The 72,089-nt window shown below is 39.4% G+C and overlaps 1 protein-coding gene across 4 annotated transcripts; it reads right to left on the bottom strand.

Annotated features, from left to right (window-relative positions):
• Positions 1-14,626: 14,626 nt before the first annotated feature.
• On the bottom strand, positions 14,627-50,591 carry hdac11 (histone deacetylase 11). Of its 4 annotated transcripts, XM_072382939.1 has the most exons (11): positions 50,398-50,488; positions 49,962-50,018; positions 49,720-49,868; positions 47,730-47,830; positions 45,435-45,551; positions 40,984-41,026; positions 35,068-35,144; positions 34,181-34,243; positions 30,453-30,549; positions 22,057-22,235; positions 14,627-17,454 (listed from the first exon to the last, which is right to left on the bottom strand). In XM_072382939.1, the coding sequence occupies exons 2-11, from the start codon at positions 49,994-49,996 to the stop codon at positions 17,212-17,214; spliced, it is 1,104 nt and encodes a 367-aa protein (XP_072239040.1). In that variant the 5' UTR covers positions 49,997-50,018; positions 50,398-50,488; the 3' UTR covers positions 14,627-17,211. The 4 variants fall into 4 exon arrangements, with proteins under 4 accessions (XP_072239040.1, XP_072239038.1, XP_072239039.1 ...); XM_072382937.1 differs by lacking the exon at positions 49,962-50,018 and having other exon boundaries at positions 50,398-50,591; XM_072382938.1 differs by lacking the exons at positions 34,181-34,243; positions 49,962-50,018 and having other exon boundaries at positions 50,398-50,591.
• Between the last annotated feature and the right edge of the window lie 21,498 nt (positions 50,592-72,089).

Genomic DNA, 72,089 nt, shown 5'->3' with positions numbered 1-72,089 from the left:
TTCTCAGAAACCGTGTAGTCAAGTAATGTAAATTCAAAAGTTATTAAAAAATGGTCAGACAAGACAGGGTTATGAGGGAACACTGTTAACTGTTCACTCTCAATGCCATAAGTCAGCACAAGGTCAAGGATATGATTAAGGCAGTGAGTAGGTCTGTGAACACTTTGAGAAAATCCAATAGAGTCTAATATAGAATTAAAGTTAATATTTAGGCTGTCATTTTCAACATCTACATGAATATTAAAGTCACCCACTACAATGACTTTATCTGTACTCAGCACTAACTGTGATAAAAACTCTGAGAATTCAGAGAGAAACTCAGAATAAGGGCCAGGTGGACGATACACAACAACAAACACAAGAGGTTTTTGTGATTTCCACTTTGGGTGGGAAAAACTGAGAATCAGAGATTCAAAAGAGCTAAAACTAATCTTGGGTCTAGGACTGATTAGTAACCCTGATCTGAAGATAGCTGCCACTCCTCCTCCTCTACCTGTGGTTCTAGGAACATGAACATTTAAATAGTCAGAGGGAGTTTTTCATTTCACTAAGACAATGCCAGCCCATATACTGCATGTATTACAACAGGATGGCTCATGTTATCTCAGTCTATGCCTGTTACCTCTTAAAAATCTGGAAATATGACAAAGAAACCCCAAACTGCTGAGCAGCTAATATTCAACATTAAGACAGGATAACATAACAATTTCCTCACAAAACTACGGCAGCTGGGATCGTCCAGTGTTATCGTGTTCGATGTTATCTTTGTATTAATTAAAACTAAATACAGGATTCAAACTATGCCTTATTGCCTTATGCGTTTACTGACATTCTATACAACATCACATCTTTTTGGGAAAAAAAGGTAGTCCACTTAATTCCTGAGTTCTGCTGTGTCTCATTTGGGAGCCCTGATTTCAACAACTGTAATTCATCAGAGGGTTTCTGCACTCATGTTTCTTCTGTTTTGTGAAAATCTTTTATGAATCAGCAACAGTAGGGAGAATGTGGATGAGACTCCAGGCGGCACCATCTGGATTTGGCTCATTCTTTCATGTCACTGAATGGAAAAACACTAAGCGAAAGACTAAAATCCCAAAGTTAAAACAGGGATTTCTTTTTCTTTGATGCCAATACATGAATCAATGCAGAGGAATTATATTTTGATAGACTCTCTGTTACCATACTCATGACAGGAAAGGTGGGCTCAAAAGTTGGCTCAAAAGAATAACATTTAAACACAACCAGGTTGAATTATTGAGGCATAAAATAAAATGTTTTAGTTATTCTCATTAATCATGGGGAAAATCTGCTCAGGGATATTAGACACAATGAACAACCTCAATTACACTCTAATTCTGGTATATTATGTTTATATATTATTTATTACAACTCAATATATTATTGATTTGGTTTTATTTTTAGTGGACATTTTGCAAAGCAAAAGTTATATTTTCTATGCTGCTGATTATTCATAAGCAATAAACATTGAAACACACTGATGGCACCTAATTGCTCCAGAAGCTTAATTACAGACAGTTCAACAAGCACACAAAAGATTATAGACTTGAAATGAAAGACCTTTCGTTTTTTGTTTTTATTTGACTATAGCAACTTGGATGTAGAAAGCAATTTCTCAATTTATGCTTTGGAGTCTGAGAGACTTCCCTGACAGCCTGGCTTCCATCCAAACCCCTCTCCTGCTGGACTCGCTCACATACACACCTTTTTCCCTTGCCAACATTCTCTTTCACTACATTTTTACCTGTACTGTTTCCTATATGGTCAGATATATACAGTTTATAAGACAAAATTTCTGCCCACAGCAGTATTTAGTATAAATTATAGATGTATTTTGAAGCATCCTCCGACATTGTGACACCACATAGATGAAATAATATTCATTGTCCTTTTGATAGTCACGGTTTTAGCCATGATAGATGGGGAGTAAACAGCATTTTCAGTTGGTGCTGATGAATATGGAAGATATGTGTGACTTTCTAAGGGCCACAGTAGTTATGAACAGACTTCTATATTAGAGCGTCTCACAAACTGTAAAGCTGATGCTCCTGATCAGCCAGCCAAGAAACAATGAAAAGTAATTGACTGTTGAGAAATTTGCTTGAAATAATCTGATTTGCCATTGTAACAACTCACATCGTAAAACTTGAAAAATGTAGCGCGTTTATGTTTTGGTTCCAGATACTAAAGGACTCAGAGATCTTTAAGATCAGATTTATTTGTCATGCATACATACAGACACATGAAATTTGTCCTCCACTTTTAACCCATCCAGGTTAGCACCTGTTGACACACACATGCACAGGGTCACACACTCATAGAGACAGATGCCATGCACTGGAGCGGTGGGCAGCCATTCACAGCGCCCGGGGAGCATGGGGGTGCAGTGCCTTGCTCAAGGGCACCTCAGCTGTGACAAGCTGTCAGTTCACCAATCTTTTGAGCAGTGAGAGTGGGAATCAAACTGCCAACCTTCAGGTTATTGGACGACCCACTCTCACCACTGAGCCACGTCCGACAGGGTCTTTGTCCATTTAAGCATCTGAGCGCAGATTTGGGGTATATGGAAAAGGTAAACAGTATATTAGGCATGTGGTCATCATATTTTGTGCATTTGTAAGTGTAAAAAATGTAGAGTAATACAACAAGTGTGAGATTTTGGAGCAAAGTGAAGCTCTTTATCTCTTGGCAAAGACAAAGTTTCTTTGGCTGGAAGAAAAAAAATGATTGAACCCAGGCAGTTGCACAGTGGTGTGATCTGCTGCCTTACAGTAAGAAAGTTCTAGGTTTGATTATCATATTTGGAAGTTTGTAATATAATAGAAAAGACTGACATGAGGAGAACATGTTAATAAGTTATTCTAAACTGACTCTCGGCATGAGCATGAGTGTACATGGTTGTTTGTTTCATTTGTCTTTGTGTTAGCCCTGCGTTGGACTGTCAATTTGTTCAGGATGTACCTCACCTCGCCTGATGGTAACTGCGATAGGCAAAAAAAGAAAAACAAAGCATGGAACACTTTGAAAAGGCATGACTATTTATTTCTTATAAGAATACATATATTATTTTTTTTAATACGGGTTGTGTGTAGTACTTATGAGTAGTGAGTTACTTACCTGTAGCAGATGGCAGTCACAACATTCTTAGTTTTGGGAAGCAGGAGGAGGATTTCCTAATGAGAGGGGCTAAAACTAAAAGCTACTTGGAAATGAGCTACCAAAAGAATAGGTCTTTATGCCATTTGAAATAACTCAAGCCTCAAATATTTCACAAGAGTTTTAGCAAAGGCATCACTGCAGATTTTACATCGTATTAATTCTGCATCAAACATTTGTTTCTCAACTGCCAAATGTCTGTGTAGTAACACAGTCTATAGTGCTGTACTGGAACATGGACTTTGTTGCATGTATGCACTTTGTGAACTGTGACACAGAAGTGACACTGTAAAAATGAAAACTGTTAAGGTTAGAGCTTTTTTTTCTTTTATCTTTTCCTTGTGTTCATGTATGGAAACTGACAACTTATATCCAAGCTTAAGCTTAAAGCTCTGTAATGTTTAGAGTCTGCTGTTTGTCTGCTAGTCTGCATCCATTCTGGAGAATGCTTTAGCCCAGTGAAGCACAGAGAAATTCAGGCTATTGTTCTCTAGCCTTCACTTAAATTTATCAGTCTTAATTTTTCACAGATAGCATGTATGCTTGTCATATTTCAGTATTGTGGTTTAAGTAGAAGTTTGTTAAAAATAAACAGTAGCTTAAGATATTTGCAGGATATTGTAAGTGATAAATGGACTGTCTTCATTCAGCCACTTAAAGCACTTCTACATGACAATCCATATTCAACCATTCACACCTACTTCTTAGTCTATAGAGCTTTTCAGGCTATGCAGTGCTTTTGTTTTCTATCACACACATTCACACATCGACGGACGCATGTCAGCCTTGAACTCTGAGTGAACCTGCAGTAGCCTTTGTTTCTACGAACAGTAACATAATAGATAGCATACATTTGGAATAGGCTTAAATTTCAGACAGTAAGGGAAAAATATGTTGCACACTGTCACTTCCTTAATTTGAGACCACTTACTAGGCATCAGTACCAAAAATCACAGGAAAAGATAAAAAAAAAAAAATGTTTGGACACAATTTCTGATATTCACTGTGATTTGATGAAAAATATGCTCCAGATGTGAACTAAGCTCATTCTACTCTACATTTTTATTTTCTAGATGTAAAAATCCTTGCTTAATACAATATATAAAGTCTTTTGAAAAAGAAAGGGCCTCCTGTTTCTAATCTAAGGTTTTACATATTAACATATGGACACAATGAAAAATAATCTGATCTTTACCAGGTCAGACAATAAGGTAAAATAAAAAAAAAACTAAACCCACCCCATGATTCAGTAGTTTATATAGAATCACCTTTGACAGCAATAACTTTGAGTAATAGTTTTCTGCATGATAGTATCTGTCTCATAACTGAGGAGAAATTTAAGGCCCCTCTTCTTTATAAAGTTGCTTCAGTTTAGTACAGCTCCCCTAAGGTCCCACCTCAGCTTTTAAATGTATATGACATCTGGACTTTGACTGAACTGTTGCTCTTTTCTTTTTCTTTTCTTTGAAGATTTGCAGCTTAGTTTGGGATCATTGTCCTGTTCCACGACTCAGTTTCAACCAAGCTTTAGCTGTCGGACAGATAGCCTCATCTGACTCAATAATATTCTGGTACACAGAGGTCATGGTTGGCTCAATAACTGCAAGGTGCCGAGGTACTGTTGCTGTGAAACAAGCCCAAATCATAACCCCTCCACCACTGTGCTTGGCAGTTAGTATGAGTTGGTATAAGGTGTTTGTGCATTCTCCAGGCAGCCTGTCGTTCTGGAATTAGTGCATTTATGCTTTTAAAAAGCATAATTTAACCTGATCATTCACTATGCTGAACAGTCAATTGGAGTTATTTCTCTCAAAGTAAAAACATGTTGATTTAACATGTTGAATAGGATAAATAAACTATCAACAGGGTCCAACAGAACCAACTGCATGTTACACACCAAAAAGACCAGAGAGATAGATATTCATCAAAACTCATATTCCTGAAAGCGAACGGTCGGCTCGGTGTGTCAGGACTTTTAACTAGCTTGACTGTTTGCACTTATGAAGGTGTGTATAGGTATGTATGTCTATGGCTCACCTTTATACCATAAGGATATTGTGACACTTAAATCAAAATCTGACAACAAGTGTGGCCAATTTATGTGCCAAAAAGTACCTGAACTCTAACTAAAATTGTGAAGTAAAAGGTACGTAGCATATAGTGAAATGTTTTAAAAATTTTTAAACAAGGCCCGCCAGGAGTTTTGACCATATTTATTCCAGAAAATCACACCTTTCTTGCCCCACCTGTAGTTTGCTTTTTAAGTATAATATTAATTCATGTAAACAGTCCAAATTCACTTATTTTAGTGTATTTAGTATTTTTTTTCATACTAAAACCACCAATATTGATTGGTTGCTTTAATAAATTCAGCATAATCCATGCTTCCACAGCCTTAGTAATAGTCAATTCAATCAAAATGAATTACATGGTACCTTTCAGTCAAGTCAAATGCAACTCAAAGTGCTTTGGAAATTAGCAGGGTGGTAAATATGAATTAGGAGGCAAAAACACATTAAATCACAATAATAAAAACAAAACAAAGTGCTTCATCAAAGTGCTTCATCCCACCTGCATTTTTTTCATTCTTGCTTTCATTTCAGAATTTATTGTCACTGCATAAACAGCTCTCTGCCTAAATTCAGAAGCCTTGACCTTACAATGCTCAATACTTGTTCACCTGCATTTAATGCATGTTAAAATAACTGATACCCGTGATTTTGTGACAGCTGCTGTAGGAATTCCCTGAAGATGAGTTTGCATCTGAGAATCGTACAATATTTCCATATAATTGAAAACCTAATTACAAATAACAACCTAATAACAAATTTATTAAACTAGCAATTGTGCTATAATACAAAGAAATTATCCACTTAACATCTTTCAGGGTTTCCGACCAAGCAATAACCAGCTGTGCAGGCTGCCTTCTTACATGGTCGTGACAAGGAGAGTGCAAAACGTAATATTGCTGCTGCAATGCAGGAGACAAATTGCATAATCTATCATGCATTAGGTTGTAAACAAATTCCACTTGGAGGTATTCAACTGCTGGGAAACACTGAGAGAAGAAGTCCCCGTTGGTCATCCCAGGTAGTCTGTCTGCCACAAATAACTCAGAATCACTCAGCTCTGACTCTGCTGTTGGGCGTGGGTATAATGGAAAACTAGATTCTTCTGGATTGTCCAGTGGATTTAGGTGTCAGACATGTTGTCAACTGTGAAAATTTGAAACTAGCCTTTCATAGGTGTAGCTCAAAGTGACATCGCACTGGGGACAGAAAGGATCAACTCAAAAAGCCAATTTGTCAATGAATATGAATAATATTAATGAATATTACCCGGACACTTGATTTACTAATACACAAACAAAAAGCACGACTGAGCCGAATTACAAAAACTGAACTTTTACTATGAGAAAGTAACAAAACAAAACTTGGCATGAACTATGAAACAATGACTATGAACGAGGACAAGTACAGACCAACCGGACAACATGAATGGTGCTAAGGTGGCAAGGATCTGACACAGAACTGAGGGAACCTGGAAACTAAAATACTGTAGGGAGGTGATTGGTGATGGGGTGTAGCTGTGAAACAAAGACAGGTGACATGGATGAACCTAATTATGTGCAAGGAAAAAAAACATGACAAGAAATAAACCTAAAACCTGAAAACCAGACAAGACAAAAACAAAACTCAAAATGTGACATGACAAACAATGGATCAGAAAACCCACAAATCATAAAACTCTGTTGTGTTTCTGCCAGTCAGCTGTTTTACCATGTCAACTTTAATTGATTATCATCATTTTCAAACTACTGAACAAGTGATTGTAAAAATGATTTGGTACAAAATCAGCACCCATAAAATGAGTCTTTGCAGGGGAAAAATGAGCAAAACAGATAAAATCACTGTAACGTTAAAAAACAATGTTCCTCAAAGAAAGAAGAGGGGATTTGCACATTTCTCCCCCCACAAAGCAAAATATCCTAAAACAGGTTTACGGAGCTTGAAATAATTTCAGTGTGTCAACAGGTGATGGCTCAGTGGGTTAGAGTGGGTTGTCCAATAATTGGAGGGTTGGCAGTTAGATTCCCACTCTCGCCACTCAAAGATTGGTGAACTGACAGGGGTGGCACCTCAGGGGTTCACCTCCTTGCCACGGCTGAGGCGCCCTTGAACAAAGTACCATACCCCCATGCTCCCCGGGCACTGTGAATGGCTGCCCACCACTCCAGTGTATAATAATAATAATAATAATACATTATATTTGGAGGCGCCTTTCAAGTCACCCAAGGTCACCTTACAATAAATAAATACAGGATAAAAGCATTAAAGATAGAAACAACAGAACATCAACATTAAAACAATTGAAGTGCACAAAGTCCAGTTATAGAGAGTATGCCAGTTTGAACAGGTGAGTTTTGAGTTGAGACTTGAATGATGTGATGGAGTCTGATCGTCTTATGTGTGGGGGGAGTGACTTCCAGAGCCTGGGTGCTGAGCAGCTGAAGGCTCAGGCTCCCATGGTACTGAGGCGTGATGTGGGGATGGTTAGCAGTCCAGAAGAGGATGAGCAGAGGGTGCGGGAGGGAGTGTATATGTATATGGTATCTATCTCCATGAGTGTGTGATATGGACGTGTGTGTTCAACAGGTGCCAACCTGGATGGGTCAAATGCGGAGGAGTAATTTTGTGTATTTTCCTGAATCTACATGACAATGAATTTGATCTTAAGAAAGGACACAAGCCTTTGCTGAACACCCATGATCTCTGATCTTAGATGGTACTGCATAAAGAAATGGCATTCATCACTAGCTGATATAATATAATATATAATATACTGCCACTGTATAAAAGAAAGTTCCATGGCTGAGGAACTCAACAGATCACATCGAAACATAAGGGATGTTTCAGGGTCACCTGAGCCATCCCTATCAATAAACCTTATCAAAAAGGAAAGTTTTCAAACTAATTTTAAAGATAGAGAGGGCTTCCTGAACCCAAACTGCCAGCTGGTGCCATTAGAGAGGGGCCTGATAACTGAAGGCTCTGCATCCCATTTTACTTTTAGATGCTCTGGAACCCACATGTAAGCCTGCCATCTTACATTGAAGTGCTGTGTTGGGAAAATGTCAAACTAAGATATAATGGAGCTTGGTCATTAATACATTTAAGAATTAAGAGAAGGATCTTAAATTACATTCTGAATTTCACAGGTGGCCAATAAAGAGAAGCTAATACTGAAGAAATATGATATCTTGTGTTAGTTCTCATCAGAACTCTCACTGCAGTATTTTGGATAAGCTGAAGGCTGTTCGGAGGATTTCTGGGACAGTCCAATAAAAAAGAATTACAGTAGTCCAATCTTGACATACATGTGTATTAGTTTTTCTGCATCACTCTGAGACAAGATGTTCCTAATTTTGACAATATTATCAAGATGAAAGAAGAAATCTGTTTTATATGTGAGTCAAAGGACAGAACCTGGTCAAAGTTTTAATTTGGTTTAGAAGCAGATTCAACAAATTCACCCAGGTTTGTATCTTTTGTCTTTAAGACATGACTGTAGTTTAACCAACTGATTATTTTCACCTTCCTACATTTAGGAATCTTTAAGAATTTATATCATACACAGTATACAGAGATATGCATATCATATAACTGGTAGCATTAACAAAGGAATGTTTCACAAGTGCAAATTTGCTGTAAGATTAAAATAAACAAAATTCTGTTACACAAGATAACATTACTTACAGACACACGTTTCCAAAGATCCATCTCACTGATAAGCAGATACTGTTGTTTTCATGCTGTTGTTTACATCTGTAGGTGTAATCAGTGCACATTCTTGACATACATATAAATCAGTAGGTATCTGTTACATCTATGGTTACATTCAGCAAGGTATTGTAATTGATTTATATTGTGTTGTAACCCACTTATATCAATGTTGTTAACATTCAATAACATCTAGCTGGGTTCCATAGAGCTCCCAAAAAAACTCTCTTTGAGTGATTTACGGCAATTTATTCCTGTGTTTTCTGAAAAAAATGTGTCTAATATGGCTCTAATATGACCACTAACAGAGGTGGAGAGTGAAAAGTTAGTAACACCCAAAGCAAGACCCACAGAAACACAATAGTGGGAAACACATCAGGCTGAAATAAAACCAAAATCATTCTACCAATGGTAACAATGTGTTTCTTTCAACTTGAGCATCACAAAATGTTGAACATCAAATTAGGGGAATTATCTTTCAGGCTTACATTTGAACAAGACACAGAAGGAAACTGAACTTTGACAACGCTGATGTTTTTTGTTGACAGTATTTCACCTCCTTTTGCAAAACTGTCAGACAGTGGAACTCAGCTTCACATATAGGTGCCATGTTATATTGTTACCCCAGTAAATCACCAAAAAACAAAACAACTCCTTGTGTTATATTTTACAGTTTAGTTATTCCCAGCACATTATTCTTGCCATTTTGTTACACTGAGGTTTTCTCTGTTGAGAATGGTTGGTTTGAACCCTGTTAAATGACAGAGAGAGCCTGAGATGCTCTCAGTCTGCTTCAGCATTACTTTGACTCTATATTGGATTCTATTGGATTTTCTCAAAGTGTTCACAGACCTACTCACTGTCTTAATCATACCCTTGACCTTGTGCTGATTTATGGCATTGAGAGTGAACAGTTAACCGTATTCCCTCATTACCCTGTTTAATCTGACCATTTTTTGATAACTTTCAAGTTTACATTACGTGACTATACAGCGTCTGAGATGAAATCTAGGAGTCTATCAGAGAATGCTGTTACCAGATTGAAAAAGTTAATTGCATCATCCTTTTCTTCACTGCCATGTGCAAATATGACACCCACTCTAACTTTAAGATTAGGCTTAACACTTTCCTTTTTGATAAAGCTTGTAGTGAGGCACAGGTGACCCTGAAACATCCCATAGTTAAGCTGCTATAGACCCCTGGGGGGCCTCTCATGTCCCCATGTCCCCTCATGCAAGCTCAGGCCGGGAGATTGGACTGAAGAGAAGTTTTGGTACAATCTGTTGGTTTCCTTAGCTAGGAAATTGTTTTTGAATTGGCTCTGTACGTATGAATTGGACTATTTTTTAATTGAATTCATTGGATTTGATTGGATTATGATTATGATGAATTGAACTCCAATTGGCTTTAATTGGATTGTATTATTGAAGTGCCTTGAGATGACATTTGTTGTAATTTGGCCCTATATAAATAAAACTGAATTGAATTGAATTGATACATACCACCCAACCAACATTTAATCAAAATCTGGCCAAGAAGCCAGAAATTTAACCAATTTTATGCAAAGTTTACTCTTTCATGCAACGTTGTTTTCTGGCCAAGCCAAAAAAAAAATCCCTCTGATAAACAGTCCTCAAAATTGCAGGAGTGAAATGATCTTTGCAAAAGAACACTTTGCTGTAAGAAGCCTAAGGTATAACAAACAGTTCACAATTCTGGCACTGAGTCAGCATCAGCAGGTGTGTGTTTTCTTAAAAGATCATGTTTCTGTGTGACTAGCATGGTCAGCACATGTTGTTCGTAAAAGAATAACAGGGACCAATAATGCTATCACAAATTTCCAAAAGACCTAAGCAACACCACTTCAAAGCAGTTGGCAAGCAAGTGCATGCATTTCCCAGAGTCCTAAATCCAGACCTCACATTATGCAAAGCATGCCAGCAATTGTGCACTTAAACACCTGAGAAAACTCTAATATGACTATCTGATCAAATTTCCATCTAAATTACATTGGCTCTGAGTTCTGCAGATCTGGCCCATTTACTCTGACAGCTCAGCCAGGAGCCCATGCTTTTACATGTTGTTCAATCATGAACCTTTTTAACAATGTTGATGGAGTGTTTTTTTGTGTTAGTGTTTTTTGGGACATTTGATTGATGGTTTTGGAGGTCATTTTCTGATGTTTTTCCCTCTTGCAAGATATGTTTTTACACCTCCAAAATGACGTCATGAACGATAAAATGTGTTACCCTGAAAAAATGTATAGTTTCATCAATGCTTTTGTACAGTCTAAACATAACCAGATACAAACCCAATTTCCGGAAAAGTTGAGAAATATTCTGTAATGAAGAAATTTGATGTCAACAACAAAAGCACTAAAAAGTTGTGACTAAGCCATGTTTACCAGTGTGTTATTTTAGCTTTCCTTTTAAGTCTTTTCACAGGATTATTTAATTTATTATTTTGCAATCATGTACTGAGAAATATGATATCAGTAAAGCATATAAGAATGCATACACAATAGAAGTTCTGTTGTGTCACATGTAACTACACAAAATAAAATTGTTGTTACTTTACGTTAGCCTAAATAACTTTGCATTGTCCTTGTTGGGTTGCCGTGCCTCAGCCACTGGCGCATGCGCCATGCAGATATAGTGTGGCTATATCTAAAAACAAAATAATAATAAAAAAATGTATATTTACATTTATAAATATATATATATATATTTATAAATATATATATTTCAAACAGAGAGTACGGGGAATGGCGGCGCAGGTTGGTGACGAGATTGGAGCGTCCATAGAAACCTGTCAGAACCGGGCAGGACACAGGACACAGATGCAGGATCTTTCAGTATAAGACAGTTTATTAAATAAACCTCTTATGGGTCTCCTTACAGAGAAAACAAGGGGCTATTAAATCCTAATACACTATCCTCAATAATTAGGCTTGAGGTTAGTGTAACTATAAAACTTAATGAAAATCAAACTCACTCCATGCCAGGAGGAAAACGAAAGACTATAAAAGATTATCTTTAAATTCTACTCACTCGTCTAACGAGGCGGAACAAACAAATGACTCCCGAAAACGGAGGCACTATGAAACTTTACAGAAAACAAAACACTCTCCATCTAATGGAGGCTCTATGAAATTACAAATCACTAAACGCAACAGCTCCTTTAACGGAGGTGCTATGAAACATTATAAAGAAAAATCACTCCCAAATGGAGGAAACCAAAACAGACTATGAACTTTAAACGAATCTAAACTATGACTATGGTACAAAACTAGGTAATCACGACTATGGAACACTGGAAATGGCTAGGATGACGAACTCTCATAAGATTGTAGCGACACACTGGCACAAGACAAGGGAAACGCAGACTATTTGAACACACGGGGAGCCAAGGGCAACAGGTGGAAACACTTGGGAATCAGGGAAGACAATCAGACATTTGACACAGGAGGAAGGGCACGATACCTGAAACGAGAGGGAAGTTAATATTTAAAAATAAAACCGGAAATGACGAGACACCACCTATTTCAAAACATAAAGTGTCAATGAATCCTGACAAAACCACCTTAACAATGGTAGAAAATGTTTTATTCTTTATTTTATTCTTTTATTTTAAGGAGATACTAAAATCTTCGGCGAAACTAATAAAACAAAAGATCCTCTACATTCCCTGAACAAAGATTATGAAAGTATTATGCATAGGTCTCGCTAGAAATGTCATCGAAATGTATACAGATGCTTTCTTAAAATGTTATGTTTTTCACAGAAAATAGGCCGACAGTCGGTTATTTTCTTTTTTTCACTGAGGGAAACTTGATAGTCACGTGACCTGGTTACAAGGCAAAGTAAATGAATAGGCCAAATAAAACGTAGTATTGTCACAATTTTGGGGGTCAAATTGTGACAATACTATGTTTTCCCTAGCTACCAATGTAGCTATTACACAATTTGCTGTGAGACTGTGCTGCCGTAGCGGTGGACCAGTTAACACAGCATTGCCATTTCTACATCAGTGCATCTGGAAAGACTCAAAGGGATTTTCAAAACTGAGGCGACAATGGCAGTCGTATCCTGACTTGTAGTTTATTGTGGTTCAAGCTCTAAAAACACTGCATCCTATATTTGGCAGAATGCAACTCAATGACACACTTGGTCTCAGAAATACTGACATAACTATGAACATGTCCTGGGTGATGTTTGTCAAATTTCATTGTCAGGCCAAGTACTGTTCCAAAAGCAGAGTTGTGCTACTTGTTAGAACTAAACTCGGTGTGTAAAAATGGAAGAGATGTAAAAAAAGTGTGTAAAAGAAAGACCTAATAAACAGTCTTTATTAGTTTGTCTCTGTGCAATTTTCAGCCTTACCTAACTCAGGGTGGCTGATAGGGTGCTGTTTATACCTGATTTTGGTTCGCTCATCCAGAAAGTTGAAAGCGTGGATAAGAGCGCTCGGGCTTGTGTCCAACTGAACCTCTGGAAAAGTTCATCCGAGATAGGACGATGTCCAATGGTCAGACAGACAGCCAGAGAGCCAGGTTTTATGAGGTTTTCTTTGAGGTTTCTTTGTCCTACACACACAATCTGCATTAAATTATATCTATCTGTGAGCAGATACATTTTTGGGACTACAATAATCCCAGATACCACCTTCAGGTTTGCAGACTCCCACTGATTACATTTCAGGGCTCTTGCTTACAGTAATAACGTTTAGCCAGTATGACCTCACTTAAATATGCACTAATCAATTCAGAGGAGAGAACTTTTAAATGAGCTCATTAATTTAATCGGCTCTTTGTCATACATCATGGTGATTTAGCTATGCTAAAGCAGGTAAAGTAGCCCTGCTTTTAGATTGTAAAGCACCTCAGCACCATTCATCTTTGTGTTCACTGATATGAAAACATCATTCTGTTGAACAGCAAAACAGCATCATGCATACATAATGAGCCGCTTCTCATGATCCAAGTACAACCAACCATATTTTGATTATCTGCACACCTGCTTGTTAACATAAAAGTGCAGAGGAAGTAAAGCTTTGACATGCATTTTACACCCACACTTTTCTCTGTTTCCCTCTCCCATCTCTAATGAAGACAAATAAGGGCCAGTAGATGGATCAACTGAAGGTCCAGATACATTCTTCAGGTCCTGTGTCAGGTCATCACTGAATCTTTTTCCTCTTTCTTAAGGACATCACTTTCAGAAACTGTTCATCTGCTGCAGATAGCTTTCTTTTTTAAATATCTCACAATCTTCTTTTGTTCACCACTTGTACAGTTTCCTCTAACTTTTTTAAGAACACTGGAAACCATGCCAAGATATGCCAGTTTTTTTGAAAGCTGCTCACCCTCCGAAAAATCCCTGTTGTCTGTAAAACTGCGTCATCTCTGATGTTTCTCGTTGATGCAACTGGAGAAATGGGAACAAATGCTAGTAACAAAGTGCCTTAAGATAAAAATGTAAAATTGGTTCTTTGAGAAGCGGTCTGTTATGTGTAGACATAGAACTGGTTCATCCCATCCACATGAATGATTCAGAAGTCAGCGTTAAATTGCTTAACATCCTTCCAAAAACGCTGAGATAGAAGGACTTCACTGAAATTCAAAGACTTTAAAAAAGAAAAAAAAAAAAGAGCAAAACAGGTTCCTTTTGGAAAGCATTTATTTGATGTCATCAATGCATAGATGTAGTTTTAAATGTCAATGCCATTCACAAACAAACGCTACAGTACAGTGTTATTTTTGGCACAGAACATTTAAACAGCTCAAACTGTTGAAATGCTGACCAACACAGAAAAGAGCTGATAACTGAGGATCTGAGATCGCACTATGACAAGCCTGTATATGATAAGCAGTATACTCTGAACCCTAATTAAAACTAGACTAAAATATAATGCATTCAGCTGCTCAGAGCCAGCACACTTCATTAAATACTTGAGCTAATTAGCACCAACACTGCCAACTGTTCAGTTTCATTACGACCATATCCAAACATCTTCCTGGATAAGAACCCCATCACGCTGTTCAAAGACAAGACGTTTGATCCTCTAAGTGATCATAAGTCAGCAGTACAGTCCCAACTTCTCTAACTTTATTTTTAACTATAAGTCATAGTAGTGGAAGATAATGAAGAAAAGACTCGTGACCAGAGCACCTGCTCGCTGCCACTTCAGATCCATTCAGCTGCAAAACACACTCTCAGAGGATGCAGTTGTTTTTTTAGTTTTTTTTTTTAAATATTTCTGTGGCATTTAGGGTAACATCAATTACAGGGACATTAGCTAATCCAAGAAAGAAGTGCAATTCTGTGTTCTCGGTGTCAAGAAATGGACATTATTAAACTCAAGCCAAATCTAAACTGTGTGTAAACACCAGGACATTCAGAAAACACTTCTGGTCTGATGGGACCATTTGAACGAGAAGACTTGTGACCTTATTTATTCAGCTTATTTTCTATATCTAAGGAAGGTGCCCCATACCACTGGAATGAGAGCTGTGCTGTAAAACATCAAAGAAGGCCTACATTACAGTTGCAGTTCAAATAGGGAACTGGTTTCACTGTCAGCGATCGTTGTGTTGTGAAAGTTTTCGTGAGAAAATGTAATTTCAGCTTTTCATATAAACGTTAGTGATGGTTTAAGACTTTACTTCAAAGGAAATGTTCAGTTCACCATTACACAAACACACCATCACCCAGCTATTGTATGTTTGTATTTGTATTGGTTCAGTGTTGAATGAAGTCCTCTCTGTACTTTGTATGATGTGATGCTGCTCCAGTTGCTGCATTAATTATCTTGATCTAAATGTTTCTTCTTTACTCAGTTACTGCACATGTAAACATCATTAGTAGAGCTCTGTGTGTCTGCGCAGCCAACCACTCCAGTCTCCACTCTGCAATCTCACTTAAACCTTTGGCTTTTGGACATTGAGCTAATCATGATGGCAACACACTGCAACAATAATATGGATTTTAGTTTCAGTGTAATTCTCACCATTAAACAGTTAGAGTGCTAAGTCACAATTTAGTGTTTCAAATCTGTTCAAAACTGGAGTCAAATCTCTTTAGTACCTCTAATAACATCATATCAGACCCCTTGTAAATATTAACTGTATATAGCAAAGTGGATTTAGAGTACACCATTAATTCAAACACCATATTATAACAACTAATTCAACTAAATTTAACAATTATAGTGGGTTCAACCACCATTAGAATATTCTTGATAGTTACACTTTTAATGTGCAATTTAACTTTATTTTCACCTCCATCACCAACTGACATAGAGGACAATTACAATCCCTCCAATGCACCTACATCTAAGAGATTCCGATTTACTGCTCAAATCTGATTTTTTTATTTGGCTGTTCACATTACATCTTTAAATGTGGCCTGTCTACGGATTGCTGTGTGAACAACTCACGCTCCTGAAGTGACCCACATGCGAAGTTGATCATTGATGACATCACACCCATAGACCACACCACAATGGTGTTTACAGAAGCGACCATGGCAACGGCATGGGACTGTATGGCTTAATGCTAAAAATCAGGGCTCTCAAGTCTCACACAATGAGCGTGAGACACAAGCATTTCAGCAAGTTCTCACGCTCACACGCTACACATGGTATTTCTCACGCTGAAAAAAAAAGTATAATATAAATTTCTCAGGCGCTCTGCTATCGCTATGGAAACGGCAGGAAACAAGCATGTCTCCCATGAGTCTGAGCAGAGCAACACTAAAAACAACACTAATAATAATATAAGTAATAAAATACCTGTCCAACCACCACCTGTGCACTAGGTCCTCATGCCTCCTCACAGGCTTCAGGCAGAGGTGGGGTTTCGCCCAGTGTGCTGGGGTGATCGACGGGAATCGGATGAATTTTCTTTTTTCAATGAACTTTATTTGTCATTAATTTACAAAAAAGCGCAGCGCGGGTCAGAGTCAAAGTCGCATTAAATGTGACCAGGCTGTTCAGATTGCGGTCGCATTAAAAAAAAAATACGCATCAGATACGCATCCGATTCAGTACCATATTTAAAAGTGGCCTGATTCTGATTTGAAAATGTCAGATTCAATGCGACTTGTGCCGTTCACACTGTCAAAAGCAAATCAGATATGGGTAACATAGGTGTGAAAAAAAAAAAAAAAAAATCGGATTCAGGTCACTTGCAACTGCCGTGTGAACGTAGCCTAAATGTCACACCTGTAAGTGTTAGCTCCTGGGCTAAGGCTCCTCAGACAGAGGTTAATGTTGACCCAGCAGATCCAGAGCTGCGTATCATGTGTGTCACCAACGCCGATGATCCCTCCCCCTCAACTTCTTCAGTCCCAATTAGGCCCAGTCGGTGTAAGTTGAGGATGGAGTCTGCGATGATTCGGGCTGTTTCTTTCTGGTATCCACCGGATGTCACCATGAGTAAAGGGATGCCCCGTCGCTTTGCAGCCTTGAACACAATCTCGTCTCTCTTAACAATGCCCTGACGGGGAGAAGGAAAGAAAAGCTGACAGTCTGTCATTCTTTTCATACTATCTACACTCACGTTCCTCCCTGGGGAGGCTGGGACATAGCCTGACTGACACCTACAGGAGGTACTGAAGGTACTGGAAAGAAACACACATCACTGTTTGCCAATGGATATAGATGGGTAACAGCTGGAGTCAAACATCCTATTCATTAGGGAGCATTTTGTAACACAGTGAAGGATTTGAAACATCATTAGGCATGGCAGAAAAGCATATCTAAACCAGGAAATTTAAGAACCATTATAAAAGCTGCACTGCACTTTCAGCCAAAATACAAATTAGCTGTGCAACATAAATCCATGTAGCACCGCCACTAGCACGGTGTAGTTTAATTTCATCTGCTAAAATATTTCCTGGAATTTAAAGGAAGACAAAAAATCAGAATCTCAATTTTATGTTTTCAAATATCCTGAAAAGGGGCTGCTATTTCTACAGTCAGACATTTTTCCAAAACAGGGAAGCAGTAACACAATGAACAAACCAGCCTCTTTAGATTCCACAGATTTCAAAGGTCTGAACACTCCAGCATATACGAGTCAATGCACTGCAACTGCCACATAAGCAACTCAACTGGAACATTTTACCGTTGAAAGTAAACAAGATTCTAATAGCTTTAAGGTTGGTTTGGTTGATTTTATTTATTAGATTATATTACAGTTCAGTAAATACAAAACCTCTCTCACTCACACACTGACTACTGTTGTATCATGTGGTAACTGTTTAAGAGCAGCTTTTTTCTCACACCTGTACCCCAGTAGCAGCTTATGAAAATAGTCCCAGGCAGAGCAGTGCCGTAACCATGGTGACATTATCATACAAATGCAAATAAATTAGCACCATTTATTATGCTCTCTAACAAATAATAAAAAAAAACAATCACATCAATGAACAGAAAATACTAATTTTGCACTTTCTCAGATACATGTTTCAGCCCATGTTGTATCTGTTTGTAAAAGTAAGCATGGAAAATAAAACAAAGCATTTGAATGACAATTCAAATTCATAAGAGTGTGGAGTTTTGAAAAAAAAGAGAATGTTTCGGTAAGTCTCTGCTATTTATTCTTCTCCTTACTCCACGTAAAAGAAAACTATTAAAACTGACATCAACTGATAGAACATACATTTCAGTTTTCATGACAACAACTGCTGTCATGGACTAGAAATAGAACGCTATTTGTGTGTGCATTCTAATTCATAAGTGTCGCCACAAGAGCTTGAATACAGGCAAGTGGACTTCTTTTTGGAATTTTTGGAAAGGAACTTTTTCAGTTCTAACTGAAGAGGCCTTTCGGATGAGAGGTGAAACATCTTCAAGATCCAAAAAGAAGTCCAGGTCCAGTTGCTCGTATGATAACCTTGACCCGGATGACTGAGAATCCTCATGCATATGACACTTTAAGTTGTCTTTTTTTTCCTTACAATCTGTCAGAATAAGATATCCTGTTGATATAAAGCTGTTTTTTTTTCTACTAAAATTATACTTTTAAATAGATTTTCAGAAGGATTTTATTGAATCAGGAAGCGGCCGAAATCCTGAGACTTAGATCCCTGCATTAGTTATTGTAAATAAAAGTAAATGTCCCTACACTACAGCATACTGATCCTGCTTAGGGTAAATAAATCCTTTTTGTGCTCATGTCAGTTAAGATGATGCTGAGAGAATAAATTTTGTAGCTACATTCAAATCTTACGTCAGCAATTAGCTACATAGCTACACTGACTGGGCGATGTTTCTTTTGCTCCAACAAGAGCCGTTTAAAGAACAAGAACAAAGAACACCGCCTTCTCTTTTTTTGTGGCCTATTGCTTGTCACGGTGTTGGCGTTGGTTTGAGTATCACGGGAGCAGTGACAAACTTCACACCCCAAAACCAAACCTTTGGGCCTGGTAATCTAGAAGGCATTCTCAGATGAGTGCAATCTATCCGAGCTAACGGCTATGTTAATTATAACGCGCTATTATGACAAGTTTTCGCTGTGGTGTCAGACCTTATGCTTAGCCCTCCCTCAGAGAAGACGTTCTCGGGTAAATATCTGTGTTAAGTCAATAAGTCAACCTATGCGAATTTCACTGCCTGAGCACAGACAACCCTCCTTGCCTTAACTATTCTTTTCAGCCACGTGTATCCACTCTTTTTCTTGTGATCTCCAGTATATGCAGAAAGTGCAACACGAACCAACCATAACGCTGGCAAAGAACCCCACTTCATCCCCAATTCTTGTTAACAGATGTGTAATCCTGGACGTGTTTCTGCACCCCAGATGTTGTACTGTTGGTTGTGATTTTCTGTCCATATCATCTACAGAGATAATTCACCTGTGATACCTGTCCATTCACTGTGTGACATAATCAGTTCAGTTTTTGCCAAGCTAAAAACAAAAAAACACAACTCAATCCATTCATGGTGATCTCTGAAGATTTCAGTCACGACTCTGTCTCTGTGACACGTCACCCTTCCAAAATTTGGTCAACTGATTGTTGTTTTATCTTTATTTTATTCCATTTTGTTATCTCTAAAAAAAATCTTATTGCAGCAATAGAATTTCCCTTGAGGGATTCATACATTTTTATTGAACAGAATTAAACTGAATTGAATTGAATTATATTTAATTCAAGTTATCTCCTGCCTTGACAACTGCAATGCTCCAATGGTTCAGAATACGACAGAACATCTGGTATCCAAAAAGGACACCTTCACTCATTGAACTCTACTGGCTACCCATGGCTGCTTGAATCAAAGTCAACCCCTCTCTGTTCTTCTCAGGAACATTGTCTGGTACGACCATCTCCACATACAAGACAGTCTCAATCCGGACTGTGGTTCCACAATGATGGACTGCTCGTGGCCGACTGCTGGTGGACATCTTTTGATGTACTGACCATTTTTCCTTCACTCTTTGCGTATTTGAATGTTACTACTGCATATGAGGGGTGCAATGGTACAGGTAACTCACGGTACATTCCATACCTCAGTTTTTGGGCCACGGTTTCGGTTCAGTTTCGGTATGTGCTTTGTGCGTAAAGAGAACAATTTTTTTTCTCCCAAAATTCTCTCTTTATTTTGCTTGTCAGCAAAAACTGTAAACATACCAGTATGACTGGTGTACTGAATAATAGAACAATTTTCTTTGAAGTTAACAGTTACTAAACACAACTTTCAAATGGTAAAATTAAAATTATCAGAAATTCCGACATTTGTGTACAACTTGAACGCACCATTAGTTGCAGCACACAAACGCTGTCCTCTCAATGCGCTCTGCAATGTAAATTAGTCTAACTAATGGAACATTACTCCGTTGTTAGACTATGTTAGCCCAGCCGTCCAGACCAGACACCAGCCTGCACTAGATATCCTACCAACAATCGCCGAGCGGGCCAGTCCGGCGGCCAGGCCACCGGGAAATGTCCTGGTGCTCCCGATGGCTAGTCCACCACTGCTCTCAACTCCACTAGTGCTGGCCATGCCTCCTTGTTTTCTTTTTTTCCGCATCCGTGTGTGAGCTGCACTTTGAACCCACCTCCAGTTACAACAGTGTGACTGACAGGGGGTGCGTGGGTGGAGGCACAACAGTGACTGGACATTAAAGGGGAACTCCGGCATTTTTAAACCCAGACCGTACGTCTGGCTTGAAATACATTTATTTACTCAACGAGAGCAGTCTATAGCAGAAAGTACTGCAATAGACTGCACACACGTGCACATTATAGCCCTCCCACCAAATCCATGCCCATATCTTAACAGCAATCACCCCATAAATGAAATAAAATTAAATAAAAATTTAAATAAAATTAATTTGCAACTCTTCCCAGGGGGAGCACACAATTCCATTATCTTACAGAATAGCTCAGTGGGCATGTGCCTCGGACAAGGAGCTGTTGCTGACACATGGCACAGTGGTAAATATCTTTTAATAATTAACATTTTCTACAACAGTGTATTTTTTATTTTGATTAGTTTATTGGGAGAATAAACAACAATAAACACCACTGACCAACCATCAGACTCACCAGGAGGTTGTATCTAATCAGAAGCACGCACATACTCGCCCCACAGTGGAGCACACTATAGGCATCTTAAAAGTATGCTGGATGTGTTTGCAGACGGCTCTTCAGTATCATTCTTTCATGAGAATTTTCAGGCGTTAACCAATGCAAATTGGGGACAGCTGGCACTCCTTTCAATTTACAAGAGTTTGACGTTCATCCATCAAAGAACAACAATACAAACAATATTTCTTAAGAAGATATTGGTGACTGAGGCCCATTTCAAGGACATTTGCATTTATATGCGTGCTATCCATAGTGATGACTTTTTTTGTAAATTGTAAATTTCTGCCAATAAATTTCCAAAATATTACATGCAATTAATTTTTCTTGAAACTGTGACCCCAGAATATACAGAACTGTGTATTTTGCTAATCACCCTTCATTTGACACAAGGATAGCTGAATAATACCTAGGTGAAAATATTAACAAAAGTAAATCTTTTATGAATCATCAATGTAAAGTATGGAAAACCTTATGGAAAAAAACAGCTGCCAGAGATGGTACAGTACCTGTGGTGATATGGAGAGTCCTCCGAGGGGGTCCCCATCCAAGATGTCGGTCCCAGCATTATAAACAATGATATCAGGACGGACCTCGTTCAGTGCTCCTTCAGAGTGCAACTCAACCTTCTGAAGATACTCAGAGTCTTCAGTGCCCCAGTCAAGTTCCACTTTCCTCCTTATGGCTCCTGAAGATACATTAAATGAAGAAAAGAAATTATGTACCTACGACATGGTGAAACTACACAGCATGCTGTAGTTGCCAAAACAAGCCAAAATCACCTCAATAAACTAAACTAAATAAAATAGTGGAAGTTACATGGAGCTGAAAGACTTTACATAGACACAGTTTTGCTGCAGTATTTTATGCAGCAGGGTATTTTTAAACAAGGGAAGAGGAAGGTATTCCTGATAGACGTGAATTTGAAATTTATTCAACATCCAGGTGAGTTGTGTTTCTCATCCTATTAAATATTATGAACTTCTACACCAGTGGTTTACCTTAAGTGTAACTTTTAGGTTGTGTTATTCACAAAGCATGTGCATAATGTTATAATTGGCTTTGATCTTAGACATTATAATATATATATATATATAATATATCTGCTCATACTGCACAACAGATGACCTTAAATGGTCCAAGACCTTAGAAGGACATAAACAACTGGGTCAGACAAAACATCTCTATCAGGGCAGATAGGTCTGGTACATTAGATCCACGCCTAAAACAGCACTCACACATACACACACATTGTTTATCACATCCAAAGAACACAACAAGGACAGCAGCTGGCCTGATCACGCCACTCAAAACTGGCCAATTATACTCTGACAAGTGTGAATACAACTTCTGTGAGATAAAACCGAATATAAATATGACATGGTTCCGGATAACGGGGCTCGGCCTGACGGATTTCCTGCGAGAGTTCTGTCATTTCGAGTCCAGCGCTGCAATATACTCTACTTGTGACCACTAATAAATACTTTTTTAATAAACGATTTCTCCAGCTTGTTCTTGAGCTTCCAATGAAAAAAAATCGGGCTAACAATAACATTTTAGTGAAATGTGTGTTTGAAAGGTTAGATATTAACAAAATGTAATTTTTTCATCAAAACAAATGCAGGACACATAATACTTCATTACAATGGCAATAACTGGTAGCTTATGACTGATTTGATTACAAGTGAACTCAATGCCCTTGACATTGACAGTTTATTAAAGATATAGGCCAAAGAAAACACTAATTTAGTCACATCACTGTAGTTCCTCCTCTCACTGCCCAAAGTAAGACAAAGAAACATGACTTTTGTTCCATACAGAGGATTGAACATATGTTTACTGGGATTAAAGGAACTGCATTATACAGGTTTGAGTCATATCTGACTGATAGTTTGTCCATTTAAATGATGAGTCCTCAAACACCTTGGTGTGCTGAACCCTCAGAACCCTTATAAATTCCCTCTAGGTCATGTTATAGACATCACGGCACAAGTTTCCATTTCTATGCAGATTACACTCAGCTATACTTCATCATGAAGCTGGATGAAACCAGAAAAACGATCAAGACAAGTATGTCTTCAGACATACTGCAAGTATGTCTGAAGACAAAAAGGATTAGCTGATTCATTATTTTTTTGTTTCTAAATTCAGAGATAACTGAAATTGCTGTCTTTAGACCTGAGCTCCTCAGGAAGACACTGTGTAGTCATGTAGTTACTCTAGATGGCATTACATTGGCTTCAGTACTTCCATGAGGAAACTTGGAGGTATTTTTGAGTAGAATATGTCCTTTGAATCTTAATTAAAGAATTTAATGATTTGGAGATGACTGAATCCTGATTGTATTACAGTGAATTGTAATACTACTAAATGTGGAGTGGCTCTGTTCCGGTGCTCTCTGCAGTATAGATGATAGTAACTTCTTGCAGAAGTCATAAGTTTAATCAGAGCTAACTTTCCTGACAGTCATTCTATAAAAGGTGGTTTATAATGTCCTCACTTACCCTTTTCTTCTGCCAGATCTTCACTTGTGCTCACCTTTGTTCAACTCTGTTCTGTGCTCACTCTGGATTAGCTTTTAGGAGGCGAGATCTTTTTAATTTCTACATTCAAATGTTTTTGTTAGTGGCTGTTAGCTGGCTTCCAGTTTTGCTCTGCGACTGCGTTCTCACCTAGCAATGTGTGATAATAAATTAATTTCTCTCTGATGAATAATATTTCTCCTGATCCTTGTCCTTTCCTGGTCTCTTTGACAGCGACCAGGCTCATAATGAAAAGGGGTCTGGCTGAACTTCTGCCTGTACTTCTGAGAGTCTGCCTCTCTAACGTGTACTTTTTATATTCCCTGCTACAATTTATGCTCTATTGTAGTTTTTTTTTAAATTTAATGTTAAAAAAACTCTGACACCAAAACAGCTCTAAATTATCATAAAAGCTACTATTGTTTAAATACTGTAGACCAAGTGTAGTGCTACTTGTTACAACACTTGAAGTCACTGGGGTGGTTAACCCGCAAGTTGCACTTTAATTACAATTCATAATGATGAAAAAGGTTAATTAGGAGACCTTCACGTTTCAAAGTTCAAATGGAATTAAACTGTAAAAGCTACATTCATTGGTTTCCAAGATGGCAGCGCCCACTGACACAGCATCTCACGGCTGTCCTTCCCAGTGCTTGTTTTTGTATTTTATTTTTGTTTGTTGGTGCACTTTTAGTACGCACATCTCAGCACTCTGCTGCTCCACCCGCCAGGAACTTTTGGATATTGGCTACCGACACAAAATAACAGTTTCAAGGGACTTTCAATACAACCCCAAAATCCCAGATGAACTAGCGAGACCGCCGGACGCTCCGTGGATTGTTATCGAGTCTAGTAAGCCGCTTACTAGTGATGTGTCGTTCGCGAACGATTCGTTCAATATTAACTAATCGTTTATATGACTCGGGAGTAACGAGTAGTCTTAGTGAGTGATTCGTTCGTTTTCACGCAGTACCCTTCCTCCCTATATGACAGGCGGCTGCTGCATAAACTCAGTCAGCACGACAGGAAACAGAAATGATTAATTCATTTCCATGCAGATATCCTCTCTCGCCACATGGCATGCGGCAGCTGCATAAGCTCAGTCAGCAGGACAGGAAATAGTTTTGATTCGTTCCTCGCACAGGAAACAGTTTTGATTCGTTCACGAGTCAACTCCTCGGGTTATGGCTCCTCGCACAGGAAACAGTTTTGATTCGTTCACGAGTCAACTCCTCAGGTTACTGCTCCTCGCACAGGAAACAGTTTTGATTCGTTCACGAGTCACCTCCTCAGGTTACTGCTCCTCGCACAGGAAACAGTTTTGATTCGTTCACGAGTCAACTCCTCGGGTTATGGCTCCTCGCACAGGAAACAGTTTTCATTCGTTCACAACTCAACTGCTGGCGGCTAAAAACACTGAGATCGGGATGTAGCCTAGCGACAGGATGTCAAAATAAATGATGTGGAAAGGAAGCTCAAAGAAGGTCTTTACAGCACAAAGACAAAGCAAGGCAAGTGTGATATTTGGAGAAGTTTCTCAATTGTCTGTGAATCTCTTTATCAATAGCCTATAAAATGACGTGTTTTCTCCTGCGGGACGGGAGAAGACACAAAATCAATGCATTTCTTTTATTGTGCGGGCATAAATTCTCAAAGTTTTGCGGCTGCGGGCGGGAGTGTAACACACACATTGTGGGTGGTTAATGGTCAGAAATTCAGCGGGAGCGGGGTAAAGAAAACAGTCCCGCACAGGGCTCTACTGTGGACTGAGAAACGAAGGAGGAAATGAATGATGTCTGATTTGTCATGTTCATTCATTTGTCATGAAATCAAAATTAATTAGTGGTCTTCGGTTCATGTAGATATGTATAGTGTTCCTGTGTATATAATGCGTGAAGTGTGTAAATAGATAAATGATAATGTAATAATGTGAATAGATACTTTTGAAAATTATATTAACATATTTATTTTGTGTTATACTCTAACATAAAATAATATACTACTACTAATAATAATAATAAGACACAATAAATGCACTATGTAACATTTTTGGGAACTTATTGTTACTTTTTTTCTCACTTAATTGTGTTACTAATTGTCAAAATGAATGTGAGTTTTACATTCCCTTGTTCTCTACCAGCTGTCACATGACAGGGCTGAACAGCTACTGAGTCAGTGTCGGGCTTTAAACAACAATGGCAGGGAGGATACAGACACAAGTCACCTTATTGTGTATTTGCTTTCCCAGGTTTTCACATGGTTTGAATTGTTTGTGGCATTTTGTGTTTTGTACTTTGTCAGCTCAGCTGAAGCAAACTATGTTTCCTTCAGCGTTAAGTGTTTAGAACCGTGGCCATTTTGTGTAACGCCCACAGTAGGGCTACAGCGCCACCTGCTGGAAAAATGAACGAAATGATTCGTTCAAAGATTCATTCAATTTACTGTTCGAGAGTAAATGATCCGATTCAGCCAAAAGTTCCCAACACTACCGCTTACCAGGCGGAGGGGGGAGAGGAAGCAGAAGTGGGGCCGTAGATCCGGACTCCTGCTAAGGCTGAAGAACAATTCCCATAAACCATCTCTGCCGAGCCTGTATCTCACCAACGCCAGATCTATCATACATACAACAGTCGACCTTAAACTACAGCTTGTGGACTGAGAACTCTGGTAAAAGTAGAGGTGGGGGACTCCGTACATACGTTCATGAAGATTGGTTTAACAATAGCATAGCATAGAGAGGCACTGTTCACCCGACATTGAGTACATGTCTGTTAGATGCCAGCCTTATTTTGGAGAGATAACAGTAGTCATCGTTACTGCCGTTTACATCCCACTGGACGCTAACGCTAGTGCTGCGCTCTCTCTCCAGCTGAATGCCAGCAGCAGCAGGCACACCCCGATGGCGTTCATTATTGCTGCAGACTTTAATAAGACCAATTTAAAGACTGTACTCCTGAAGCTCCACCAACATGTCAAGTGCCGGACAAGGGGACAAACACACTAGACTATGTGTATTCGAACATTAAACACAGCTACAGAACCATGCCCCTCCCCCTCATCGACGAGTCAGACCATCTGTCCCTGCTGCTCATCGCGGCATAAACCCCCCTCAGACAAAGATCCAGATCCACCACAAAGTCTGTAACGCACAGACTGGGATTTATTTAAACACCGGGGGCCTAATGTACAAAGGGTATGTACGCACAAAAAAGTGGCGGACTTTTTCACGTTAACGATCAGATGTATCAAGAGCCAAATGCCTTTTCCACAGCTGTTGATTATTTGGCGACACTTAGGGGTGATGTTGGGAAACCTTTATAATAAATAAATGTGAACACAATTTGTCCTCAGAATGAGTGGTGCACATTTGAGACACATGAACAATTAACACTGATGAACAATTAACACACATGTCTGCAATTACACGAGTGGATATAAAAGCATGCGCAGAGCGTTGCATTGCATACCATTAAAAACAATGTCTGCTTTAGCGGTATTGGAAAACATTGTAAATGGTGCAATTGGAAGAAAGCGTGTGTTCAGTGACTGACAGGCTTTGCTGGCACATGACAACTGGCTCATCAGCCGTTTTGAGGGCAATCCTCCTGAAACTGTGCGCAGAGATGCGGCTGGTGCTTGAGTGCAACACAGCAAGGTGCCATGCGCTGCTTGTGCCACAGGTGACGTGCACACTGGTGTTTAAGCAACCTATGTCAGTCGACCCTGAGCCGAGCCATGCCAACCGAGTGGGATGGAATTATCTGCATCTCAGCAGGTATATCAAATTCACACAATATAGTTGAACAGGCCAACATTGAAGCGCAACTTGTTTTCCTAATGTAATTGGAGCTGTCGACTGCACACACAGTGCTATAAAGCGCCATCGCATGATGAATTTGTAAACAACAGCTGAAGATCGTTCTAACAAGCCCCTTATCATCTCTGTGTGCAAATGTTAATAACCCCGTGCGTAAAGTGTGAAATGTCTTAATCAGCCTCACCTTTTCCCCGGCGCACTTCTGCACTATAGGTTACTGTATGAACACGTTTGTTGTGAGTTACACAAATAAATAGGTATCAGAGTCACCCACACTCCCACACACACCACCCTTGAGAGAGCAGTGTCACCCATAGTTGTGCCGACTCTCAAGTTCAAACAGCCTCCCTCGCCTGTTTTGGCCACACTTCGGCGGTGGGCAGCCAGTCTTCGCTTCACATCCTTAATATTGGACCACTTCTTTTTCACCTCTGCTTGTGTGCGCTTCTCAGACCCCACAGCATGAAAGGCCTTGCTCACGCTGTCCCACCTACTCCTCTTACGTTTATTGCTTATATCGTAGCACAGCATGCCAAAGAGCACATTTTTGCGGGCCTCCACTTCAGAAACTAGCACCTCCATCTCGCTTTCCGTTAAGTTCTTCTTTTTTCTTTATTTTCTGATCATGCAGAGAGAGGAATCGCAGGTGCAGGGCTCATTTAAATATTATTTGCATATTTAAGGAGAGGCGTGGACAGGGAGGAGTCGGGTACTCCGACATGTGCGCTCAATTCCACGTTGATTGGGATTTAGAAACAAAATGTGCTTGGATTCATGCGTGCGCACACATTGATACATCTGGATATTTTTGTACGTTGGAGGGCATTTTGGTTTAAGCGTACACCATGTTTCAGTAGGAAATCCACGCAAGTCTTTGTACATGAGGCCCCAGGAAACAACAAGGACAGTACTGGACTACATCAAGTTCTGTATAGGTACTGTGTCTGTGGACAAATGCATTTGGAAACCAGAAACCCTGGATGACCGTCTAACTAATGGATGACAGCCCACCGCACGCACGCACACACACTGTAGAGGAGTACGATGTGAGGCGTGTGCTCCTGGCAGTGAACCCAAGGAAGGCTGCTGGCCCAGATGAAGTACCAGGCAAGGTGCTCAGAGCATGTGCTCACCAGCTTCTAAAGGATTTTCAACCTCTCCATGGCCCAAGCAGTCATCCCCACCAGCGTGAAATCTGCCACAATAATCTCGGTACCAAAAAAGTCACCCACAACTGGCCAAAATGATTACGGCCATGTTGCCCTCGTACCCGTAATCATGAAGTGCTTTGAGAGGCTGGTTTGCCAAGCACATCAAGGATCGTCTCCCTCCCACAATTGACCTCCACCCGTTCACTTACCAAGCGAGACATCTGGAGCAACAACAGAGCTCTTTGTGGATTATAGCTCGGCATTCAACACCATCATCCCGGACATTCTCATTACTAAACTGGGCCTCCCCCCTCTCACCTGCACCTGGATCAAAAATTTTCTGACCAACCGACTGTAAGATTAAAATGAATTGCAATACTGAAAACCCACGGTCCATAAGGGTGTATTGTCCCGTGCATAGCATTTTTTCCTCAATGTGCGCTGCAATGTAAATTAGTCTAACTAATGGAACATTACTCCACTGTTAGACTCTGTTAGCCCAGCCGTCCAGACCAGACACCAGCCCCCACTAGACAGCCCACCGACAATCGCTGAGCGGACCAGTTCGGCGGCCAGGCCACCGGGAAATGTCCTGGTGCTCCCGATGGCTAGTCCACCACTGCTCTCAACTCCTCCACTAGTGATGGCCATGCCTCCTTGTTTTCTTTTTTCCGCCTCCGTGTGTGAGCTGCACTTTGAACCCACCTCCAGTTACAACAGTGTGACTGACAGGGGGTATGTGGGTGGAGGCACAACAGTGATTGGACATTAACTCGCGTCTTTTCACCTGCCCGGACAGGCACACAGTGGCCTATAAAGTATCTGCACAAAATTAATTGCAATACTGAAAACCCACGGTCCATAAGGGTGTATTGTCCCGTGCATAGCATTTTTTTGTGGAAAAGCCATGGTTATAGATTATGGGCTTCTGTGTGGTAGATTTCATTCTGAATTCTAATGAAGTGTGTAATGATGCTTTGGGAAAATACAATATTAATGGAATGACACAAAGTAACATCAGGCGGATGGAACAGGAGGAGGCGCCTCCTGCACTCTAACCTCAACCTCTAAACAGAGATTTTTAGGCTGAATGGCAATACATAATCTTCTTGACAGTGTTTTAACTTAATTAATGGAATCCATCCATCCATCATCTGCCGCTTATCCGGGGGTCGGATCGCGGGGGCAGCAGCTTGAGCAGAGAAACCCAGATGTCCCTGTCCCCGGCCACTTCCTCCAGCTCTTCCGGGGGGACCCCGAGGCGTTCCCAGGCCAGCCGAGAGACATACTCTCTCCAACGTGTCCTGGGTCTTCCCTGGGGTCTCCTCCCAGTGCCCAGTCTGTACTGGGAGGAGACCCCGGAATCTCAGAAAATGAAAAAAAAAACATATTTTAGGGACACTGTCAGTACTCACTTTTAGCATATCCGTCCCCAGGATAGATGTAGCGATTATACATATCCATGATGAAGACTCGCTTGTCATCTAGGAAGTCACGCTCGTGTCCATTTCCCTACAAATTAAATAAAAAATACATTATCTATCCCAAAGGGAAATTAAAAGTTAATTATAATTTATCATAAATTAATTACAATCATAAAACAACAGAACCATAACTGTCATCTGAGACATAAAAGTGCTTTGACTCTATGACAGCTACTTTAACAAACAACCTACCTGACAAAGGGAATCACATGATAGATTTTTCAACTTCAATGTTCCTAACTGTCCGGTTACATGAACTTATTGTGACTGACACCACGCAAGTGTCTCATTTATTGACCCAAGAAGTACATTTGGAAAACACCTAATTTTCCAAAGAAAAGATCTTTCTATCGTATGGCACTAAATGTTGAAAATACTCAAAACACCACAATCATCACTTTAATTTCCTTCCTTCCGTAAGTCACTCAAAGTGTCTCACAACTGTCAGAAGATGATTAAGCATTGTGCCAAAGTTTAGTGGCACTGTTTGTAAGACAACAGCAGGGTCCTAAATGTAATAATAACAATGACGGTATTTCCAGCAAGGGATTTCAACAGGTGACTGTGGCCATGATTTGGTACAAAAGCAGTATCCATGAAAAGCTGAGTCTTTCTGGAGCAAAGATATGCAGAGGATCTCCAGTTTGTCAACAAATGTGTTCAAACATGTTTCTCAAAGAAAGATTGGAAAGGATTGGCTAACTTTTCCCTGTACAGTGCTTAATTTCAAATAATTAAAGGAATCTGGAGACATTTTAGTGTGCAACACCTCTTTATACTTAGAGAAACCTGGGGTGAAATATTAGTATTCCAGATCTTTGTTGGAAGAAATGGACACTGTGTGCTCCAGGAAGGAACATCCAGACTGTGACGGTATGGGGTTTAAATCAGTGTGGGATGGCAGCATTAATGGATTTAATGTTAACAGAGTTTAAAGCAACATATTCTGCCTTCAAGACCACGTATTTTTCAGTGATTGCCATGCATTTTTCAACAAGACAATGCAAACCATTTTCTGCACACATTACAAAGGCATGGCTAAGCAAGTAGAGGATACAGGTACAGGACAGACCTGCCTTCAGTCCTGAAAATTTTACATCTAAAAATGAGATAATAAAGGACCCTCATTGTTGCACACCTTAAGAAGTGTTTGTACAACAAATGGGACAAAATAACAACCAAAACACAGCATGACTTGGTATTCTTATTGCCATAAGTGTATTTTTGGTGTTGTGAGAGGGAATAGCAACATTACATAGTATTAAAAGCTTTACTGTCACAACTGTTTAGGGATTATGTTGTAGCTTCATCAGTTTCTCACAGCACATGCAGATTAGTTGCAAAGTTCCACCTCGAAAGTGGTGAGGATTGGTTCTGCTTGTTCAATCCTTTAATCTTCAATCTTCTCTCTCCTCACTCTTTTCAAACTACGTGGTATTGTGTTGATTCAAAGCGGAAATTTGCAGCCATAGAATTGAAGGCTGATTTTGCTCATGAAACGTTTTGCAACGTATTCAGAATATCTTCTCAGATGTGTTAACAAGGTTAAAAATATTTTTTAGATTAGCTGTTGACTGGCTGATGAAGCCACAGTCTGAGTATAAGGACTTTGGGTATCACGTTTCAGGGTTGTAATTGAGAATCCACTGAATATTTTCTCTGTCCTCAATTATCTGTGGAGAGAGCCTTCATGCAGATTTGCTCTTTTGTCTATCTTCATGAATTATTCACTCAGCATCTTTATTGATTCCCTGCTTGTGTTAGTGAGTAAATGCATCATTACTGTACCAATAAATCACAGCTTAAGCTGAATAAAGTTTTAGACCTTAGAAATCTTGAGACTTCTTCAATGTTAACACAGTTCTCAGGGCTAATTGATGGTAGACACAAGTGGTGAAGCTGTATAAACAATTTGAGACGAAAATAAGATGATGAGACACTGACAAATGTTGAGTCATTGCCTTCTACAACCAGGCTGAGCTCAGTCCACTAATGATGATCTGCTGTAAGACAAACAACACATTTAATGAAGAGAAAAAACACACTATACCATGTTGGTACTGTCATTAGAAAGTCACTGTAAGAAAAGAAAAAGCTATGTCATTAATCTTGGTGTTATTCTCATAAAACAATGGATCATATTGACTTAACACTAAACATCCAATGGAAATCATTATTGTAACGCTTCATTTAATTTGTTTTCAGGCTTGGCCAACAGCGAGCACAGAAATAAGCCAACACCATTGCCAACTGCATTGTGGATCTGGACTGACACAAGTAACTGTTAAAACTCACCACCCTGTTTAATAAACTAGACTTTTAAAATGTGATTAATCTACATGACGCATAGGTAAATGTCCCATTGCAACGGTCCCTAATCCCTTAAAAACTCATCTGTGTTACTCAAAATCATACAATTTAAAGTTTTTGCCATAAACCTCTCATGGCCTTAAAATACCTTGGGTATAACTCCACAAAACTGTTTAAAAGTCTTGACCCATTTCTGTAGATACTGCCAGGACAGGGTCTCTGCAGGTTTCAACCAGAGGTGTGACCAGAAAGGCATGTGTGGGTGGGCAGTTAGCTCATCGGGGGGGCGGAAAACAATACCTAGAAGGAAAAAAAAAAGAAAAAAAAAAAAGAAAAAAAAAAAAAATCGGTGGAAAACCACTACTACAACAAGCATAATAATAATAGTAATAATTCAATTCGGTAATGAAAGTATGGTCACACTAGCATAAGTCATGACCGGCAATTTTGTTAACAGTGTGGAATTTTTTGTGGAAGTTTTGTTTTTGTTTTGTTTTGTTTAAAGAAATGTAGACCTTGTATGATGCATGCAAACGCACCATTACAACGCTATCAGGGTCACAAGAAATGAGTTCACCAAGTAACTGCTAAAGAGAAGAAATAAAGCTGAGAGTACCAGAACACTATTACCCTCCAGTCCTGTTGTATACCAGAGCTAAAATCTACATCCATTGTCCAGCAGAAGAACAAAGTGTTCAACACTCAGAGGCATGGTTCAGGTAAGAGAGGATGAAACCCAACTACCACTCTATCTAGGCAATTTCAAGACAGCCACATCCATTTGGAATACACACCCATGGTTTCAACAAGTCAAATTTTAGGCATTTTAAGACCATAATGAATACAATTTAAGACCCATTTCACAAAACTTGCAAAAAAGTACAAAAAACATGAAGGAACCCCGGAGGCCTGAAATTACTTGCAAAGTATAGGATTTTTTTTACAGCTCTTTCACATTGGAATACAAAATGCTTAACCTAACTAAAAACACCAGAAGCCTCTCTAACTAAAATTTGTTCTACTGTTAATTTTGGCGTCAGGAATCATCTTGTTTGTGTAAAAATATTTTTTTGGTTTTTTTGTAGATGCACCTAAATAAAATGGAACAAACGATGTGTCTTTGTGACACGTTGCTTATAAGAAAGTCCCCAGAGATACAACTTAAAACTGCTTCTTTGCCAACTTATCTGATATGTGCAAACATAACAATGCCAACAAATCCGTCCTCACATAACTGAGATTACTGAAGATACGGCTGATATTTCAATATCAATCAAAGCCTGTATGCCCTCACCTGTTACAGAAAAGGCAGGGACAACTTGTCATCGTAATGTAATGTATTAGCTCACCTGATGAGCATCCAAATCAATGATGGTAGCTCTGGAGATGCCTTCCACTCTCTCAAAAAGAAACTAAGGGATGAAGGAGAAAAGATTTGTTTTCCCTCTTGAGATATATTCAGAGTTGAAATTCTGACCGAGGGATTCCAAACAAAAACTTTTATTTCGGAGTTGGTAACAGTATTCAAGTTGAAACGCTGAAAATTTCACAACACCTAGCAAGGATAGGTAACAGCTGTGTGTCAATAATTCAGCCATTCATCTTGGGATTCTGTGTGCAACAAACTCACATTAGAAGAGAGATGCTAAAATGTGATAGATTGATAGAGAATATAACACATTATGTACAAATAAAATGTGAATATGTTGATCTGCTGTAGTACCCAGCTTTACCAATAACAGAATCATCTTAGGGAATAATGACTTGTAGTGCATGTTAATTGGTCCTTATTGGTTCTGCTAATGGACTGTGACTTTGAGGTTAAGTATAAGAAGTAACAAATTAATTTAAAGATTCAATCGTACTCCACTGTATATAATCAAGTTTCCAATCAATTATGGATTGTAGCATCTAACTATTAAGTAAGGACATCAGTTTTGATCTGCATGACAAATTCTGAATTTTTGCATCATAATCACTGGATCCATGAAGTTAATAGATAACCCAGTTAGGAAACACACATCAAAATATATGTGAAAATGCATTGGGGAGGTGATACAGTGAGGGGGTGAAATGCTAACACTTGGATGCGTGCTTTCAAGATACACAGATTGTGTATTTACTTATTTTACTTAAAAAGTCTCCCTTGAATGAAATAACATATCACAACTGGGTGGGTCCATCAATCAGGCTTCTCTTTCCATGGGAAGATATCCAGTGTTTGTAGGAGTCTTACCTTGATGGCTAGAGTGATGTCAGCATACGCACAAAAGCCCCCTCCCCTGTCGCTGGAGCAGTGATGGAAGCCTCCTCCTGGAAAACAGGGGCACAATGGAGAAGTCTATTATTGAAAACTGCCTTAATTGATCATTTGAAATAGGCTGTTCATTTCACTCAAATTCATTGCACATTCAAAAAGTGTTTTCTTTTGCCCCGTGGCACAGCAATGGGTTTACTGACACCAGAACAGGACTGTTCAATCAATACTAAAATGCCCAACGAGGAGCAGAGAACTAGAATTAGGATGACAACCATTCATTCAGGTAAAGGCCATGCTCATGTACATTTAAACTACAGCTCTGAGCAGAAAATGAATAAAGACCAATGCGATAGTAGGTTTCCGAAAACAGCCTTTTATAAAACATCCCTGTCCTCACAGTGTTAAGACAGGCAATATGTGGATGTAAAAAGCATTTGAATAGTCTTGTTATCGTTATCAAAATCATATTTATGGAGGCAGGGTAGTCCTTTTCCCTAATTCATCAAGAGAAGGTGTGAGGTAGCTGAGTAAGTACAAAGTAAAGGTCTGATGCTGCCTTTTCTCTTCCCTGCTTGGCACAAAAATAAATGACTCAATCAGCCAAGATACTGACAGTCGTAAAGGAATTGCAACACCAACACTACAGCAACCCCTCCCCAGGCCCACAGCAAAGATTATATACATTTTAGTAGATATAGATACACAACCGTGGTGGTCAGTGTTAGAGTTTTTAGTTGTTATCTCATGATATACCCTGTTTCACAATTATATTCCTGTGCTTTAATTGCACTCATATGCTATGCCATAAAAATCATATGTGTGATATATGGATCTTATACTGCATTAGTTCTAATCATGTGATGATGAAATGTGTGTGTGAGTATGAACAAAGGGAGATGCTTCAGGACAGAGCCTTCCAGAGGTCAACTGAGTTTAACTGAGTTCAAACTACAACGCACAATGCCTGATTCAAACTAGTTTGTAGATGTATCTCTTAGAATGGTTATCGTCAAGGTATCACACTCTGAAGTTGCAGATGTGTCTGCATATCTAAACATTAGACAGAGTCACACGCTCTGAAATTTCTATGCAACCTTTTGTTTTGTAAAGCTCTTCCCCTTTTCTTATCCTTGAATAAAACCAGGCTGCTGCAAGGAGGGAGTCGGAGATTGATGGAGGTTGCTTAGACACATACACCTGTGGCTGAAGCAGCGACGGCTCTCCCCTTTTGCAAAAGCTGAACTTGATATTGATCTCTTGTGTGGTTCTTTCTGTTTAAGGTGGGACTTCGTTAATAAGAACAAAAACCCTGTCAGTCAGAGTTATTTACAGTTCTTAAAGCAAAAGTCTTAAAGCAAAAGTCTTAAACCTTTAGAAATAAACGTCAATTAACGAATTTAGGAAAATCTGAATATTTTAATAAAATATCAAGTTACTTAATAATAGATGCGTAAAAAGTCTATTTCCTACCAAGAGTTGGCCAAGCAAGTACAAACACACTGGTTCAAACAGTAATGTTAGCAAAAATTTGTCGACTTTGTTTGTTGGTTTGTTGACCAATTAGTTCAGTGGCTGACATGCAATTCATCACAATAATATTTATTCCATCTTAAAATCATTACAAATAAATGCTTTGAGGATGAACTGACAATTTAGCCTACAAATTTTTGTAAATTCTGCAGTTCCTCACCAATACTGCTGGTGGAAAGAGATAGTCTGAAGCCCTGCCTTGCAAAAACGTAATATCTTGGTAAGATAACTTCTATGAGAGACTGTGTTAGCCATTTACACCTTGTTGGCAACTTCAAGGAACACAGCCAGCATGACAAGAAATAGTAAGCTAATGTCTACTCAACCATCCGTCTAATAGAGAAAAACAGAAAAGCACCTATTCTGTGGCAGCTGTCACAAAATGAAACAAAGACCACTGGCACAAAAAAACAAAAAAGAAATGACCAGATACAGTTTCACAAAGGGTCATGTGATCTCTTGGCCAAGTGTATTTAGTTACTATGTCTCTGCAGGATGCATGTTGCACTGAAATGCTTTTATTGTGAGATGACGGAGACATTTTCTTCTTTTATTTAACACACACACAGTTCTTTATAAATAACCCTAAATCAGATGTTAAATGAATGCTAATGTCCTGTTTAAAAGGCAACTAATTGGTGTGACCAGTTTAAATTCAGATCCAGTTAAAATTTTCATACAATGCACTGGAAAAAAAAAACAAAAAAAAAAACCTCAACATCATTGCTAGTTTCTGAAAGCAGAACGAGAGGCACAGCCTTCAGTTATCAGGCCCCTCTTTGTGGAACCAGATCCCAGTATGGGTTCAGATGGCAGATGTCCTGTCTGCCTTTAATATTAGGAATAAAACATTTCTTTAAAGCCTATAGTTAGGGACTCAGTTGACCCTGATACATATTTTTAGTTATGCTGCTATAAGCCTATACTGCTGGTGGACCACTCATGATGCAAAGCACCGCTCAACAATTTCTCTTTACTCTGTACTCTCTTTGAATGTAAATATCTTTACTATTTTGTGTTTGACTTTTTTCTTTCCCTGACAGGTTTTCCCTATCGTCCTGTTTTCATTTCCACTGTGATCTCGGGACAGTAGACCGAATCAAAGAAAAGATCTGTTGGTTCACTTAGCTTGGTAACCTTTTATAAATTTGGCATCATAAGAATACAAATACTGTAATGCATTGGATTAAACTGGTCTGTAGCTATAGAGCTATAGAGATCTGAACAGGTCTTTTTCTGAATAAAACCTGCAGTATGTGGCACAATTGAACTATACTTCCTTTTACATAGAGGCTTCACTGTTTACATGGCCTACCCTAATAATAATTTCTATCTCATTGCTTCAGTATTTAGAGCCACTGCTGGTGTGCCAGTATTAAGATGTTTTACTAACTTGGTCTGGATTTTTAGACATGTACTCTGCTGCTCGCTAGAAAAAGAAAACAGTGTAAAAAAATGTTCACTGACGTCATGGCAACAAAACCAACTGTTTTGCAAAGAATGCCACTATGTTCCTTTGTCATAATTTTTTAATTTTTTTTACATTTTTTTTTAAATGACTTGTTTCTAATTATATCTACCTTTGCCCAATCAACTGTTTTTTTCTTTCACATCAACACTTTTTCCGCTCTATGTTTTGTGCCGCACTTAATGCATCATTTAAAATGCACACAGAAATGCAGAGATTGTACAAACAGTTCCATTCTCTGCAGTTTCTATGGAAACAAATCATATGTAAACGAACATCTCACAAAGCTTGCCAGATAAAGCACCTGCTCATCAGAGTGAGACAGCAAAACTGAAGCCACCTGCAAACATGGAGGAGATGAAACCTGATCCTGGCAGTCAGGGACACATGGCCTCTTACAAATTAGCCAAGCTGCTGCAGGTTTATGATGTTGAGAAAAGGGCCCTAACTTCACAGGTAGAGGACTTGAAGGTTCAACTCCAGAGTGCCAAGACTCACATCAACACCAAAGAGGAAAAGGCCAGTGAGCTTCCTGCAACGCTGGAGAACCAGAACACAGAGACAGAGCAGCTTCACTTGCACATGGAAGAGATGAACAAAGCTCTGCAGAGTTCCAGGAGAGAAAGTGCTGCACTTCAACAAAGACTTGAAAAGATGCTCTGTACACAACTGAACAACATACAGAAAGAACTGTATGAAACTATACGTCAGCTCATGGAGCCTCTGAAGATTAGAGCACAAACAGAGAAACAAAGGTTACAAGAAATCCGGGACATCGTTAGCAATGTGAAGACTGAAAAAGAAATGCAAGTTTTGAACGCTGCATACGAGACAGAAAAAGAAAAGAACTCAGCTATTCAAAAACAACTAGAGCAAATTCAGAGACATATGAAGCAGCAGGACAGATTTCACGCGGAGAGGGCATTAGCAGATCTGCACCTCATCAGAGAGCTAAGAGCTGCCAAGGACCACCTGCAGGACCAGCAAAACAACGTCTCAGAGACGACAGTCAGCACCACTGAGGACAGTGAAACTCAGAGCCCTGGGCAAGGAACTGCTGAGCTGTTGGAGCTGAGCACACAGGGTTCACAGCAGGCAATGGACCCTATCCCTGAGCTTCTGAGAGAGGTCGGTGCCCCAGAGGAAAATCTTCTGACTAAAACAAAGAAGCCCCCAATGTGGACGAGATTGAACAACTTCTTGGGACTGAAAAGAAAGAAGAGGAATTTGGAGAAGCTCAAGCCCAACTTAGATAATCTGTCAGTATATTAAAAAATATATATATATATTTTTTGATTACCGTTTGTTTTTTTCCTACACATGCTATAAGCTTGTGCTTCAATGAACATTTATGACATTTTAAAAATGTTCTGTTACAAGTTGAAAAGCTCAAAGAATTTCACGTGAAGTGATTTGCTGATTAGGTTGGACAATTTCTGATCGAACAATAACTTAAAGTTTTCCTTTGTGCGCCCACACTGGTTTTTCTCAGGGCCATTGAAAAAAAGCACCCGCTGTGTTTCACAACTCAGTTTTATGTTTTTGTCGGTTCATTAAATTAACTTTTTATGTTCAGTAAATACATCAAGTCATTAGCAACTGAGCAATATACAACATCCAGCATCCAGGAGTACAATTATCAACTCCCTGTTTTTTCTCAAACTATTTGTCATCATTCCTCTGGTGTATAAAAGGAAAAAAGTAAACTGTGTTTTTAATACTGTTGTAATACTGTTGCAGTTGCCCTTGTTCGCTTTCTAATTTGAAGATTTAAAAAAGTTTTGTAACCTTCTCTTTGGTCAAACTTTTATGGATTATAGCTGGTGACTTTTTGGAGCAGCGCACTCTCCGTACCTGCCACTTTCCACAATGTTATCACCACTTGTCACTACACATTTGCTTTGTGTACACCAGTGACCAGTTGATTAAGCTGGCACTACCGAATATGGCAATCTGCACAACAGTGGGGGTCTAAGAAATCTGGAGGCAGACATAAAGAAGATGCACAGGAGGAAGAGGTGACATGAGTTGGAGCCAGACAACCAAGACCTGTAACGATTCTGTCTTCCTTTGCCCCCCACCCCCAAATTTTTTGAGGGTGTTGCGCGCATCAAATTTTTACTATTGTTTATATTTTCTATGATATACTGAAGGTGATCAGTGAAAACACCTAAAATCACTTATTTGGACTTGCGTCCAATACCAAATTACAGATTTGGGATTTTTGTCCATTTAAAAATTTAAATGGAAGTTTTAAAAATGTAAAAATTATATTTGTGTATACAAGATGTGATGTGGCCAGATGCGATTATGACACAAGATAGAAAACACAAAATAATACATTAAAATCAATCATTTCTTCCATTTGTATATTCCACTGGCTGGGTTAGCTTTGGGAAAAGGAAAGAGGTGATAAAACATTACTTAATATTCAAACTTGGGCCCTCCACCTCAGTTCCATAAGCAAAAGAGAGGTGGTGCAGCAGTGGTGTTCCAGCGAGCTGCGAGTTTAAAGGAAAACACAGAGCAAAGCTGTTATTCCAAAATGGTTATGTTTTTAAGCACAAATAAAAAAACATCCACACTTCTTGTGAGCATTCCTATTGTGCCCAGTAAGTGGGAGCGTGTGTAGGCCAGTGGTGCCTTGTCAGGCAAAGACTTGCACACAGATAGAGAGCAGAGTGGAGGAGTGCTTTTAAACAGCTTGCCTCAAAGAACCTGTGTGCTGCTATTTGCTAGAGCCCAAAGAAATATTGAGGAATACAGAAGAATGCTAAATAAATATTATAGAATGACAATCAAATGCATTTCGCAGGAGAGAAGGTTGGATACTGACAAAAGTGGTGAGCTTTCCCATGTTGAATTTATAAAGACTCGACTGGAAACTCACTTACCGACATTTATGGCCCATCCTCGATCAACTGCCAGTTTTCCCGCCTGTGGAAGACACAGTATTTCAGCTCAGCAGTCTGTACTGACATGTAGAAAGTATCGGTATGACCATGCATGAGTGATGCAACATTTTTGTTTATGAAATAAAAGTTACTTTAAATTGAAACAACACAATGCACCAACAATAATCAAACATGATTTACAGACATTTTAAACTGGTGGTTTATTCGTAAGAGCTTGAATAAAGACAACTGGACTTCTTCTTAGATCTTGAAGATGTTTCACCTGTCATCAAAATGGCTTCTTTAGTTCTAAACTAGATGCCGGAGAGTATCAGCTTATAAGCAGAGAGGGTCGTTAAAGTCACATGTCACTGAACCCCCCTGACCAATATGCATGTTGTTTGAGTCATTATCACCTATGAATTGTCTACTTGTTTTTATATTTGGTTCAGATATGTGCACGACACCTGGGTCAAGATCCAAACTCAAGAAGAGGAGGCTTTCACCGACCACATCAACTTAGTGGACAGCAACATCAAGTTTACGAGGGAGAATGCAAAAGACCAGAAGCTGCCTTTTTTTTTTATAACTGTGCTGTGCACAGTGAAGAGGATGGAAGTCTTAACAGAAAAAGGTTTACAGAAAAACTCACACATACAGACCACTACCTGCTTTTAAACTCACATCATCCACTAGAACACAAACTGGCTGGACAGAGAAGACGGTTTGAGAGAGGAGTCAAGGAAGCCATCTACATGGAAAAAACATCTTTGAACAGAGGAGGTTGTCTCAGGTATCACCTTCCCAGTACCTACAATGCAGCATAGTCTCTCCTCCCCAAGCTGCTTCACAACCAGTCACACCTTGGATCCTGTGACAAAAACTCGCCCTTTCAGACAGGTAGACAATTCGTAGTGATAATGACTCAAACAACACTCATATTGGTCAGGAGGTTCAGAGACACGTGACTTTTACTACCCTCTCTGCTACCCTCTAAGCTGACCCTCCACACCATCTAGTTTAGAACTGAAGAAGCCTTTCAGATGAGAGGTGAAACATGTTCAAGATCCAGTTGCCTTAATTCAAGCTATAATGATTACCATGACCTGGATGACTGAGAATCTTCATAAATATACTGGTTTATTGAAAACCAGAGCAACTGTTAATCTATTTTTTGTGCCCTTTTGTTGTTTAAAATTTACTTTGCAAATCCCTCTGCTCTCCTGTCATCTCACCTGCAGGGTAATATTAAAAGGTTGAAGAGTTTCAAATAACTGTCGATGTGTCCATCAGAGAGCTGTCACAATATCCTGGAATGAATTAAAGGAACCTGCCAAGCCTCACTATGTCAGGGACCTCAAAGTGGAAGTCAAACAAATGTTTGAAGAAACAGTTGTGGGAGCACAATTATAAGATTTTTCTCTAAGACAGAGATATGAGAAGATAAATATCAGAATCGTGACTGTGTTTAGTAAAGAGATCAAGTTATGATATGGTTAGCACAGCCACCACACGCGGAGAGAGGGCTGCCCTGGCTCGTTGTCAAGCAGAAAATAACTTCCTTTAACTCTTTTTATGAACTTGCAGCTAACAGTGTAATAAATAATCGACTGGGACTCTTTAATTTACCCTAGATACCTTAATGTACAGTGCAAGTGTAGTGAGTTTTTCCAGCTTTGACAATTTCACATGTCACAGGGAGGTTATATCATGGGGCCTGTAATGAGATTGTAACTACTATATTGCAAAACCTCATAAGGCACACTGTAGCCGAGCAGCATAGAGCCGATAGATAAACTCCTGCCCAGAAAGAAACTGTTGACAAACAGATCCATCTATCCAGTTATTACATGCCGGAAACATGAAAGAGTCATGGTTGTACTTGCCAAAGTTCAACTAAATTATATAATAATTACTTCATTGTGCTCTCTGTCAGGCATTGTTGTTTTCCTCCTCCAGGTTTCCACTCTCATGTCCCCTCACCCCATCTCTAATTGGCCTTTGCTCCTGAGGACCCCTCAATCGCCTACTCCCCGCTGACTCTACTAAGTCTCTGGGAGATGTCTGTGAGCCTCACAAACCACACGTTAGGGATTGGTGACCACCTTTTAAACTTTGATTTGCCTAAGATCTGAGCCATTGATCTGTGACTGCCAAACCCTCTCTGCAGAATGAAAATTTGACTCAAAATCTTGTGAAGTATACCTGGCTTTAAACATTTTTTTTCCTGTAATTGTCAAATAATCAAGAGACATTGTGAAAATATCTGAAGTCAGCATTAGATTGGGCGAGTTGAAAAAGGCTTTCTATTCCATAGGATGCTTATCTACAACCCTACGTTAACAATAGAGTTAGCATACTTCCAAGTTCTGAGGGATTTCTCATATAATATCACTGAATGTTTTAATTTTTTCCTACAAATTCATCGCTTTAATTCCGATGTGCATGACGATATATGGTGAAGGTTTGTTGCTTTACTGGCTCATTCTCTTAAGAAGGCATTGAATGTTTATCTAAAATACTCCAGGAATAAAGAACTTTGTTCTGAACCTTCAAACGACCACAGTGTCCTCAATGACTTATAGACAAAGTGTAATCAGATGATATATTACAGAGTGGAAGCTTCTCTGGTCAAAGACAGGTAAAGATTTCCCTCTTTGATGCAAAAGTTTCTTGTCTACTATGTACACCAGGAGTCAAGTGTATAGTAGAGCTGATGGGAAGAGATATGAGCTGGGGAAATTGTGCGTAAATGCCAATATGGCTCACTGGAAAATGAATAACACCACTCATTAGCATGTATGCTCACACTCTGGCTATGGCTCTAACACTCCACTCTGTCTGATGGAGACAAGGACAAGAAACGAATGAAATGAACATCTAGCATGAGACCAAATCTGATATTATTTGTAAATATATCAAGTAGATGTGCAAAAACTAAACAATGTCTTGTTTACAGAATTGCCATAATCTGACTCACATTCAAGTCTACAGCGAACTGTCATTTTAACCAATATCGTGTAACCAACAACCAGTACTGCATCCTTGATGTCCAAACAAAAACAACATGGACACCATAATCAAAAGGAGCAAGAAGTTCCAGATAAAAGACAGCTCATATCATGCACACCACTTTGGGAGCTCGTTTCCATCTAATCCCTGATACTTAGTGGCTGATGAGTAATTTGTGATATCCCTTGGTCAACCACAGCAAATCTGTATGAATCAACCAATTTTACAGAGTGACCACCTTTTTAGATTGTGTGGTCTAAACCTAAAAAAAAAGAAAAAAGATAAACCTTTAAAGACCAGCAGGTTTGCTGTTATCAACAACATTCATTTAACTTAATTCCAACTCCAGCTACTGCCTCCAATTATCATCTGCAAGTTTCAGACAGAATTAGAGGGATAAAATGAGCTCTAAATACAGTAGTACTTAATTCCTACTTTAATGTCAAGCTGGGTCACTAACTGACACAGAACTACCTTCAATGTCCAACACAGTCAGGTGTAAACCGAAAGCTCCTTTTTAGCACCCTATTAAACCTTGGTATGTCATGTTGTACATCCCCAAGCCAACCACGAGTTCTGGTAAAGAACTCTTTTTCTCTTTTGTATCCACCACTGCGTACTGCAGGGTTTTGTCCACGGCCCACTCCTGTTCTTTTTTTTTTTTTCCCCAAACTTCATGACATCTATCAAATGCTTTTAAATTTAAAGAGCAATCGAGTCTTGTCTGGCTAGTGCAGAATGCATCTCTACCACTGCAAGAAATGTTTCATTGTTTCATTTTTTAAAATAAGGAAATCCTTACTTTACCTCACTGTAAAATTATAAACATATTTGAAGTGTTTGGGTGTTTAAAACAAATGTGAATGTTTTACAGCATTAACTGAACACAACTGACAAGCACCGGCCTTTCTTAAGCTTTAAATGTCACCTAAGAGCAAGACAGACAGGTTTTCTCTGCATACTCTGGCTTGTTCCCACAGTCCAAAAGCCTGTAAACTCAACTGGTAACTCCTAATTGACCGTAGGTGTAAATGATGGTGAGCGTAGTTGTTTGTCTCATTTGTCTTTACGCCTTCTGTGCAACTGACTGGCTACACGTCCAGGCTGTACCTCACCCCTCACCAGGTGGTGGCTGTGGATGTGTGTACTTGGAGCCAGTCAGATTTGAGCATAAGCAGACAGCTTCCACTAAACAATAGCTCTAAACTTGAAATTATTTTGCCTTCAAGAGCTTCTAAAATCCATTTCTAAAAACATCTCGTGCGAGAAGTTGGCATGCAGAGTAGTTTGGGAAATGCTGGACTGGGGGTGTGAAGAAATTCTAAACTAGTTTGATAAAAATGACTTTTTCCTTTAACAAATGAGGGTGAGTAGCAGGAAGATGGACAAAAAATGTGAATATTATAAGCAGAAGGAATGCAAAACTTTTTGATATTTACCATTATTGTTCCTCCTGTTTGTGTTCGTAAAGGCCTCAACACCTTCCGCTGAACCAGGAAATTTGGCAGAAACATGACAGGTGGGATTTCTGTGATTGTTGCCACCACTAGAGACCACTACAACGAAACACAATGCATTTAGTTCTAACCGTATTTTCTATGAAAGACAAATATTTAGAGGAATAATCAGTTGCTTGTTTGTTTTTTTAAGGGAACTTTTGTGAAGTGCTTCTAAGTAATCAGTGTCTTACAAACAGTAGCCAGTAATCAGCAAGCTCTCAGTTAGGAAAGCAGGGAGGACTTCTGATGGGGGAGCCAAGCTAGCTGCTAATCAGAACAGGGACTGGAGAAGAACACATTTTTACCATCTAAAACAACTTCAAAAATATCAATGCGGCTCAAGCAAATGCTTTATCATGAATTTTTAGACTGGTCCACTATTGCATCAGTTACTCTCACTGCAGGACGTTGGTGCTGGAACAATGACTGCTAACGTGGGTCCAGTCCACATAAATGATGAAAAAGTGAAGCAAAAATTTATTTTTAGGTTTGAGTTGTCTTAGATGGCAAAACATTTGCTCTTGTCCTGTACCTGCTCTGAGTAGCTGATACCTTAGCTCCACCATAACTTTCCAACTCTCTTGCCTGTGTGAGTTTGTTCATTCAAGTACATACACACTATCGTGCTCACCAGTGTTAGCCCTTTACATCGACTTGGTACTCTCCTCCTCTTTGTGATGAAATATTGTTTCCACATGGAAAGTGCGAAGCAGAAAACACACCATAGTGCATAGCATTCTGCAATTAGTATCAACAAGAAGCAAGACTGCACAACCACCAGTCACCACATTATGGGCTATGGAGACTTTAACCAGAAGTTCCATATTGTAACTTTTTTTCTTTTCTTAAAAACTTGGAAATATATATTTTAACCACTGATTTTTTTAAAGCAGCAAAACAACATTGGGAGTGGGTGGGCTGCCATATAAAAGGCTTTCTGATCACACTGAGTCTAAACCTTCTGTAAAGTCCTAAATTTCAAACGACCCAGCAAACCGCCACAGGTGGAAAGGAAGTGATACAAAAATTTGCACTGCCTTAAAGATTACATAAACTAAAGAAACATCAGACTGTACTGACAAAAATGAAAACGAAATTGTCTCAACCTATGTTTTGTTTGAGGAAAAAAATACATTTACAGTATCCTATCTTCAATCAAAATACACTGCTCAGCCCTATTCTATAAATATTACAAGGTACCACAAATGGACCTAAGTACTCTAAATTGAACAGAAAGTCATTCAATATATATAATTCTATTTTTCTTTTTCAATGGTTTGCAAGTGTTCCAGAATTCTTCCAGTGGCCTCAGCTTTGAGCTTTGACATGAAAACAGAACTGCGCAGAACAATGCAAACCCACAGCAGATAGCTCAAGTACCTCTACTGAGGCTTCCATCATTAGGTTGTGCACACAGCAAAAGTCTTTGAGAATGACCCAATGACTGTTATTGGCTTCACCTTCCCATACTTTGTTACTTTGATGATGCCTTATGTCAGCTCCTCCATCACAATTTGAAAAGAAATATGTGACCGGTTGGCTCACATGAATATCATCACTTGTGAAAACTTTCAACTTTAATAGGAGTTACATCAGTTCCAGTGACTCAGTTCTTCTGTGTGCTTCATGTGATACAAAGAAGAAGCGTTGATGACGCTATGCTGTCACAGTGAAGCCGATTTCACACATGAATCACAGGATATTTTCAGGACATAATTTGATCCGGTCCAGGCTTTCTGCTGGATCTGCACTCCCCAGCTGTAAATGCAAGAGGGGAACATGTGGGGCAACAGGTATGTAGAGCGTGCAGGAGGCAGTACGAGATGCAGAATACTGTGTGCACTGTGAAAATCATTGTATTCTATACAACACATAGAGAATTGCAGATGTGGCTCTTTTTTGAGTTAATAGGAGTCCTGTATGCATCTGTATGTATCCACGATAGCAGAGAGCGAGCATAAAGCAGCATTGAGGACCGCAGAAAGGAGAAACTCACCAGCGCTGACACACACACGCACAGCAGCTTGAAATGTTCCGGAATATTTACTGACATATTCATAAAGATTATCTCATTCGCTGATGTTCCAGAGATTTTACAAGGGGAGCTGGGTGGAAAATTTCTTCACGAAGTCCGGAGTGAATGTTACAGACATCTGCGTTGTGTGTCAGCCTGTGTGTGAAAAGGGCTTGAGAGATGCACAAAAGGTTAAAAGTTCTGAAGGAAAACAATGTTACCTTTAGTCTGTTGAGGTAGCGTTTGGTGTGAACCACCTGCAAATCCTCTTCGGTTGCCTCGCGGGCTTCCACAATTTTCCCATTAGTGATGAACTGTTCCTCTGAGACACAGTCAAATAGGTCTGTTATGCTTTAGAATGCCAAATGAAGCATGGCTAGATAGCAGACGTATGAGGTAAACCTAGATAAGATAAGAGTTTTTATCTGGTTTTATTTTTTTGCTGCAACATTTGCTAAAATAAATTGTTTTCAAGTTGAAAAAAAATTGTGTCCAGGCATGCAACAACTTACAAATGTATCTATTACTTGTCCTCTGTTAATAATATGAGGATGTCACTAAACTAAGTAAACATTCATTTTATAGGAAAATTACAGTATCTTCAATCACGCCCCCCCATCTTTTAGACTTTAATAGTAACAAAAAAAATTAGGAACTGTATGCTTTTGTTCTTGACAGGGCTCGGGTTGTTACTGTGAGACATGCAAAGCAAAATGAAGACAAGTCCCAAAGAGACAGATGTATGTGAAGTGTGCCTCCAACTAAAAGTCTGGCTCAGGAATCTCACAGGAGTTGAGTTGTTGCATGAAAATAACAGTGCACACCTTGACTGAGAATAAGGAGTGTTGGAGTTCAGGAATAGTGCAGTGGCTTACACTGCAAAATATCTAAAAAAAAACACTTACAATACACTTTTTTGTTTCTTTTAAAGTCAGGTCAACAAAAGTATGCACCACAGGGCGGAGAGTACCTTTGTTTCAATGTCATCTGTATCCTAACATCATCATCCAGTATCAGTTCATAGCAACTCCAACCATTTGTATGCAAGCATGTCCAGCACAAACAGTTCCATCAAGCCACAATTAGTGTGGCGTAACAACAAGAACATTGTCTTATATGGTTCAAGGTGTGTTGAAGTATAAAGGTGATCATAGCAAATACAGACTTTCAAGCCCATTTTACCTTTAATAAATCAGTGCATCTATTTCCTGTTGCAATAAATACAGAAATGAAGGGCAGCTCAAGGCCTCTGCACAGTACAGTATGAATTTGTGCAGTGATACATTTTTTAAACTATTTTTTTTGGGGGGGGGGGTCCACCTGAAACGCAGTGGTCCAAATCAGTTAATTTTGAATGTGAACCTTTCCTCAGTAAGCAGATGCTCAGTTCCTCACTTGTGTCCTTAGCTTCTGATGCTTTTGTTTCTTCATTAATCTGTAAATGATGTCTTCTACAACCACTGGCAAAAAGTATAGAATTATACCTCTTGGATGATGTTGATTCATTTGTTTTTTCCTTTGTTTTTGTTTTTTGTAAATAAATAAATTAGTAAAGATCTGCAAAGTTGATCTGTCAACTGCTGTTTAAAGGAAGTTGGAACCTGACTATTTGTTTTTCATTCGTGAAGTTCATGCCTCAAAGAAGCTGTCATTCAAGCTGTCATAAAAGCACAATACTAATAAACTTGCAGTACTGACATCTAACAATTTTCTTCCTCTACTAAATATGTAAAAATAAATGGAAAAAAATGCTTTTTTTCTTAATCTTCTTTTGAGATATGTTTTACAAAGCCAGAATGTTCAGCTGTTAAATGCAATGTGTCTGTGTCAAACCCGGAATATATATTTTTTTACATCAAAATATAGGAACGAACATCCTCCCAGAGCAGTGATTTGATCATTTTTTTTACCAGAGGCTGTAAATGCAACCTGACCACAGCTTTCTGTGAAGTCATGTAAGACGGCCGGCAACTGTTTTCCCTTCACCCTGAAACCCACTGTGGCTCCCGCTCCCATCAGGAGTTTTCTTTAATTATATGTGCTCTATTGCTACTACTATTGCTCTTCTGCCTTTAAACCCTCTCCAGGAACTACAACTCATCCCATCATTATTTATTTTCTCATCTCCACGTCAGTTTGCCACTTATATTCAATCTGAGGTCTTTCATATACATTTGCCAAAGGAGATCTCCTCATTTGTCTGTCTCCTACCTTTTAAGAAGTGTATGACTTTCCCCCATTTTCCGGAATCAAATGGATGGAGCTTTTCAAGGCCCATGAAGGTGATGTTGTAGTCTGGGTGGTACACAATGGGCAGACATGCCTGAGGGATGCTGGCATACAAATCAGTGTGGTGAAAGCTGAAACAAGAATGTCAAAAATCTTACTGAGTTATTTTCCCAGTGATAACGTGTACTATTGGTTGTAACAAGCGAGTTGTTTGTGCTTCTTACTCCTTCTTTGTATCATCATTTTCTGTGAGGGACATGATTTTCAGACATTGCTATCATCTGGAGGGGGGGGGCAAATTACCAAATTAGATTGAAAAATTCCACTGCTGCAAATATCAACTGTTTTACAAAACAAAAAATACATCGAATTGAAAACACACCTAAAATGTCGTTTTCAAATGTTTTCATAACTTGAGTAAAAAGGGTCAATTCCTCGCGCGTGCGCATAGAGGTGTGTTCATTTTCATATACGCAACGGTTTAAGTAAATATCTAGCAAACACACACAGCCAGCCAGCATGTATATGTAGGCCCTTTTGGTTATAACGACCTGCTCTGCTCGATTTTGACCGTTCAACATAAAAGCTACGCCACAGCCGCGCTATGAAAAAGTCCAGAACTGTTTCCGAGTACAGAAACCAGCAACCGATGTAACTCACCTGCTACTCCGGTACAACGCAGGTCGTCGAACAGATACTGAAAATAAGCACTCACAGTGCGGTTGTCTGTGGTAGTTCTCCACTACAGAATTAAACTTGGGCTGTTTGACAGTAGCTTGGCAGAATAACGTCTTTTCATGATAGTGTTTCATTGACAGTGTGCTTCTTATTCCCTCCTGCGTCACCACTACGTAGAGTGCGTACGTCGTAAATGCGTAAGATCCGTTTTCGCTTTTACAGTGACACCAGCTGCGCTGTTTGCGTACAGGGACATTTAAAGCAGAACAAACATTGAGATGATGTTATGCCTTCACATACGATGTTCTTTTTGTCATTGAAAACCTTTACTCACGTGGAATTTACCACGTAATGGTTGTAAACAACCTCCCTTTACGAAAACCCATTTTCTTACAAATAGATTTGTGTATCCGTTTAACTGAAAGACAGACTTTTATCAAACTATCAACTGAAGTAGGAATAGTAGTTGTGATCAGCGGCGGCACCAGAAAATTATTATTGGAGGGGCAATGGGGGGACGTGATTCTTTTTAGAAGGTGCTAGTGAATTCTGACCCAACAAACACCAACAAATAATACTATAATATATATAAATTTACTGTTCCCATGCTAATACACTACATATTGTGAATTGCAAGTTACTAAATGTTTATCATAGAACAAGCATATTTTACAAGTTGTATTAGTGAACGAACAAATGCCAAACAACAAGCACAAACAAACAATAAAACTCATAGCCACCACAGAGAACATCTGTGGATTTACAAAATAGTGTAACTAATAGTGTAATAAAAGCATCAGTGAATAAAATGTAGACCTTATATGATGACTATATAAAGTACATACATATATATATATATATATATATATATATATACACTTTTCAAACTTATTAGAAAAACGTTTTGTATTTATATATATTTATTTTATATATATTTTAATATTACTGGAATAGCCAAGAGGGCTATGGACCAACTTTGTTTATAATTCAAATATATAGACAAAAAAACATCTGATAAATAATGCGAATGTAAAATAAAACCAACCTCCTAGCCTATTTTATTACATTCACACCCTCACACCTTAATAACACGTTTCCATAGTAGAATGAATGTTTAGTTAGCCTAGATAGCTAGCATGGTGTGGGTAGTTAGCTACTACTTACTCTCTGGGTGGTGAAATAACTTTTGATGTCTCTTTTCTTTTTTTATGAAATTTTCTATTTGCTTTCATGATTTTGTGGCGTCAAACCGTCAATCCAGCATTTTACAACAACTCTGCCACAAAGCGCGTCTCCTCGTCGGGAGCAGTCACGAGAGGGGCTGACCTTCAGCTAATCAAATGCCTGCTAACCAGCTGAGTGAAACTGACACCCCACCCACGTAAAAAATTAAAGCAAATAGACTGAATGGTTAGTGCTCCGTTTGTGCAGGTTTGTACCGTTAAAACTGTCGTTTGTGCTGCTTTGGTTTCTGAGATATTATGAATTATAATTTTGGCAGGTGACGTCACCATCCCTCCATGTTGCTCCAAAACAAACCAGAGTGGTTTACTTTTTAGTGCTCCATTTGTGCAGGTTTGTGCCGTTAAAAGTGTCTTTGTGCTGTTTTGGTTTCTGAGATATTGTCAATTACAATTTCGGCAGGTGACGTCACCATCCCCCCATGTTGGTATGAGGCAGTACTGTGAAGAGCAGTGTTTTGAGAGGTAAACCCGACCTCAACTGGATCTTTTCATACATCGTAAGCAGCTCTGCCCTCTGTGAATATATTTTTGTGGTCACACCATCTGTAGCAATGGTTTTCAACAGCTGCAAGACTGGGTTGTCACTGTCATCTCTGACAACATTTTGAAATGCTGAGCTGTCACAGAAAGCACAGAATAAGCACTGACAAAAAGCATCCAATGCTCTGAATACATGAGCACTGAGATTGAGTTCAGCTTCAACAGTGGCTGAGCTTGCTGTTAGGTTGCTGCTTTTGAAGAGGGGGGGGGGCATTACTCCTGTCCAAAGTGGTAAGTAACTGGCAAATCTTATTATACGTGGAACAATCTCAGGGAGGAAATGGATGTTATCCCTATTCCCATTGGCTGCAGCGAGTGACCTGCTCTCCTCGCATATGTTTGATACCCAGTCTCGTAGGTTAGTCTGGATCTCATCAGGATCCACTTGATGCACTTCCTTTGTGTGTTCAGCTGTAATGATGATGGAGTCTTCTGTGATCTGGGTTTTTAGATATTTTTTGCACCTCTCTGATTCGAGAAGTACTCCAGAACTATCATCACCCTCTGCTTCACTGAGGGCCACAACAGTGATGGCATGTATTAGTTTTTTTTGCATGGCCCAGGGACTGTGATTTAAGCAGCTTTGTTATTGCCCTCACAAAGAAGTCTTTGACATGGTGCAACTTGTTTTTCAGGCAGTCCCACTGGCAGATCATCTTTATGCAGTGTGCAACATCAACCCTGATAAAACAAGGAAGAAGTTTTGCAGACTGGTTCCCCAGTAGCACACAGAAGCATTCGTTGATGTATGTCTTCAGAACGGGGTAAGGAGTGAAGGCCTTTACCAGAGCACCAAGAATAGCCAGGGAAAAGTCATTCACGGCTTCCTTTGGTGCAGCAGCATCTGTACGAAGCCATTCTGTCAGACATGTTGCAATTGCGTTAATGTCGTGTCTCTCTGACAGCATTTCCACAACTGGAACTTTGATAGGAAAGGTTTAAGACCCTGCTTGCTCCCCCCAATATTGACAATAACTGATCAGACCAAACAGAAAACCACATCGATAACTAAAATTAGCAATTAGTCACAATTAGTGATTGCCAGGCATGCTGTGAAAATGACCCAACAGAACCTGTGGGGTTTTCCTCTGTTGGTAGCACTTGCTAGTAGAAAGGGGTACCTTTCTGTGTGGAGTTTGCATGTTCTCCCCATGTATCTCTCTGGGTACTCTAACTTCCAAAAAACATGTTAAGTTAATTGGTGACTCTAAAGTTGCCCTTGGAATGAGTGTAAGTGTGGCTGGTTGTTTGTCTTGTTTCTCTGTGTGGCCCTATGATGGACTGGCGACCTGTCCATGGTGTACCCCGCCTCACACCCAATGAGAGCTGGGATAAGTTTCAAACCTCTGCGACCCTAAATTGGATTAAGTGGGTATAGAAAATGGATGGATGTTACTGACAATACTATTGTCATGTTGACCCACTTTTTAGATTTATTTTCCTGAGAAAAGCTTTTTTCAGAACAATCTAAAATGAAAAGTTTGAGTTTGTACCAGATTTTTCAGTCTTTCAAAGAAACAAAAAAAAAAGAAAGAAAAATAAATAAATACAAAAATAGACAGGGCAGTCACTACCGACCTGTCTCAGCATCACAGTGGGAGGCATAGACTAACTTCCCCTGCGGAGAACTGGTTTCTATGTGTCAAGTCTGCCTGACAGACACATAAGTAAATCATGTTCTGCTGCAGTGTCTGAATCAGTCCTGAGATGACTCTAGGTTTCAGGCTTGTATGACAGCGTATCTAGAACAAAACCACACCTAAAACCCAAAAACAATAAAACAAAGCTGTATTCGGTAAAGGACCATCTTCATAGTAACAAGAATGACATTTAATTATTTAAATTTTTAATGTCTTTTTTGTATTTATTTAGTTTATGTAAACACTTATTTAAACTATAGCTTACAACTGCTAATTATGAAGTTATCCCATGGTGTCCTCAGCCTTTGTAGCATTTTACAATAGTTTTGTTATTGTTTGGTACACCTGTTGGAATGGTTGGGACTTTTGAGCAATATACACTTATGTATCAACATTAAGAGTAGAGAATGTGTAGAATGGTTGATTTAGTTATATACTATATAGTGTGATTTATATTACACTATATACATGTATTAGAAATATTTGTTATTTGATGCATTACCAAGTTTGCAGTATTTACATTTTTTTTTGTATGGAGTTAACCTGCTTGTGATTTTCGGACAAGGAAGAGTCTACCAGATCTGTACTGACAATGTTGTGCCGTAAAATTAAAACACAGGATGCAACTATTTTGTAATAATTTAAAACCAATAATTGATTTGATTTTAAAGTAGCACAGAGACCACATAAATGTTGAATCAGTTTGGTCATTAATATATTTGTTCTTCCACCAGCAATTACAGTATAGCAATATCCATACAATTTAAAATAATCCAATTAAAGCTTTCATATGAAAACTAAATCATGTGTGACCGTATTAAAGTCATCATTTTAATGCATGTTTTCTAATATTTTCCGTTGATAATACCATACACATTTACATGTACATGCCTACTACTATATATCTATAAACGGAGTGCATACTATGACTCTTAACTGCCAAGTTGATTGACTTTTAAACTCCTACCATTTCTAATTACTATTTTTTCGTAGGCTGCTGTTACACAATTTTCTTTTCCCCTAAAGGGAGTATTACAATTTGCATCTTAGTGTGTGATAATGTGCTCCTCTTTTAAATGAATTATGTGTGCATATATCTGTATGTACATATCTTGCCACAAAGCAATATGAATTCACACACTAAAGATTTTATCACTTCAACCAGGGCGGCAATGGACAGTACCTTGCAGTTCCTATGAATGGGACTGTAAGCCTGCCTTTTAATGAATGAAGAGGCAGATGTCAAAAAATAGTTTTATATATTAATGCATGTATACCAGAATCTACACTGATAAGCTGTCTCTGACTTGAGAAAAGCTGTGGTACCTCCTGGCTGGCAGTCATAGAGCAATCTACAGTGCTCAACAGTGGGGTAATTGTGCCCTTTCTGTGGCCTTTGATGTATTTGTAGCTCCTGCTTGTTCCCTTTGCTGCTTTGCAGATTGTCAGTACAGTTTATTGTTGTGATTTTGGAATGATGTAAAAAAGGACATGTAAAACCCAACTAAGAAAAACATTGAGACACTGTGTAAAATGTAAATAAATTACGATAGTCTGCAAATTCCCATAGACCAATATTGTATTCATAATAAAACATGTATGCCAGGTTTATTGGTGACTCTTAGTTGACCAGAGGTGTGAGCATGAGCGTACATGGGGTTTTTTGTCTCATTTGTCACCATTTTGGTGAGAATCAGATCACGGTCAAGAACAGATACCCACTCCCTTTGATATTCTCTACGTTCGAATTGTTACAAGGTGGCAAAATATTCACCACACTTGATATACATAATGCCTATCATCTGGTGCGCATTAAGGTGGGGGATGAGTGGAAGACTGCATTTAATACCCCCAGTGGACACTATGATAGGATTGAGAGGAGTCAGATGAGGTGGCTCGGGCATCTGGTTAGGATGCCCCCTGGGCGCCTCCCTGGGGAGTTGTTCCGGGCACGTCCCACTGGGAGGAGACCCCGGGGGAGACCCAGGACACATTGAAGAGACTATGTCTCTCGGCTGGCCTGGGAACGCCTCGGGGTCCCCCCGGAAGAGCTGGAGGAAGTGGCCGGGGACAGAGACGTCTGGGTTTCTCTGCTCAAGCTGCTGCCCCCGCGACCCGACCCCCGGATAAGCGGCAGATGATGGATGGATGATGGATGGACACTATGAGTATTTGGTCATGCCTTTTGGGTTAACCAACGACCCTGCTGTCTACTAGGCCCTGGTGAATGATGTGTTCGGAGACATGTTGAATAAGTTTGTTTTTGTGTATTGGGATAACATCTTAATCTTCTCCCCAGATAAGGCCACCCACCGGATACATGTTCAACAGGTTCTGCATCAGCTCCTCCAACACCAGCTCTTCGTTAAAGCCGAGAAATGTCAGTTTCATGTGTCCACAGTGTCATTTCTAAGGTTCATTGTGTCTGAGGGGAGAATTCCAATAGACCCTGAAAAGGTCAAGGCTGTCGCTGAATGGCCCATACATGAAAACTGCAAGCAGGTGCAACGTTTTCTGGGATTTGCAAACTTCTACAGGAAGTTTGTGCGCAACTTCAGCACTGTGGCCGCCCCATTAGATGAGCTGACCTCTCCAAAGAACAGGTTTGTCTGGTCATCCCTGGCGGAATAGGCCTTTTACAAGCTGAGACTAGCCTTCACTACGGCTCCAGTCCTGGTACTCCCAGATCCTCGCTGGCAGTTTGTTGTAAAGGTGGACACCTCTAACTTCAGGGTAGGGGCCATCCTGTCCCAGAGGTCAGTAAAAGATGATAAACTTTACCTATGTGCTTTCCTTTCCCGTAAACTATCTAGCTCTGAATGGAATTGCGACGTGGGGCATCGGGTGCTGCTGGTCCTTTTTCTCTGTAGGAGTGGAGGCACTGGTTGGAGGGAGCAGAGCAACCATTTCTGGTCTGGACAGACCACAAGACTCTGGAGTACATTCACAGAGTTGGGAGACTCAACCCAAGACAGGCTAGGTGGAATTTATTTTTCACTCGGTTAAATTTTGTTGTGACTTTTTGCCCAGGCTCTAAAAATGCTAAACCTGATTCCTTGTCTTGGATTCATGATCCCGACAACTCACCTAAGTTTGTACCTTTGCCTGTATTTACTGTACTATCTAGCACTGTCCAGTAAAACAGATTGAACCTCCACCTTTGTCTCCGAGTCTGCATCATGAATCTTTCTGTGTGCCCACCCTGATACTTACAAAGTAATTTGTGGTTCTAATATAACAGTTGCTGAAATTAGGAATGCCCTCCACTCTTTAAAAAAAGGAAAGGCTTGAGAGGTTTTCAGTAAAGTTCTATGTACATTTTTGGGAACATACAGGGTCCTCTGTATGTATAAACAATCCGTGACGCAAAAGGGGATGACTACTATGAAAAAAGGAATCATTTCACTTATCCTTAAACCGAGTAAAGAAGCAGCATGTGCTGATGTCCGATCTCATTATAAACAATTTACTATGAAATATTAGTCTTAGTGTATGCAAATAGACTTAAAACTGGCCTCAATGATACCATATCAGAAACACAGTCTGGTTTTATGAAAAGTTGTCATATAACAAACAATGTAAGACTGGTTCTTGATCTGCTAGACTATGCTAATGCAGTATAGTCACAGGCTCTTGTCCTTTTTCTAGACTTCTACAAGGTCTTTGACACTATTAAAGGTACATTTCTTTTGAAAACTCTTGAGTTAGTTGGCTTTGGGGATTATTTTATTAATATTATTGAGATGCTTTATAAATACATAATGTTTATGTTTATGTTTCATGTGTCGTTCCACGATGGTGGAATGACCTACCAAGCACTACCAGAACAGGGGCATCCCTGTCTATCTTCAAGAAATTCTTGAAAACCCAGCTCTTCAGAGAGCATCTCCTATCCTAGCTCTTACCTTACACCCTCTATCTCTACACTTTATCTTTCTGTACTTCCCTCTATGCCTGCACTCTATCTCACTTCTGACAGAGTCTGACTAGTGGTTTCGTTCTATGTAGTTTATTGTGAGCTTTTTCATATAGCTTGTTACATATTCATTTGTAAGTCGCTTTGGATAAAAGCGTCTGCTAAATGCATAAGCATAAACATAAAATACATAAATAGTTCTGTAGAAATAAACCAAACTACAACTAATAGATGTGATGCATTTTCAGCAAATGTTGAATTAGACTGTCACGTCTGTTTGTTTGATGTTTTTAGTTCTTGGTTTTGTCATGTTTTACTTTGGTTTCCCTTGCCTTGTCATTCTTGATCATTAGATCACTCACTTCACCTGTTCTTTCCCCCACAGCTGCAGTCCATCACTAATCACCTCCTTTCAGTAATTAGTTTCCAGGTTCCCCCATGCACAGTGCGAAATCCTCACCGTCATTGATGCCACTGTTAGTCATGTGTTCAGGTTTGTCTTGTTATTGGTTCCTATTCATAGTCTTTTTCTTTTTTTTTCACAGCCATAGTAGAGGTTGTTTTTTTTTTGTCATTGTCAATTTTTTTGTATTCTGGCTCAGCCATGCCTTGTGGTACTTTTGTTTTAATAAATCAAGTTTTTAAAATATCTGGGTCCTACCTTCACCACGCCATGTACACCCACCATACCTGACATAGACAGGAATGCCCAGTTTCTCCCTTCTTAGTTGTTCTGGTCACAGAACTGCTTGCAGAAATGTGTGGTCTGCGATCATGAGATAAAGGGTATTAATATTTTAACAGAGAAATAGAAATTGCACCACTGACATGTGATGCCATTTTGTTTTTCCAAGACAAAGAGCAACTGTCTTTTGTTATTTAACTTCTTCAGGACCTCAAGCTGCTCAAGGTCTCAAGCTGAATGTTTTAAAATGAGAGATCTTACCCTTACATAAGTGTGGTGACGACATTATAAATGATACTCTACATAACCACAGAATTCACATAACCACGAATATGACAGATAGACAGCGGTTAAACTATACATTGAAAATGGTCAAAACAAAAAGTATTCTTAACTCCTTGTTGCAAAAACTTGAGTATGCTCGGTAGAATTCACTTTTCTATGGCAGATGGTCTCTCTCATTTGATATACCCCCCCTTGTCATGTAATGATAAAACATTAAAAGAGATTAATACTTTTCTTTTTCTTTTGATTGCAAAACTTTTTTTTGTTTTCTGTGGGACTTCACAGACAATTAAATTATTTAGAGTTGGTTGGTTCAGGTCTTATACCCTCTTATGCAGTTCAAGTCCTGATGTTTTTTTCTTCCCAGTTACGTATTTAAACAAATTGGTAATCAAATATCTTTTGTTTCAAAATGTAACTATGCTCCTACCAAATTACCTATCATGTTATCTAAATTTCACCAACAGTATCTTCATACCTGGAAACTGTTTCATTCACATAAAATTCTTATTTGGAACAATACAGATATTTCAGTAAAAAATAAATCCCTCTAGATTGTTTAAATAATGTAATTTATAATGTTTCTTCTTCACAATGCTGACATATGAATGGCAACATGACATTCCAATCCCTTTTAGGGAATGTAACTGACTTACTAAAGCTTCAACTTAACAAAAATGATCTTACTTTTGTTATGGACCATATAACACAACACAAACTACTGTTGAATGGGACTGATGTAAAAGACAGAAAGTGTGATAATAAGCATATTCGCCAGACCATTCAATTCAGAAGAAAAATTGTGCCTAGAGGGAAATTCAAATTGGGATCTGAGTTCATGTCCTGAATCAAAGAAAGCTTAGCTTTTATCTAATAAATATTGTATAGAAAATAATGTAATGGAAGTTCAGTTAAAAAAATTCCATAAGATATATCCAATGAATGTTGCAAACATGAGAGTTATTTGAGAAGACCAAGATGTTTCTCAGTGACTTAAATACTAAGACAGAAAAGAGGGGGAAAAAACACCATAACACCATTCAAAGGATACCTGTTGGAACAGGGAAACACAAGTTAATAACCACAATAATGTCATATGTACATAATATCATTTGAGAAATTAAACAGGGGGAAAAAGAGAGCAAAGTGAGGAAAGATGTGACAGATGAGGTCCCCCAGCAGTCTAAGCATATAGCAGCTTAACTATGGGATGTTTCAGGATCACCTGAGCCATCCCTAACTATAAACTTTATCAAAAAGGAAAGTTTTAAGCTTAATCTTAAAAGTGGAAAGGGTGTCTGCTTCCCGGACATTTACTGGCAGCTTATTCCACAAGAGAGGGGCCTGATAACTGAAGGCTCTGCCTCCCATTCTATTTTTAGAAACTCTGGGAACAACAAGTAAACCTGCAGTTTGGGAGCGAAGTGCTCTGTTAGGAAAATATCTTACAATGAGATCTTTAAGATATGATGGAGCTCGGTCATACAGAGCTTTTTATCTTGAATTCTATTGTGAATTTAACAGGGAACAAATGAAGAGAAGCTAAAACTGGAGAAACATGATCTCTCCTGTTAGTTCTCATCAGAACACTGGCTGCAGCATTTTGGATCAGCTGGAGGCTTTTCAGATAATATGTGGATGAAATTAATATGAAATGAAGCCCAATCATAAAGAATTACAGTAGTCAAATCTTGAAGTAACAAATTCATGGACTAGTTTTTCTGCATCACCCTGAGACAGGATGTTCCTGATTTTGGCAATATTACAAAGGTGAAAGAAGGCAGTCCTAGAAACCGGTTTTATAGTCAAATGATAAATTCTGGTCAAAAATAACTCCAAGGTTCCTCACTGTAGAGCTAGAAGCCAAGGAAATACCATCTAGAGTAACTATATAACTTGACAATTTCTCCCTGAAGCACTCAGGTCCAAAGAGAACAACTTCAGTTTTGTCTGAATTTAGAAGCAGACAGTTCTGAGTCATCCAGGTCTTTATGTCTTCAAGACATGCTTGTAGTCTGACCAACCTCTTGGTTTCATCTGGTTTCATAGATTTCATTGTTCAAAACAGTTAAGATATTTTTAAGTAAACTGAACAATAAAAACTTTAGATCATGCAGTGACAAAAGAAAGTCTAGCTTTATAAAATTAAGCATTCCACCGTAGCTCCATGTATCTTAAAGGGTTTTAAATAAATGAGTTGCTGCTCTCAGCTTCATTATTTGTCAGTGTCTGCAAGTTGTATGCTTGTTTCCTATTTCAGTAGAAGTGAATGACACTCCAATCCAGATCTGACATGAATGAAATGTCTGCTTTGAGCAACAAACACCTTGACAGCAATATTGAGCATCTGTTACCATAGTGAATCTTAAAGTAAATATGACAGCCACCCACTTTCTTATGATAAACAAAAACAACTGAGGCAGGGATACTGATGGTCTATCAGTGAAACCACTGAAATAACCCTCTCATGTATAATTTGATATCATAAATCCCCAAGCACAAGACTTTACATGGCGAGATTGTGATGAGTCCATATGGATAATTCAGTCACTCAGGGCTGTTTAGTTGATGGATGTAAAAGCAGCTTCTCAGAAGTCTTCAGAGAGGTATTCAGAGATCCAAACAAACTGTTTTCCATCTGTACAGCTAAAGCCACGGGGAGCAATTATTTCATGTAGGTAATGATTAGTTCCTTAACACAGAGATGAGATCATTTCTCACATAAACCAAAGGTAATTGTTTATGGTAATCAAGCGAGCAGGAAAATAAGTTCTTATCAAAGCAGATCATCAAGATTCCAGCTAGAAGTTATGCTTTAAAACCTGATTTGAATGATTCCAGCTATCTAAAAAGAGTTTAAATGTTACAACTAAAATCGTTTAATGTTCATTGATGAATAGTTACCTAAGACTGAAATTGATGAGTTGTAATGTAACTAATGGAGGCTTTTCATAGAATCATGGTTTTAATATTTTAGGAGCACGTTTTCCATCACTTCAGGTAAAAGTGAGTCATCAACTCTTAGCAAGAGCAAAGAGAGCATCACCAACAGAATTAACTGTGTGTTATTTAAAAGTAATTAAAAGGCTGTGGGCTCCATGAAATGATCATAACTTGATTACTGAGTCATAATGCATTTTGCTAAGCTTTTAGTCTCATGTGCAGTACATCTGCTATCTGCTTTTGTACTAAACTGAACAGGGGTGAAGGTAGCATACAGTGTTTTTGTTTGTATTTGAGTAATGCATTTGCTCATTGAATTAAAAATAGTTATTTGTCTTGAATCACAGTACGCAGACTCATTCATTTACATAAACTTTGTGATTGAATGTGGGACCAGTACAGTATATCTGACTCAGATCTTAAATGGTTAAACAGATGAAATGCTTGCCTGGCTTTCAATAGTTTGACTGACAATGGAACTGCTGGCTGAAAGGCTCAAGAGACAGAGTACAATATACACAATATTCACTCAAACAATGCCTCTCATTGGCTTGGGCTGATGTAAACATCATCTGATTTCTAGAGCCTGGCAGTGATCTCATGAAACACTACCTTTATGGTTGTTTGCTTTGTCGTCTTTCCAGCCCTCTGTTGTGTTTTCTTTTACTTGCAAAACATTACTCCTTATGTGAACCAAAGCCTGGTCCTATTGAGGCACAATTTCTGGGTTCCTGGTTAGGGTTGAGGCTAAAGTGTGAGTTGAGGTTATGTTAAAATCAGGGTTAGGGCTTGTGGCAGGGCTGTACAAAATAATTGGAAGTCAGTACAATGTCCTAATAAGGATATCTAAGCAAGCATGCGTGAGAGAGAGACTGCAAGACATAGTTGTTGATTTCTGAAAGTGGGCCACATACAAAGTCACTCCAAGCTAAAAAAGTTTTTCAGGGATCTCCAAAACAATACGACCATCTGACATGCTGGCATACTGGTTGGCCATAAACTCATTTTAAAGGTGGCTGATATTCTCTGCAAGAGTTAGTAGAAACCAAAAACAGCTGTAAAAGAGACTGATTATTTCAATTTAATTTTTAAAGTTAGCCGAAATCTTCAACCAAGATAGATGCAAATGTTGATGTGCATCTGTGTTGAATGTACAAACTTATGTTAGTCTTTCTTATGGCCATTAATATTCATTTAGCTCAAGTAATTATACTCAGGGAAAGTATAAATTAATCATACCTAATCTTCATTATGTTTAAGTCCTCATCAGATAGACTCAGCACACAGAAGATGAAGCATTCTTCAGGGGGCCTTACAAAATTCCCAGCTATAAAACAGCTTAAATAAAAATAAAATGGCACAGCAAAAATGTTCACAGGGTTTCCTACAGTCAGCTTCCTGACTAAAAGGCAAGTCACTCCAGACCAGTTCATACAATTCGCTCATAAAGAGGTAAATAGGTATGAAACTATATTACTGCTGTATTTAAACATATCTGGAGTGCTTAAATTAATGTACCCTGAGTGTAAAAAATTCAACATGGCTGGAACTGGTAGTTTTTCAATTGAATATCGTGTTGCATTAAAGGCTGCTGGTCTTGACCAGGATCTGTGCAACCTACCAAATTATCTGTGGATTGTGGATGTAGCATTCTCAAAGTTGAATTAAATAAAACTCAATAACAGGGGCACCATCCTTCGACATCCTTTCATTAATCTTAATCAGTCTCAGTGCTACTTCAAGAGTTCTCATTTAAACTGACCAAAATTACAGAAAGAAGCATTCAACAATGACTTGTTAAATATACTTGTTACAATTTATTGAAAGATGTAACCAAAAACATTAACCTTAAAGGGGAACTCCGGTATTTTTAAACCTAGACCATATTTCTGGCAGTTACATGCTGCCATTCCGACATCTCGCCATTCCGACATTGGTCTCCAATTGTCGGAATGGCGGTATGATTTTGTGTTTTTTAACATACCGCCATTCCGACAGTTCCTTTTAATAGCCTATGTTTTACCCAAAACATTTTGCACTAATGATATGCCGGCGCAAATACGCGCGCCGGCATATCAGCCTCGCAAACAAACTTTAATAATCTATTATCAAAATCCCCTGAAATGTCAAATATAAAAATACAGATATTAATGTAACTCTGGCGAGACTGAAACTGATTAAGCAGAAATACAGTGTCAGTGACCTGTCTCAGCAGCCAGCTGGAGCGGAGCTCTCCACAAAGCCCATGCGTCTTTTGCACGCTGTCATCATATGCAAAAGTAATAATTGCAATTACAGATATCACGGCTACTGCACAGGATACAGTTGCGAGCACTCTGCCTTGCCTTGCCAATAGGAGAGGAGAGAAATGACAGCATAGAACGTATAAAACACAACAAAATGCAGTAAAAACGTTTATTCATGTTATTCACGTGATTTATGAGTACTCGCTCCAATTATGGGAAGCGCGGATGGGCTTTGCGCATTTGGCACAAACACACAACCGTTGCGCAAGGCTTTATACAGCCTGTTGATATCTTAAGGCCCTAACAGGTCACACCTGTGAGTAAATGTCATGTAGAGATTGTTTTTACATGGCATTACAGCTGAACATATAGCTTTTATCCACATTCCAACGCGGGAGAGCCCGAAGACGCATGTGCCAGACACACATAGGCATGCGTAAAACCAATTTTGACCACTTCATGCTGTTTATTTGCTTTCTTTTAGTTAACTTTCGTTTCTTTTGGATTCTTGTGCGTATTATGGAGCCGTTTCGGTCCATATTTGTAAGCCTTTTTTCCTGGATTAAATTTTCGGAAGTTGAAACAAGTGGCATTGGAGTGTGTGATTAAAAACCACCACTGTCTGCTTCTTCTCCTCCAGTTGCCGAGCCTTTGTGTTTTTAATAAGGCTTATCTGTAAACATGTGTTAAACATTTAAATTGCATGAACAGAAAGAAGGGACTCACCTGTTGAGTAACGCACATTTCCCTATACGGAAAGCCTTGTCGGAATGGTGGGAAGTTTGAATGTCGAAATTGCGGGATGTCGGAATAGTGGGATGTCGGAAAAGCGGGATGTCGGAATGGTGGGACGTTTGCATGTCGGAATAGCGGGATGTCGGAATGGTGGGATGTCGGAATGGTTGGATGTCGGAATAGCGGGATGTCGGAATGGCGGGATTCGGAATGGGTGTTGCCACCCATTTCTGGCATGAAATACGTTTAGCTACTCACTGAGAGCAGTTTGGCGAAAGTCGGCGTCCATCAGAAGCTATTTAGATATCTCGCGATTGGCATATATCCATATAACGGAATGAACAGGGCAGGGATGACGCAGCCTCTAAATAAGGTATTAACTGTCTTTATTTCACCAATACTTTAAGAAGAATGAATGCACGGCTGATTCGCAGCCGAGTGTGAAGCGGCTGGGATGAGAATCAGCTCCTTCAAATCCGAGACCATGGTTCTCAGCCGGAAAAGGGTGGAATGCTCTCTCCGGGTCGGGAATGAGATCCTTCCCCAAGTGGAGGAGTTCAAGTATCTCGGGGTCTTGTTCACGAGTGAGGGACGAATGGAGCGGGAGATTGACGGGCGGATCGGTGCAGCGTCTGCAGTATTGCGGGCTCTGCACCGACCCGTCGTTGTGAAGAGGGAGCTGAGCCAAAAGGCGATGCTCTCTATTTACTGGTCAATCTACGTTCCCATCCTCACCTATGGTCACGAGTTGTGGGTAGTGACCGAAAGAACGAGATCGCGAATACAAGCGGCCGAAATGGGTTTCCTCCGCAGGGTGTCTGGGCTCTCCCTTAGAGATAGGGTGAGAAGCTCAGTCATCCAGGAGGGGCTCGGAGTAGAACCGCTGCTCCTCCGCATTGAGAGGAGTCAGATGAGGTGGCTCGGGCATCTGGTTAGGATGCCTCCTGGACGCCTCCCTGGGGAGGTGTTCCGGGCACGTCCCACTGGGAGGAGACCCCGGGGAAGACCCAGGACACGTTGGAGAGACTATGTCTCTCGGCTGGCCTGGGAACGCCTCGGGGTCCCCCCGGAAGAGCTGGAGGAAGTGGCCGGGGACAGAGACGTCTGGGTTTCTCTGCTCAGGCTGCTGCCCCCGCGACCCGACCCCCGGATAAGCGGCAGATGATGGATGGATGGATGGAATGCACGGACGTGTACTATAGCTCTGTTAGCTTATAGGTGCTGTTATGTGGCTACTTGCGGCTATAGGAGAGCCCCAGCAGAGGTGTATGTAGAATTAACTCCGTTAGCTCTCCTATAGCTGCAAGTAGCCACATAATGGGTGGCAACACCCATTCCGAAATCCCGCTATTCCGACAAGCAAACGTCCCACCATTCCGACATCCCGCTATTCCGACATTCAAACGTCCCACCATTTCCACAAGGCTTTCCGTATAAGGAAATGTGCGTTACTCAACAGGTGAGTCCCTTCTTTCTGTTCTTTCTGGTGGACTAGACTCAATCAGGACTGCATTAGCTGTGTTTTTGTCTAGCCATGTCTCAGTTAAAAACATAAAATCAAGATTGTAAGAGGAATTAAAACTATTAATCAAGAATGATTTGTTACTGCTAGTGTTGAACTGGACGCTGTGTTCTTGCAAGGGATGTGGGTAACATTTCTCTGATCGGACAGTGTGATTGTAGCACATTTTATCTGTGCGCAAATCACAAGGTTTTTGTTTCCAGAAACTGATTTCTGTTTGTAGTCTGCTCATCAAAGTACAACTAACTAATTACTTTTCAGCAAGTTTTGGCTGTCTGCACATCTTAATAACTTGTGGCCACAAGATGTGGAATCTGTTTCTGTCACAGTTTAGTCATCCAACCATCAGTAATTTTCCATTGATCCTGCTTCTGCCCCACTCAGCCTGTCAGCCACACACACCTCATCAGTTCACTCCACTCACCTGTGCACACAGCTGCCTCTCATCACATGTAATCAGCCCAGCATATAGTCACCAGCTCCACACTCTATCCTTTGCCAGATTGTTCTTTGTCATGCATGTCTTTCCAGCGTTCTCCTGCCAGCCTCCCCGGTACCGATCTCGCCTGTCCCTGATTCCCTGCTTCGTCTGCGTCCTGGTAATTCGACCCAGCCTTCTGTCCCTGACCAAGAACTTTGCCTCTCCTCTCATGATTCCTGCTTGCCGGTTTCTAAACCGTTTCTGTCTGCGAGTCTCAGTAAAGCCTTGAACTTTTTACCACTGTCTTCTGACTCCTTTGTACTGCAATTGGGTCCATACACCACCCGTTACAGTTTCGTTGTATATAGAGAAAGCAGAGTACCAAAGGGCTCTCATTGAATTCATTTGTTTTTAATCCTGCGTGAGGGACCGAGCTGGTCATGCCTGAGGACACAGGTGCTTTCAAAAGGAACAGGTTTTATTTACCCAAAGAAAATATTCAAACCAACATTGGGGCCCTTAAAAGAGGTCAAATTAACAAAATCAAACTAAAGTCATAATGGTAACTTCAAACTAACTATTCAAATGATAAGTAACGTAACACAAAAAAACCACACTGACTAAAAGAACTAAACTGACCTCACAAACAGGAAACAAAAGAGAACTTAAATACTGGCTGATCAGACCAGTCTTCAACATAAGAGGGGTAACAGGTACTAACAAATAACCTAAGAAACAGAACCTAACAGTCGGTTTAATGATTAATCAAACAAAAAATTAACAACAGGAATATATATTAACATCTAAATAAATTAAACTAAATGGTCTCCCCCCTGAGGGAGCTGTCTTGGTACAGGCTCATTCCTTCCTTCCCTTACTGTGCATGGGGCTTTGCCTGCACCCTTGTGCTCACTCCTGCCCCCCAGCTCTCACATGGCTCCCCACAACATTGGTAAAAGAAGAAAAAGGTTAAACGAATAAGCCAAATTTAATTTAAGTCGAAAATACAATAATATCTAAATGTGCGCGCTTATGAATAGAACTAATGCATTTCAACTAAGTTTAAACAAATATGTAAACAAAATGGTGTCAAGAAATAAACTAAACATAACTGAAAGTGTTGGTGCATGGGGGTTACTGACTTTAGCTGTGCGGCTGGAGGTGCAGCCGTCACATCCTGTCTCAGAATGAATTATAATGATATCCTACAATCTCTTGCAGTTAAACACAATATCATAATTTGCAAAAGAAGTTTGAACAGCCTGGTCTCACTTAACAACTTAACTTTCTTGTTTTGCAACTCAATTCAAGCTATGTAAGATGAAAAGATTATATTGTGTTATCATATGTCGTTTTGATATAACCCTGACATTATGACATGTCACACAAGATTTCTCCTTTCTTTCTTTTTTTAAGAAAGGCTGTTTGACATATATGAGCAGTGAGTGTCTTTGCCTGCAGTGCACAGTGGTCTGTGTATCTGCAACTCTCAGTGTTGACAATCTGAAGATTTCTGATTGATGTTGTAAGAAAAATCATAGCAAACTCATCAGAAGGGATAAAAGAAGTGAAATTGGAAACACAAAACTCATCTTATTTAGGCTATAACATGTAAGGGAGTGCCTCTAATCTCACTGACGCTTAACAAGGAGGAAAAAATAGAGAAATCATACAAAAAGGGCAATAGGTTTTATTCTGCCCTGAAACATTAGCTGTGTTACCATGGTTTCAAACAGTACCTAGACAAAGCCTGTTGGACCTAAAACTCCTGATGTCTATCAGAGAGGGATGTCAGAGTAAGCAATCAGTTATAACCTAACAAACACAAACTGTACCTTAATGCTTTGTTTCCTCAACAAAGGCCAAACCAAGCTTATTGCTACTCAGACTACTGACAACAGAGGAGCAAATTATTGCCATGAAAAACAGCTCAGACCTTTAACATTTCATAGCAAATAATCGAACAATAGCAAATAATAACATATCTAGTATTAAAATAATAAATAACAAGACTAAGATAATTAAAAGACTCCCAACAACGCCACCAGTGGCGGCTGGTGAAAATAAATCTTGTTGGGGCCGGTGTCATAACAGATTTCCCTGTCTAATCTAGCATGAGCATTCAAATGAACAGTTGGTAAATGACTACAGTTCCACAATAATAATTTAATTCCACAGTTTCAAGTTTCACAGAAAAAGTAGCAATTTACAGCTATATTAGACTTTATGCTGGCAAATACTATACAATACAATCAAATGATTATATTGTATAGTTTATACAAGGGATAAATTCACAACAAGCACTAGCAGCACCAGTAATTTGAATGTGGGTTGGCCTCCAGAAAACTTAAAATAAGCCAAATACCCCCCCCCCAAAAAAAAAAAAAACAGGTACCCCTTCATCTCCATTTCAGCACTATTCTGCAGTACTGAGGACAGCAACTATAACACATAAAACACTATCATAAGTTACCTCTGCCTACTGCCGATATTAGTTTTCCCTCCAGAAAGTGGCTATGGGAGGAATGGATGGGGAGAGGGGGGCCGAGCTGGATGGTAACGTTAACTCGTCGTTACTCGTAACCATACTTAATATGTCGGGAGTTTCCTTGTGTTTCTTTGTGAAGCTATATGAAAACAAGCTAATTTGCTTTGATTTTTATCGTATTTACATTTCATTTGATCTATCTGTATTTCTCTCATTCATTGCTTGCTTGAAAAGCTTGCACGCCAATGTCATTCATTTCATTGGATCACTTGGTGGTGACAATGCACCCTGTGGGCAGGCTCCACACGTGGGGTAGAATGTTTGTTTATGCATTTAGTATACGCTTTTATCCAAAGCGAATAGAAGCCGCTGATTGGTTGAGAAGCTTTAACCCAAAGTTTTCCTCAGACTGCTTATTGGATGAACAGCTACAATGAAAACTAATGCTGTGTCCGAGGGTGGGCCTAAAATGGGTTGGCCCAGGCCCACCCAGGCCCAATAGTAGCGCCGCGGGTGACAACAAGGGTATCATACCCTTGATGTGAATTTATCCCATGATTGAGATTCAGCTGAATCTATACAAATCAACAGTGAGTGAATGAGTGAGTGAGTGGAGGGGGGAGGGGTGTGTCTAAATTGAGTGTGGGTTGAGAAGAAAGAATGAAACAGAACTTTTCAAAAGTACCACAAAACTGAACACAATTGATGATCTTAGATAAAATATTATGGTTTTTATCTACCTCTTCATTGTGCATTTTTACAGCATTGTGGTGCCCACCATCTAGCTGCGCTGCTATGCTAATCTAATCTATGCTAATTTACGCAGTTTTCCATGTGAACATTGGATCTATCATGCTTCTTGATAATTTGGAGAGGTGCTTTAAGTAATTTAGTCCAGTCTTTGTCCAAGTCGAATCACATTGTCACTTCTGAAGAGGATACAGGGGAAACAGAAAAGTGCATTGACTGCTGTACATTAATAATGATTTCACCGAATTTAGTGGAAGCTGCTCTTGAACTCTGGTTGTCACCGCCATCGCCATCGCCATCGCCATCGCCATCGCCATCGCCTCTCTTCGTACATATTTTTTTCCCTGAGAGTCTGGGAATCGCACTACGAAAAAAACTATCGCTGGCTCTTCATGTAGCTTTAGCAATCCTAAACCTTCACGCATTTTACGTAGCAGTTGGGGCTAAATCTCCAGCGCCCAACCGGCGTTAAATTTGGCGACGTCGGTAGGCCAATTATTCATAATTTCCCCCTAGCAACCGTAACCGGATTGGCTGTTTAGCTGCAGGTCAGAGGCACTTTGCCAATAGCCCCATGAGACAATGTCTGTCAGTGGAAATTCACTGTTTAATGAGTGTCAGTTATTGAAAATGTTGTTTAAATTATTTAAAAATTGCATGTTGGCACACACACTATTAAGTAAAACTGACATTGATTTAAAAAAAAGTATATATATAAAAAATATTTTTTATTTTTTTACAACTGGTGGGGCAAAGCCATCGTTGACCTCTGACTATGCATGCATAGTTTTGACAGTTGTGTCAATAGCTGTCCTATTTTAATTTATATATTTAGGTTTTTATAGGCATTTTCTCTCTGCTTCGTGTAGCAGAGTGGTTCTTCAAGCAAGTTAGAGAGGGATTTTACAACTGTAAATGTAATTGGCTTCAGCAATTTATTGAAATTTTAGTGATATATGTGTTCAAATACAAATCACAAGTCAAAACAGCGCTAAATTTGGCTAAATTCTAAAAAGTACAAGTGGTAAAATGGAGAGCCATTTGGGAGCCGTTTGGAAGCCGAAAGAGCCGACTTTTCTTGGTGAGCTGTGCTAAATGATCTGGCTCACTAAAAAGAGCCGAAATTCCCATCACTAGTCAAATCCAAGTGCCACCACCTACAGCACAATCAAATCCGTTCCGTTCGAGGTCAGTATGTAAAAACCACTACATGCAACTCCTAAAACAAAATAAGCAAGCAAAGTCAGTTAAAAACATCATCAGTTATGTACTTTTTTGCTTCTTTTTCTCAAACAAAGAATGTCCAGAGTTGTGGCCATGCTTTCATTATCTTATTAGAATAGAATAATAAGTGGGGGAAATTCAAATTAGTCGAGTAGCTAAAAAAATTATAAATATTTACAATGATTTCATACTAGACAACAACAACAACAATAATAATAATAATAATAATCAATGACTACATAAATAAAGTTAAATCAATTTGAGAAGAACATGTCAGCAGTCACTATTAAAAAGCCTTATGGCTAGGGACAAAGGACCTCCTGAACCTCTCAGTCCTGCAGTGCAATGAAATGAGTCTCTCACTGCAGCTGCTCCTCTGACCTGCCAGGATGCTGTGGAGAGGATGTCTATTATTATCCAAAACAGAATATAATTTCCTCCTCATCAGTTGCTCCACCACAGCACTGAGAGGGTCTAGTCTTCTGCCTACAACAGAACTGGCCTTTTTTAACAGTTTGTCCAGGCGCTTACAGTTTTTGTCTGTAGTGCAAACTACCCCAGCAGACAACACTCTTAATGATAGTGTGATAAAACATGCATATCAAATCACTACAGACATTGAAGGACCTGAGCTGTCTCAGGAAGAAGAGATGGCTCTGGCCCGTCCTGTACACTGCTTCTATGTTGGCAGACCACTCCAGTTTATTATCCAGCACCACCCCCAGGTATTGAACAGTCTCTATCTCCCCTCCATCAATGGAAACTGACTGGTATGGAGTTTTAGATCTCCTGAAGTCCACCACCAGATCTTTGGTTTTGGTAGTGTTCAGGAGCAAAAGCTTCTTTTTTGGTCCAGCCATTGAAGGACTCCACAAGGTCCCTGTACTCCTTCTTATGTCCATCGCGCACACATGCCACAACAGCTGTATCATCAGAATACTTCTGTATGTGGCAGGACTCTGAGTTGTACCTGAAGTCTGATGTGTATAGGGTGAAATGAAAAGGAGGCAAAACAGTACCCTGTGGAGCCCCAGT

Source organism: Leuresthes tenuis, unplaced genomic scaffold (genome assembly GCF_036924035.1).
Source record: "Leuresthes tenuis unplaced genomic scaffold, fLeuTen1.0.hap1 SCAF_3, whole genome shotgun sequence".
NCBI lineage: Eukaryota > Metazoa > Chordata > Actinopteri > Atheriniformes > Atherinopsidae > Leuresthes > Leuresthes tenuis.
This window is presented reverse-complemented; position numbering and strand designations above follow the sequence as displayed.

Coding starts and splice junctions, on each gene's coding strand:
- hdac11 (XM_072382937.1), bottom strand. CDS start 50,549: ATGAAACACTATCATGAAAAGACGTTATTCTGCCAAGCTACTGTCAAA. Junction 47,831..49,719: donor AGTCATACACTTCTTAAAAG/GTAGGAGACAGA, acceptor ACTGTGTCTCAG/AGGAACAGTTCATCACTAAT. Junction 41,027..45,434: donor AAACAGGAGGAACAATAATG/GTAAATATCAAA, acceptor TGTCTTCCACAG/GCGGGAAAACTGGCAGTTGA.